Raw genomic sequence first — 61,800 nt, forward strand, 5'->3', positions numbered from 1 at the left:
TTTTTTCTGAAAGAGCTTGCTCTAGAAACTCAAATGGCTGCAAAAAGAAGATAATGATGTATTCATTTTCAATGAAAGAAAAAAAAATAGTACAAAATATAATCAATTTTCAATGTAGAATGAAAAAAAAAATACATTCATTTGGTTAAGAAAACATAGTATGAAGGATGGAGAAGAAACAAACCTACAGCATTGTATTTAGCTACTAAAAGGTAACGGTTTATATGTTGCCAAATTCATAATAGGATTTAATTTGGAAACATTTTAATGACTTTTATATATTTACGGTAACAATTTGAAATCACATTTATTTTATTCCTTAAAAATGTAATTAAATTATTGCTCATTTTTTAATTCAATTTTAACATGATATAATATGAAATTATGCCCTAAACAAAATCTGTACTTAACATTATTTATTATATCATAAATAAATCATTTTAGGTAATTAATTAACATTAATATGCCTTAATTTAAAATAGCCTTCTATACACTATTAATCAGAAATAAAGGTTTTTTAAATTTACGAAATCTATTTTTATGATTTCCACAAATGTTTGAATAACCGAATAAAAATTTTCATAAATCATATAATATAAAAATTGATTTATAATTGATTTACTTATAATTTGTTAAATCTATTATATTAATAAAAAAATTTATTTCAAAAATTTAAAAATCAATTACAAAGTAAGCATGAATTAATTGATATACATAAACTAAAATAATTATGTAAAATTGTTCTTTAGGATAATAAATTAAGCAGAAATTCTTAAGATAATTATAAATTATTTAATTTTAATTGTGTTGCAAATATATTATTTAATGGGATGGATTAATTGCAAATCAATTACAAATAAATACCAAATTTTTATTGAAAATATTATTCAATGGGAAAAATTAATTGAAATCATAAATATAATAATTTGAATTTGAATTTGGTTTGTAACTGAACTCATCTTTAAGAAGCACTAAATGATGTCAGATGTTATTTAAACTTTGAAAAACTATCTTATTGTTATTTGAACCTGTATTTGGATTTTTAAATTTAATATTGTAGATTCATAATTTATTTTCTTATTTCAAAAATTTAAAATAAATTACAAATTGAAGATGAACTAATTGATTTACATAAATTAAGATAATTATGTAAAATTGTTCTTTAAGATAATAAATTAAGCGAAAATTCTTAAGATAATTATAAATGATTTAATTTTAATGCAAACATATTATTTAATGGGACAGATTAATTGCAAATCAATTGCAAACAAATACCAAAAAAATGAATTGATTTACATAAATTAAGATAATTATGTAAAATTGTTCTTTAAGATAATAAATTAAGCAAAAATTCTTAAGATAATTATAAATGATTTAATTTTATTGCAAATATATAATTTAATGGGACGTATTTATTGCAAATCAGTTGCAAACAAATACCAAAATTTTATTGTAAATGTTATTTAATGGGACATATTAATTAAAATCATCAATGTAATAATTTGAATTTGGTTAGTAACCAAACCAATTTTTGTCATGTGTTATGTGAACTATATTTGAATTCTTAAATTTCATACTATAGATAGATTTATAAAAAAAAAAAAAAACTTAAATGTAATTTCAGTCTCTCTATTTTACTTAATCCACATTTTTTATTTATCTATTTTTAAATTGAGACATTTGGTCCTCATATTTTAAAAAAATATGTAATTTTGACTTCCTTCTCATAATACAAGCATTTGCTTCCCATATTTTAGAAAATCTGCAATTTTTGTTCTCCTATTTTAAATAATGCACAATTTTGGTTTATTTAATTTTCCCTACATTTTATTTCTTATTTTGTAATTAATTAAATGTTTCTTAATTATATCTTAAATGAATATGTTAGGTATAGGATTCAATTAGACCAAAATAAAATAAATAAAACCTAGGCAAAATTAATAATTTGACCAACATTGAAAAATTTTAAAATAAGATAACTAAATATTTTTATTAACATGGAAGGACTAAAATTGTATATTTTTAAAATAAGAGGACTAAATATCTCAATTTTAAATTGAAGGGACCAAAATTACATCTTGAACAAAATAGGGGACCATAATTGCATTTAAGCCTAAAAATTTGGTTAAATAGTTTTTATTTAAATTAATTACTTTTGTAAAAGTTTAAAAATTGTTTAAAATTTTGAATAAATCTAATACATATTTTTATTATAAAAAATGGTTATTGTGTTTGTTTCATGTTTAAAATACTAAAACAAAAGCAAGATTTTGTGTTCAAACTTTTTGAGAGAAAAAAAAAAACACACACACACACCAAAAAGCTAAATTGTAACTTTGTTCTTGTTTAATTTTTTATCTGTAATTTTAGTTTTTTTTATTTTTCTTTGTGATTTGTAGTTCCTGAAATTTTAGATATTCACAATTTATATATATATATATATATATATATATATATATATATATATATATATATATATATATTATTTCTTTCATTTTGGTCTAATTCAACCAAAAATTTAACTTCTTCATTTTAAGTATTATAAAAAAATTAATTGAATAAAATGTAAAAAAAAATGTGAAATTGAGAATTAAATCAAAATTATAATTTTTCTAAAATTAGGGATTAAAATCACAAAAAAAAATACCAAAATCACATATCAAGAATTAAAAGAAGACTAAAATTATAATTTAGAAAAAAAATACGACAGCAATTATATGGGAGTTAAACACAAGAATAAAAATAGTCAACAATATTTAATTAAAAAATAATTATGTTTGGTATAATATTTCAACTCACTTCTATCATTTTTTTAGTAGTTAAAAAACACTAGTTGTTTGACAGACAAAATTTGTTAGTAACTTCAAGCGTTAGTCGAAAAGCAACTTCAAATAGCATTTTTTAGCATGCTAACTTTCAATTTTTTATATTTATCTCTTTTTTCTCCTTAAATATTTATTAGATTTTATTTTAATCTTTTCTATATAAATTAATAATTTATTATTACTTTTTTGTTAAGATATTGATGATAAGTAATAAATTTATTTTATTTTATTATTTTTTTGGTTTTTTTCATATTATATTATTTATTTTAACCGTTGCACTATTTACAACATAGATTTTTGACCCGTGTATCAGGATAAACAAAAGTTTGAGTATCTTTATTCATATTTTTTATTTAAATTTGAAAATGGGCATAAATGTTTGCTAAAGAATATAATGAATTTTACTTTTTTTTATCTAACTTCATAATTTTATCTTAAAAGTGATATACTTTTTATTAAATGGAACTTAATAACTGAATAATATTTACTAAGAAAATGATTGAAATACAAAAAACTACCACAAAATCAATATATTAAGCAAAGTATTTAACATGTGCATAAACATACATATTAAAATGGGATCGTATATTTAACATGTGTTATTTACTCAATATGGTTACCCCAAATATGAAAATAGACATAAACAATTATCAAAGTGTGAAAAATTTCACTTGAATTTTATTTTTTGTATTCAATAAATGTCATAATTTTATCTTAAACACTTTTTTTAAAAAATAATTTTATCGTAAATGTGATCATTTTATTTAATAGAAATAAACTATTGAGCAATGTTTACTACTCATATGTTTGAAATATGCAAAAACAACAACATGATTTATATCCCATATAGTATTTAAGTTGTATTATTCATTGAATGTGATTTGTCCAAGTATGAAAATAAGCATTGACAATTCTCAAAGAGTGACAAATTTTACTTGAATTTTTTTCTCTCCAACTAACACAACAATTTTTATCTTTAATGTTAATGTCTTTATTTAACGAAAATAAACAATTCATTAATATTTACTAAAAATATGTTTGAAATATGCAAAATCATAACAAAATTAATCCATCAAGCATAGTATATGTCTCGAACTATTCACCTAATATAATTTGTCTGCGTGTAAAAAAAGGCATAAACGAATGCAAAAGAGTGTGATAATTTTTACTTGAATTTCTGTTTTGTATCCAACTAAGGCCACTATTTTATCTTGAATATGATTACTTTTATTGAAATTAAGAATTGAACAATATTTATTAAGAATATATTTAAAATATGAAAGATTACAATAGTATTAAATATCAAGAATAGTATTTAACATGTGCATAAACATACATAATAAAATTAAAACACAATTTTTTTTAACCAAGTGTGTTGACTCATACATCCTACGAATGATCTTTATATATCATTGTTTTGTCATGAACACATCAAACTAATGTGCTTAAAAATATAGTTATAAAACTTCCGGGGATTAAAATTGTTAAAATTATAGAATGATTACTAATTTTGAGAAAAAAATAAATTTAAAAATTTAGGTTAAAAAATATAAAATTATAATAATGGCACAAATACTTAATTTAAAAACTTCTTGTTCAAATTTGTAACATGCTACCAAATTCTACGACAAATCATGCATCAAGTCTCTATTTTGTAATATTTATTTCTTGATTTCATCAAATAATATATGCATTCCCATTAGTTTTATATTATAAATAATAATTTTCTATTTTAAAATATCTACATCTAGATATCAATGTTAAGTGAAACATTAAATTTACCCATATTCTAAACAAATAAAGGCATTTTGAATTATTTATCGACACAGACAAAGTGAAGGAAAATCTCTAAAAAAAATTTCATATTGGACTTTGGACATATTGTAGTTCCAAATTGAATTTCTTTAGAAAGAAAATCTTTTGTCTCATGACAACTTGTTCTAGTTTTCTTAAGAAACCAAAATCTTCAATAACTTACATAAGTGAGAAGATAATAAATAATTATTGGTATTACTCATTTGGTCCTTATAGTTTCATCATTTGTATATTTTAGTCCTTATAGTTCTAAAGTAATTTTTTTAGTTTCTATAGTTTACATTTTAATCCTCTTTTATCCTTGTAGTTTGAAAGCGATTTTTTTAGTCCTTATAATTTGCATTTTAATTTTCTTTTAGTTCATATAGTTTGAAAGTGATATTTTTAGTCCCTATATTTTATATTTTAATTCCCTTTTAGTCCTTACCATCAAAATATGAGTAATATTATAAATTATAATTAACTATCAAAATATTAGTAACTAATTTGTAAATAATTTATCACAAGATAATTTATAATAAAAAAAATAGTTGATAATTTATAATTAATTTGTAGCTAATTATTTTTATATTTTTTGTAGTAAGGACTAAAAGGTAATTAAAATAAAAATTATAGGACTAAAAAAATCACTTCTAAATGAAAATTAAAATGTAAATGATAGGGACTAAAAAAATCATTTTCAAACTATAAGGACTAAAATGTACAAATCGTGAAACTATAAGGACCAAATGATTAATTTAACCATAATTATTTTTCTAAAAAATTGATTTAAGATTTTATTCAAATAGAAATATTAATAAAAATTAAATTAAGATTATTACCATTGAATTAACTTTTTTTTTCATAATAATGCAGACATTAATGTAATTTAGGGAAAATTGTTCATTCCCATGAGTTAAGTGTAAATTTTGTTACATGATTTCATAAAAAACTGTTCATTCTCATAAATTTTATTTTATGCATAATTTCTATGATAATAAACTTACTCATAAATATGAATTTATAAAATTAAATTTAAATTTACAAATATTCCATAATTTACAATAAGTATAAATAAATAAAAATGAATAATGATTTATCCAAACACTAACTTTAGACATTAATTTTAATGATATTTGATTTGATAGATAAAATAAAAAATTTAGTAAATTAGTTTAGTCAAAAAATAAAAAGCAAGAAAAAATACATTTATAATAGTTATTATATTAATAGATAATTTAAATTAAAACCTAATAATTTATATATATATATATATATATATATATATATATATATATATATATTCATTAATGTATAAAAGAAAACATTAATTTAAATAGGTAAAGAAAATTCATTAAGAGAAGATAATAAATAAAATATAAATTTCTATGTAATAAAGAATTTAATAAATTAGTTGTTTTACAGGAAATTTAATAAATTAGTTAAGTCATGTGATAATTAGAAAGAAAAATATATATATTTACGTTAAAATTATTTTAATAATAAATTTCACTCTAATAACCTTGATGTTAATGTTGTTTTAGATCAATGGTTCATTTATGAAAGTTAAGTATAACTTTTCGTTAGAAGATAATAAAATAATTATTCTCAAAAAGGGGATTGAAAAAGTTTATTCTCATGTAACAAAAGGTTATTTTTGTGAATAAAAGTTGATTCTCAATCATTTTTAATAATTAACTAAACACAATTTAAAAAAAATTTAAAAAAAAACTTAGAAATAATATTTACATGCTATATTACCATAAATAAACATATAGCCAATGAAGTATACACCCGTAAATAAAGTGTGGAAATTATTTCAAATCATCATTGGTTCTTTTAGATCATGTAAAGACAAAGGTTAATATAAAAAATATTAACATTTTTTAAAATGTAAAGAATAAAATTATATATTTTTGTTGTGAATCTATAAGAATTTTTACAAAATAGTTATAATTTTTTTTTGAGAGATTAAATTTTTTAAAATATAAGACCACTAATTCTTAATAGTCTAATTGTCTAAATAAGAATATTATTTGTATTTAAAATAAAATATTTTTGAACCTGTTTTAATAAAATAACTATCTCCTCCTCTAAAAAAAATGTCTTCTTGTAATTTATTTAATGTGTTTTGATGAATTATTATATATCAATCATGTTAGAAATTCCTTTCTATAAATAAATTACTATACATAATAAAATTTAGAAAAACTATAATAATAATGCACACTTTCATATTATAATAATAATTTTATATTTTATTGAAAAAGTTAAGAATCATTTAAACAACACATACTTTCATATTAAATAACAACATCATATGAAAAGTTAAGCAACATGTCGGTATTTTCAAACATGATATGTCCTTGCTTGCTTAATAGTTTTATTATAAACAAAGAGTTTCATTAATTTTAATACTCAATTGCCATAAGTTATGTCAATCCAGCACACCCAAACCAAGGGATGCAAATAGAATGCTAACTTTTAAAGATGATTTTTCAAAATCATATTTGAAAGTCAGCTTTCCATAATGATTTTTCCCAAAACCATATTTGAACATACATTTTCAAAATATGATTTTGAGGAAAACCGTCACAAAAAGAGACTTTCTACATTAGTTTTTTGGAAACCAATGTAGAAAGTTAGGTTTTGGTAAGATATTATTTTTGTTTTGATAGCAAATCCAACTTGCAATTTCAAGAAAACTAAACATTGGCCGATTATAACAAGCATATTTAATTGTATTTAAATTATCATCAATCAAAAGCATTAATTCAACATACTAATAAATAACAATAAAATGATTTCACATTATCAAATTAACTACATTAAAAAAGAAGATTCAACATTTGTCGTGTTTACAATGTAAATCCAACCTAAAACTATTCTAAAATACAAGTTTAAGTATCCTAGACATTCTCATTGTTCAATGCTTCATTTCTAATTTCTAAAAAATATCTTGCTCATTCTTTCAAAATTGTTTCCATTCTCTCTGGTTCCAATGGTGTTTGATCACTAAATCATTGCAACATATAATAAACACACATTAAAGTTAATCACATTAAATAATCAAAATTGTAATAAATGAAACATGTTAAAGTAAACTAGCATATATTTGTAAAATCAGCAAAATAATATATTAATTAATTATAAGTGTAATAAATGGTTGTTGATAAAGCATATAAAGTAGTATACCTTTTCCCATTGATTCTTGAAAGTCCTCGTGGCTATGGTTCACATCCAATCCATGCCTCTAATTTGAAAATGACTCTAAATTGAATATGAAATTTAGTTATATTCCATAATTGCAAATATACAAAATGTCATTAATTAATCGGATTAAACTATTTTTGGTTAAATTACTTATTTTTACTTCAATCCAATTAGCATTAGATTTACTCTTGAGGGACTTGTCATGGAATTGCTTCAAAGCGCTAGTTAAAAGAAAGAAACATACATGTATATTGTAAGATCAAATGATTGATGTATAACACTAAAAATATAGTAAACATGTCATAAATTGAGACTTAACTTGTTAATTGCACTTTTGACATCCTTGTCGACCTTCCTATGCAAGGAACAAAATCATACAACAACATTGTTCCTATGACAGATAACAAGGAACTGCCAATGTTGATTGTATTGAAAAACAAGTAGACATAAGTTAAATGCATTCATAAAATTTTACTTACTTATTCAAGTAAGCTTTTAGGTATATAAATCTATCTTTGTGATTGCTTGAACCATCTTGTAATGTAACCTTGACATTCATCACACCTATCCTTTGTATTGTGTATGGACTGAGGCTCAAGGAATCCATACACAAAACCATGATCGGATTCTATACTCAAGTCATTCATTGTCCTATTTTTGTTTAAAGAAACGTAAATTGTTTATCATTTTATAAGTATAAAAGTTAATTTAATTATAATACTAAATTATACTTACATTGTCCAAAACTGTAAAAATAGTTATGCTTAGACATTGATTGCCTAAAATTAGTTTTTGTACATCACTATAATTTATGAACATGGGGAAATCATCATTGTCTACCCTCAAACAAAGTTGCATCCCACGTTGCCTAATAAGGATGCAGGTATAGGTCAAAGGGAACCTTAACCAAATCAACTAAGGGATCATCAATTGGATTCGATGTATCAACAGGTTCAATCGGTTTCTTTTGATGTCTATGTAAATCCTACATAGTTAATAAACATAAATTAATGTTAGTAAACAGTGTAAAGTCTATTTCATTACAAATAAACACAACTCAAGCAAATACCTCCTGTGAAACAAGTCTTAAAAGACGTCTCGGTCATGCAATGAATGTGATTTTGGCTTGCCTCACAAACTAAACCTCTGAAGTGAGAAAAGGAACTGATGCATCCTCATCTAGAACCTTCGAGACACTAACCTTCACTACACAACTTTCCTTTGTGCTCACACGGGCACTGATAAAAGGTTCAATTTCCTTTACTGTAGGTGGTTGTTGGATGCTATCTGGCTCAACTCATTCTATAGAACCTCTTTGAACTCCTCTATAAGTTTTTCCTCTCTACGTCTACAATCACCATATATTCGTTCAATGCACCTAAGATTTAGAGCTAAAAGAATACAACAAAAACATCATTTAAGAAAATGTAAAATATCAAGAAATTACCTTGTACTACACAATGAAAATTGTGCCTTAAGTTCAAAAGACTCCTCTAAGTAGCAGTAGTTGCAGTAACTCCAGATTCATTATGAAGATATTCTGAAGACTTCACCTTATGCTCAAGTGATGCATTGTTTTGTAGTGCTTGTCATAGAAGACACAAGGCTATCGATGATAAATGATCGAGAGGCTGTAATTCAATAGAAAACCCTCAACATGTTTTATTGAGACTGTTTTTATCTTAAATCAATATGGTACAAACTGGTGGGTTAACATTTTCCTAGATATTTCTACAATGTAGATGTCTACAATTAGGTGACAAATAGGCCTTGCATGAAAGCTCCATCGAGTTGGTCTTTACTTTTTGAAGTCACAATGGAAGAGCTGCAAAGGTGAGAACAATGAATGGCTTGAAATTACTTGAAGAGAAATGTTTCACTTGGATAGAGGCAGATAATGAGGTTTACTATCTTATAGCAAGTGACAAAAACCACCCTTAAAAGATAAAATTTATCTTAAAAGATGATATTTATTGGAACTATGAGAACATAAATAATTTTGAACTGATATCATATTCCCCATGACATAATATTATTATAATTGCTATAGTTCATTAGAAAGAAACATAACCGTAAATTGGAGAAACATAAAAACCATAATTTATTAACTTGAATTCTTTGAGGCATTTTGGTGCAACTATATCTTGTAATGATTTTCACATAAAAGGTCATGAGGATCTTGAATCCACCTAATCCTAAGTACACTCGTTGCTCTTAAGTTATTTTCCTTGACAAATTGATACCATCTAGGCCATCATCTATATGTCTTTCTCTAACTCTTTTGATAACACCATAAGCTTGCATTCATAGTTAAGCCTTCGTTCATGCTGAAAATTGATTTGTGTTTGGTCCAACAACATAATTGAATCAACATATCTAGAAGGAATAGCCTATAATGAGAAGGTGCTGGTCAATCAAAAAATAGAATTAATTGAAACAAAAATTTCAAACTCAAAGACAAAAAACACAAACAATTAAAAGAAAATATCTAAAAATAAATTCACACAATATTCCCCCTTGCATTTCACCAGTCAAAAACCTAGATAGTGTTGTTCCTTTGTTCACATGTTGAATATTCTAATGTCAAAATGATTTTCTCTGATATAGTGAATCACAACCCAACATAATGATCTATGTTTAACTTATAAAATCTAGTTATTTTTAATGCTCTAATTTTAAACTTGGAATATTCATGCTTAATTTTGTACAATTTCTAGTTGTAATACATTGTCGAAATGGCCTTGTTCGCATATCATCCTAATCCAAAATAGTAAAATAAAATATTTAAAATTTATATAAATTAACCACAATAGATCACTATAAAATAGGATGATCCCTACCAATTAGTACAAAAAAAAATTAAATATTTTTTATTAAATAGTTTTAAATGCAAAGAATCCTAATCCTAAGTCAATACAAATATATTAAAAGACTAAAACTTTAAATAATTTTTCTTGGATTTATATGTGTTTAAAAAATGTAAAAACATTTTTACCAAAATAGAACACCCAACAAAGATTCATACACTAATTCAAATTCAAATTATATAAATGACAAATTTAAACACATTTACCAAAACAAATCACTAAACAAAAGTAGCAGATTATAAAAAATATTATTTCTAAACAGTATAGAAATGCAACAAAATAATTCTAATTTAAGAATACAAATGAAGACATTTGTGGGTTCCAACTTTCTCTCACAAATCCTGAGCCATTTATGTAATATTAAAACTTTGCAGTTGTCATCCTAAAATAGAGAGTAGATCAACTCTTGCATGTGGGAGTTGTTCGGTGACTCACGTTACCTTTTGTGTCCATGGCATAGGCAAGACCTCAACCAAATTTTCCTCTCGCACATGACTGAAATGTATATCTATCTTTATTTCATCCTATATAAAAAACGTATACCAAATTAAAACAATTTAATGTGCTTATATAAACATTTGAAACTATAATTCATAGAAAAAAATAACGGACCTTAAGCAGAGACAACTTGGAAGCAAAAGTCCTAAATCATCTATTCATTCCATCCATGTTTGATTACACCATTGTTACAAAAAACAAAAAAAAAGTCATATGATGCTGAAGAAGAAAAGATGCATCAACAAGATTATGATTTAAAGGTATGGAATACAAAAGAATTTTTTTAAGTGTCAATGAAAAAGAAGAAAATGAAGGTTATGATTTTACCACCCTATCATGCCAACAAGTCTTACATTTAATAATGTTCCAAATTTATTGTTTTTGTAAAAAAAATAAAGATTTAGGTTGAAAGGAACCAAACTCAAAAGGTTAAAAGTTATAAATAAACAAACCCTACTCCCTTTCATTCATAAATGCTCATGACTCTTCAATTGCCAACATATATATATATATATATATATATCAATTGGCTTTTAAAAAAATTTGATGTTCTCCTTCATTGGTCTCATTATATATCTTGTCCTATAATTTAAATATTTGTAAATAATACATTTTTAAATTTAACAATTACATTTGTAATTTTTTTTCAAATAATATTAAATATAAAAAATGTTTTTATTTGTTATTTTTAATGAACAAAAATTAGTATCATGAAGTTATAATTATTTTATTTTATTTTGAGCTGTTTTGAAATATGAATGACAATACTAAAATTGCATACAAAAAATTGAAATGTGCGAATTAAAAATATAATTAAAACAAATAAATGCCAGTTTTTAAATCATAGTTAACATTCTTAAGTTGAGAATATATTGTATTGGGAAAATAATAATAATATTATTATCAAATCATTTCCATTTGTTATATTATGTTTATGTTTATAAATTTTATTATAGTGATAGTTAAATTATTAACAATTTTCAGAATTCTTATATTCTTGATATTGAAAGTTCAAGACTTTACTATATTAACGCAATATTATTAATGCTAATAATTGAGATGCATGGACAATAAGTACCAACTTAAATAAGACCATAATTTATGCACACATTACCAAAATTCAAACTTAAATGTTAGGTTTAATTTTTTTTTCATTCAATTACTAACTTAACCTCATTTTTTATAGAAATACCCTCACTTACTTCCTTTATATATATATATATATATATATATATATATATATATATATATATATATATTGATATTACTAGATAATAAGTTAATTTTATTTTTACTTTTTAATAATAAAATAATTTAAAATAAAAATATAATTAAAATAATTGATCTATAAATAAAAACTACAAGTGTTAAAAATTAATTGAAATCTAAAAATGTAAATATCCAAAATATATTATTAATAAATAAAATTAAAATTTATGTAAAAATATCACATAAATGTATCCTTTTTTATTTTTTATATTTTCTAGCTACTTCAATAAATAGTCTTATCAAATACTTATGATTCAATAACCTAATTTTTAAGCTTTCAACTACCAATTAGTTTTGTCAAGCATGGCCAAAGTCTTGACAAATTAAATCCAATCATCTAATAAAATAAATGATAGGTTATTAATTACTTAGAGATATAGAAAAATTAACTATTTGTTTGACGGATATAGAAAAATTATTGAAAACATTTAATTTATAAAATCACAACTATCACTTAAGTTTTGATATTTTCTTATATGTAGGGATAAAACAACAAAAAGAAAGGAAAATAGCTACAACAAACTAACTACCCCTTGGGTACAATGTTCCCAAAGCATCCCCCAATGAAAAAGTAGACAAGTCCATTGGGCCAAACAACTAGATTACAAACAAATCCGTTGAATTTGCACCCAACTTAGCAATAGAGTCTGCAAGATTATTTCCTTCTATGTACAAATGATGGAAAGAAAAATTCCACCCTAAGGCAGGGAAGGCTCTGATCTTGCAAACTAAAGGAGCATATGGATGAAAGATAAGGATTCCATTCACTTAATTTTTTATATAAAAGGACAGGGGAAGAGATAATAAATGCAAAGAAGTTATATTCATTCACCATTGATGATTATGATTATGTTCATTTGCTGATAATAATTAAGCAATTTATTATTTCCTACATTCTAAAATGATTGATGTGTTTAAAGTTTTTCTACACAAATTAAGAATAGGTGTTGGCTATGGAAGGGAAAGTTGAACATATCATCCACCATATGCATGTTTTTTACAACGGTTAAGATTTGGACATTTTGAAATCAATAGTCTGATTTTTTCTTTTTTGCTCTTTTTTTTTCCTTCCTTCCCTGATTTACACTTCCCACTTCTCTTTTCACCCACAACCATTGTCACTGCTTCACCATTATGCTATAACCAACAATAACCTATTATTCCTTAGTTGCACTTCACCTGTTTTCATTTCCAATTTGCAGTTGAACCCCAGTAACATTGGGATGCCTCTAAATGTAGGATCTAGATTTGAAACTTCAAGAAATAAAGAGAAACAAAGGAATATAGTCAAAGGTTGACAACATTGTTTTAGACATTGTTTGATAATGCCACATTGATAATAATAAAAAAAAGAATGAAAGTGTGGTTGGGGTAAAGGTTGAGGTTGGTTGCATTGTGTCTACCAGAAAATACGAGATGTTGTTGGCACCTAATTAGAGGTGCAACAAGTGGACTAATGCTTCTGAAGTGTATTAAACACACCTAATTAAATTTTCTCTCATAATTGTTTGGATCTACAGAAGGTTGAAGCTTTGCTGAAAACTCTTACAATTGACTCAATGGTGCTTATAACACACTCTAGAATCACCAATCCACTATCTATACCTCTAATTAAGTGTTTGTGGTTAATTTTTCATAACAACAATCAAACGAGAGTTCCCAATTGAAAAAAATAAAAGTTTAGGGACTCAATTAAAAATGTTTAGGGATCAAATTAAAAATTAGGTAAAAATATAAGGACTCATAGAATAGTTAAAACAAACAAAAAATTTACAACATTCTTTACATAGAAGCTAAATGTATAGTGCATAAAAAAATAGTCAAGACTTGATAAAAAAAAGGTCTTGAAAAATTAAACCTAATAATGTAATAAAATATAGCATAGGTTATTAATTACTTGGAGAAGTAGTTTTCTACAAACGCAATAACTATTTTTTAACAAATATAAAAATAATTACTAAACGCACTTAACTTATAAAATTACAACTCTCAATCAATTCTTGATATTCTTAAGTCTGGCAGCATCCAGGTCACATTGGACTGTACCAAACAAATTAAATCCCTAAGGTTTTAATGTTAACAAAGTATAAATTTTATCTCTATGAGATACAAGCATAAATGCATAACAAAAAGGTTCTGGACGATAGGCAAAGTATCAGTAATTGGATGATATTGCTTTGCAAAGACAAGTGCTTTCGCACTTGGCTCACAATACAAAAGAAATGGACACAATTACTCAATCCTCAAGAACTAAAAAAATCATAAGAAAGTAACATCCATAGGCTCAGTAAGAAACTCGTGCCATAACACACAAAAGGGAATATTTAAATTGTCTTCTCTTGACATTCTTAATTCCTTTTGTCTTATGTTGTTAATGTTTCTTTTGATTTGTACACTAAAATTTAGTTCTGAGCAGTAGGCGGCACTAGAAAATTGTACTTCTATGAAGATATGCTACAAAAAGAGCTTGTGGTCCCCACTCTTTCTCTCTGCACAGTAGCAACCTCGTGTCAAGCGCCAAAGCTATTAGAATATGGCTAGCTGGGATCTCTCAACGAATCGAAGCTCTAAAGTCTATATAAAGTATGAAGATGTTTGTGTTAAGGTTGTTGAAAAACAAGAGAATATTCTGAGACAAAACAAACAAGTGTTGTAACGCTATCAGTCCATTGGACGAAGGAAACTTGAGAGCAATTTGAGTGAATCTTAGCTTTGTTAAGTTAGCAAGTTTCATTGTATTCAAGCTTCCTGTGTAAACACTATTTGAGTTATTAGAATACATTTTCTATCAAACATATATTGTTTGTGAAAGTCAAAAGTAGCTTAGTGACAAAGAATATTTGGGTATTAATCTGAAGGGGAGATTAAGTGTAGTGCCAGGAGTGGCTTAGAGAGTACTCATTGTAGCCAGAAGTGGCATAAAGAATACTTGGTTGTAATCAAAGATTTGATTAGTGGAACCCTTCAAGGTTTGAAGGAGAACTAGATGTAGCCCAAGAGTTGGGGTGAACTAGTATAAAACCTTTGTGTTTTCATTACTACTTCTATATAACTAGTTCTTTTTCTTTAAGTCACTTCTAAAATATCATATTCAAGTTTTGTGCACTGGTTTTCTAAGCACAAAGTAATTCTAAACCCCTTGGACGAAACCCTTCATCCATTGATATCTATTTCAAAAAAACTTTTCACAGTTTTCGAAAGAATAAGTTTCTATCCTTCACACTATTCAACCCCCCTTCTAGTGTGTTTCAGGTACTTCAATTGGTATTAGAGCTTGGCCTCTAGGTTGAGCTCTTAACAGAGTAAAGGAAAGAAAACTCATAAAACGATGGAAGAAGGATACACAGTGAACAAGCCCCTCATGTTCAAGGGAGCAAACTATGACTATTGGAAGGAAATAATGATTTCCTTCTTTGAATTCACCCACATTGATATGTGGGACATTGTAGAAAAAGGCAATCACATTCCTTTAGATGCTCAGAGAAATGAGATCCCCAAGGACAGATGGAAAAATGAACATAAGTCTAGATTTCTTCTCAACTCTCGAGCAAGAAACGCTCTAATGCATGCTCTATCTCAAGAAGAGTATCATAAAGTTCTTATATGAGACACCTGAAGAAGTACAAGACAAAATGTATTTTGACGGGGTGTTTTTGCCCAAACAAAAAGCCTTTAACTAAGAAAATATTTCGAGGATGAGGTTGGTTGATGATGGCTTATTTCAACAAACTTCCTAGTGGATGATTCCATTCTTTATGAACTTCACTAGAAGTTTGGACTCAACACTGGGCGTGATGACTAGTTGGATGCAACTTGGGAGAAAACTGGTAAGAGGAAGACATGGTGGATGCAGACACCTCTCAAGTTGAAAAGAGAATGAAAAAGAAGATGATCACACTTTTGTCCAAGACTACTTTGCACCACAACGTCCACCACCGACTTTAGTTGTTCCCAAGGCAACAAGTGCAATGGACCATGTATCAAGAAGCGTAACACCTAAGAAGCAACAACCATCATCCACTATAGGTTGCTTAAGGGAGCTCACTGAGGCTGATGATGATGAAGATGGTTTGGTGTTTAGGAAACTAAAAGTTGCATCCCCTTCGGATGAGACCCATGTGCCTCAAGTGAAGAAGGTGAAACCTACACCACTAGTTCTTCCTTCTCCTACTTAACCTCGCACCAGTAACCGAGAGAAGAGAGGTGCTCAAAGGACCAAGTGTCCAATGGGCGAGCAACCCTTTGCTGCAACTACTGCTGATTATTCTTAACCAACAAACATTCCATTTGTTCGCAGAAAAACATCCATGATTAGTCAATTTGAAATAAGCTTAAGAAGAAAAGAGGTTATTCACCTTAAGAAGAAGAAAAGAACTAACTCCAATTAAGATATGGATGATGAAGTTCTACATCGAGCACCTCCATCACCCATCCACCTTGACCACTTCCAACATCAAGGACCACCCGCCATCGACCCCAACCTCACTGTCGATGACATTGCAAGGATGCATTTTCTTGTGGCCTTTCTTTTTGAGAATGCTTACAACATTCAAAGGAGATTGGACATGGAATTCTGACCTTCCACTAACTGGATGCAACTCCCACTGGACGTTGAGGAGAAGATTGTCACATGCCCTCCGTCCATACATAAGGTAGCTGAAGCTACACCCTCCTCTTCTGAAATTGATCAACCTACAAGGATTGAAGTCCTTCCTCTACCAACTTGAGAGCAAATTCACCCTAAGGTATCCAAGCCTTCTTCCCCAATGGCCCTGTGCAATAGTCTTTACAAGATTGCATCTGGGACTTGTAGAGGAGTAGTAATCTATGATAAGGGCATTGTTGGATGGTGTTGGAAGATTGATGCTCAACACATTGACCCATCTTCTGATGATTTCTTGCCATCGTCCCTACATTTAAAGCATATTCAACTATTCATTCCCACGTCTTAGTTTGTTCCATTGGTTTATGGTCATCAAGCCATTGCCTCAACTAAGGATGACATCTTCAATGTTGGGATGATCTTGATGCAGTGCGGTCTCAGTAATCAATGGCCGAGTCATCCCTCCAATATTCACATTCGCCCAACTCCAACAATCAAGTTCATGTCGATAGAATAGCTCTGAGGTTTCCTCTTTTAGACCTCAGGAAAAAGAAAGGGGAGGTACTTCCCCATATGAAGCCAATGCCTTTACTTGGTCCTAAAGACAGTACTGCCTTGCATCCAATTCATTACTATTGGAACATGTATTTTACTAGGGATGCAGCAACAAAGACCATCGCTTTGAAGCCAGACGTTGAGTTTGATCAGACCAATGCCATGTTCTTTTACTTCAAAGACGTGTATGAAAATTCACATCTTGCATTGACATCAGAGTACGACAATGAAGACACCTCCAATCACATGCATATGGTGCCAATCTTGCGTCTTGTAAAGATCTACAAATTCAATGATTGGCAGATGTGCTTCTTAAGGCAAGAAGGAGACAACGGATTTTATCAGCGTCTCATTCATGATATCCCTCTTATTCGCACTTGCTTCATTTTCAACTTACATCAGTACCCTAAAGCCGCCATGCAAAGAGTTATTGTCAAGGCCTGGACAAGGCATCCTATTCTCAAAAAACATTTGTTCTTTCCTGATCAGAATCCTTGGGTTCCATGCCAAGGAATGGTTGCTGAACTACAAAGCAACAATAGGAGAAGCTCGAATTTCAGGAGTTGTTTGACAACTTACAAGCTCATCTTGGACCTCAGGTTGATGTAGTTAAACCTACACTTGCTAAAGTGACTTCCCAGCCCATAGTTGAAGATGCCTTTGTAATGGTTAGTACTTCCAGTACTCCACGAGAAATAACTACTTTGATAGCCTTTGCTCCAACGGGTGTGTCTGAAGAGAAGATTCAAGAAATGTTGCACCTTCAACAGGCTAGCCGGGAAGAAACAATGGAAAAAAGGTTCCTTTTTGAACGCATGGAGACCAATCCAGTGATAGAAAACACATTGGAAGCTTTGCTCAAATCCATAAATGATTATGTGTTGTTCAATATGAACATGCTTATGCAATAGAGGCTGTCTCCCACTGTTCAACCACCTTCACCACCTTCAGCTATAATTCCTGCATCTACATCCACTGCAAATCCTATGCCTAGGCCTCCGCCTTCACCACCAAAGTTACCATCATCCAATCCTCCACCTCCATCCTCTGAGAGTTGATTATCACTTCCTTTCTCTCTTCAAGCCCATAATAGGAATCTTGATGTGTTAACACCCTTGTACCCATACGTTATTTAATAAAAACAACTGTTTTGGTGGTCACATATGTGTGTTTGTCATTTTTTTTACATTTCCCTACACATATATACTCTGATACTATGTATGCTCTAATTTCATATATGCACTGATTAATATGTATATTCTCTAGCATTTGCATGAGGTAATAAACTCAAGGAGAGTTTCATTTATCCTCGCATAATTTCTTTAATTATGCAATACCTACTCTGATTATGCTTTCTGAAAGATCTCTTTATACTCTAGAAATTGACAAGTTTGTTGATTGCCAAAGGTATATTCCTCATATACACAAACCAATACTAAGTGGTGTTCGACAGTACATCTTAAACTGCTTAAATACTCTGATCTTAATCTCCTTACCTTATCATTTTAGTATAAAAATTTATATTGTTTGTCATCATAAAAAAGGGGGAGATTGTTCAGTCTAGTTGTGTCCAAGTCACATTAGACTGTACCTGGACACAACTAGACTGTATCAAACAAATTAAATCCCTGAGGTTTTGATGTTAACAAATTATAAATTTTATGCACTAACATTTCATTCTTAAGTTATAGGTTCTTTTATGTTTATGAGATACAAGCAAAAAAAACCTGAACATAAAGGTTTTGGACGATAAGCAAAGTATCAGTCACTGGACGATACTGCTTTTGCATCCAGCCCTGAGAAGACAAGTGCTTTCACACTTGGCTCACAATACAAAACCAATGGAACAATTACTCAATCCTCAAGAAATGAAAACGATCACAAGAAAGTAATGTCCATAGGCTTAGTAAGAAACTCGTGCCATAGTGCACAAAAGGAAAAATTTAAATTATCCTGTCTTGACATTCTTAATTCCTTTTGTCTTATTTTGTTAACTTTTCTTTCAATCTGTACACTAAAAGTCAGCTCTGAGCACTAGGGGACACTAGCAAATTGTACTTCTCTGAAGATGTGCTCCAGAAAGCGTTTGTGGTCCCCACTCTCTCTCTCTCTCTACATAGTAGCAACCTCGTGCCAAGCGGTAAAGCTGTTAGACAATGGCTAGTTGTGATCTCTCAACGAATCGAAGCTTTTAAGTCTATATAAAGCCTGAATATGTTCATGTTAAGGTTTTCGAAAAACAAGAGAATATGTTGAGACAAAATGAACAAGTGTTGTAACACTGTTAGTCCACTGTGTAGAAGCAAGCTTCATGATGAATCAAGATTGATTCAAGCAGTTTTGATGATAACAAAGATGATGACAAAAAGCTCAAAAGTCAAGAACACTTCATGTTAACAAAGATGATGACTTCAAGAATCAAAGAATGAGTTCATGATTGAATTAAGAACACTTCAAGGTTCAAGAGGAAATTTGATTTCAAGAATCAAGAATCAAGTTTCAAGAATCAAGATCAAGATTTAAGACTCAAGATTCGAGAATCAAGAGAAGACTCAATCAGGATAAGTATTAAAAAGTTTTTTTTTCAAAAAATTGAGTAGCACATGAATTTTTCTCAAAACCTTTTACCAAAGAGTTTTTACTCTCTGGTAATTGATTACCATATTATTGTAATTGATTACCAATAGCAAAATGGTTTTCAAAAAGCTTTCAACTGAATTTACAACGTTCCAATTGATTTCAAAATGTTGTAATCGATTACAATGATTTGGTAATTGATTACCAATGTGTTTGAACGTTGGAATTCAAATTAAATTGTGAAGAGTCACATCCTTTTCACAAAAAAGCTTTGTGTAATCGATTACATCGATTACCAGTGATAGTTTCTGAACAAAATCAAAAGATGTAACTCTTCCAATAGTTTTCAAGTTTTTCTAAAAGTTGTAACCTTTCCGAATGGTTTTTAAGTTTTTCTAAAGGTTATAACTCTTCTAATGGTTCTCTTGACCAGAGATGAAGAGTCTATAAAAGCAACACTTTGATTTTCATTTCATGAATTATTCATTCAACAATTCTTTTGACAACAACTTTTCCACTTTGATTTCTGAATCTCTTTGAACTTCTTCTTCTTCCTTTTGCCAAAATCTTTCCAAAGTTTTCTGGTTTTCCAAAACCTTGAAAACTGTGCTATTCATCTTTTTTCATTCCCTTCTCCCTTTGCCAAAAAGAATTCACCAAGGACTAACCACCTGAATTCTTTTTGTGTCTCTCTTCTCCCTTTTCCAAAAGAACAAAGGACTAACCGCCTGAATTCTTTTGTGTCTCCCTTCTCCCTTGTCAAAGAATTCAAAACGACACACTCTGAGAATTCTTTTGATTCTTCCCTTTCCCATATACAAAAGATTTCAAAGGACTAACCGCCTGAGAATTCTTTTGTATCCCCATTCACAAAGTTTCAAAGGTTTAACCACCTAAAAACTTTGTCTTAACACATTAGAGGGTACATCCTTTGTGGTACAAGTAGAGGGTACATCTACTTGGGTTGTTGACTGAGAACAAGAGAGTGTACATCTCTTGTGGATCAGTTCTAGTGGAGGGTACATCCACTAGGTTGTTCAAAGATAACAAGGGAGGGTACATCCCTTGTGGATCTTTGCTTGTAAAGGAATTTTACAAGGTTGAAAAGAAATCTCAAGGACTGCAGGTCGCTTGGGGACTGGATGTAGACACGGATTATTGCCGAACCAGTATAAAACTCTTGTGTGTTTGTCTCCTTCTTCCCTACTCTTTTAATTTCCGCTCTGCACTTTAATTCCTGCTTTTACTTTTGGTTAAGTTTATTTTCTATTCTTTATTTTCTTAACAACATAATAAAAGCCTAAGAAGGATAATTTTTAATTAGTAAAGGTCTAGTAATAATTAATTCAACCTCCCCTTCTTAATTATTCTGAGCCCACTTGATCCAACACATTGGATGAAGGAAACTTGAGCAATTTGTGTGAATCTTAGCTTTGCTAAGTTAGTGAGTTTCATTGTGTTCGAGCTTCCTGTGTAAACACTTTTTGAGTGATTAGAATAAATTTTCTATCAAACATATATTTTTGTGAAAGGCAGGAGTGGCTTAGTGACAAAGAATACTTGAGTATTAATTTCTGGGGGAGATTAAGTGTAGTGTTAGGAGTGGCCTAAAGAGTACTTATTGTAGCCAGAAGTGACATAGAGAATACTTTGTTGTAATGAAAAATTTGATTAGTGGAACCCTTTAAGGTTTGAAGGAGAACTAGACGTAGCCCAAGAGTTGGGATGAACCGGTATAAAATCTTTGTGTTTTCATTACTGCTTCTATATAACTAGTTCTTTTCTTCAAGTCACTTTTACACTATCATATCCAAGTTTTTTGAATTGGTTTTCTAAGCATGGAGTAATTTTGAACCCATTGGATGAAACCCTTTGTCCATGGATATCTTTTTGAGTAAAGCTTTTAATAGTTTTCAAAAGAATAAGTTTCTATCATTCACACTATTCAACCCCTCTTCTAGTGTGTGTCAGGTACTTCAAATATAAATGGATAGGGAAGAGACACTAAATGCAAAAAATTTATGTTCATTCACCATTAATAATTATGATTATGTTTATTTATTGATAATAATTAAGAAATTTATTACTCATTCCATTTTATAATTTAGGCTTTATTTTTCTCAGTTAGGATTGAGTGGTGCCAACATAATTAGAATGACTTTCTCTAACTAGTTTATTGCAAGCCTTTTCTAAAAAAACAACTTTACTAAAATATTCTTGCTTTCCATAAATGCATTATTTGTAACTATTTGGTGATTAATGGTTGTGACCAATGTGGGAATCACAACAAACTTCAATCAATGCTTACACCATTTTCTCATGAGTGCAAGTCTTTACATGCCAATGCTTCATGTATACCTCACTACTCATTGTCACTCATTCATACCCTAGCAATGTTGCTTCAATGGTCTTGAACAAAGAATGAGCTAACTATGGAAGCACCAATGTAATCAAACCCACAAGTTTATTCCTCAAAAACACAACTTTTAAGAATTCCTCAACTTTTAGCTTTGGTGAAAGTTTCAAAACCTAATGAAGGTGAGCATAATGGTGCAAATAACAAGTAGAGGTTTTGTGACTTGCTATGTGTTTGAGAGATTTGGTAAACTAGACAATGCTCAACAACACAAAGTTACATTTTGAATATTTACATCATTTACACACTTGTTTTTTTTTTTTAAATTTAATTTTTGCAATGTATTCTGGCTTCTTAAACCCAATAGGGGTAAAGGTTGGAGAAACCTTTGCTAAAAGGTCAATATTTTTACCACTTTCTTATAATCCTATAAGAAGGGTCCAATTCCTTTTAAAAGGGAATTCTCCAAGATTGTTTTATCTAACACATGTCAGTCCTTTTAGGTTGATCCCACAAATCCTTCAGGTCCATTCATTTCCTAAATTTACTAGACTTCAAAATGCCATGATCTTTGCCTTGAAGACCTTATGGCTTCAAACAACCAATTTATCTACAAATGGTGCCAAATGTTCAATATCAACACTAAGGATTGAAAATTCTGGTAATTAATATAGGAAGTAATATGGTCTTCTTTTGTCCCTTCAAACTCCAGTGAGGTGGGTTGTCATGAAAAAAGATTCTAATACTCAAGTTAGTAAAAGTGTGGATCAAGAGAATAAGGAATTAGAAAATAAAGTATATTTAGTAACACTACTTGTGCTCCTTGCTTGGAACAAAATGATACATGATTTTCTACTTTTCGTAATTTTTTATATAGTGGAAAAAAGGGTTTTCGATTCGATGTCAAGCCAAGGTGTAAAAGTAGATTGGGTTAGGCAAGTCTAAATTTCTTATGGATTGCAAGGCCAAGTTGGTACTTTTTTAAAACCTAAATGGATGAAATTTTTAAAAATAATATATAATATTCAGGGCAAATAGGTCAAGTTGCTTTTTAGCCAATATTTTATGGGCTCGACTTGGCCCATCAAACTGGTCAAATTGCATTGATTTTTTGGCACCTGAATTTTAAGAATCCTACCTAGTTTTATTTACATGTTGTGTTCGATATTCACAATTTCTCTATTGTATTGTGCTAATGTTTATTCTAAAGTGTCATTGAGCCTGAATATTTTAATGGGATTGTGAGGAGGGGAGGGAGAAAATATCATAGATTAAGTGAGAGCAAATTTGAAAGCCAAAGGAGCATGGTGGGTTGGGAGCTAAAGATAGCTATTTTTAATAAGGCACTCCTTGCATAATGGAAATGGAATTTGTTCCATAATAAAGGTTCTTTGTCGGTAAATGTGTTAAAATCAATGTATGGAAGGTTAATAAGAGGAGGGGATGAGTCCAAATTGAAAATTCACTTCATTCATTGTGGTGGAAGGACTTGAAGTCTACATGTGGAGGGGACCAAGATCCTTGGTTTGATAATCTTGTTGAGTTGATGGCTGGGAATGGAGCAAAAACAAAGTTTTGGAAACATAGTTGGGTGGGTGATGTTTGTTAGGAAACTAGGTTTACAAGACTTCCTAAATTTCGAACAGAGATGAGGTGGTGGAAAGGATGGGTCATTTGGAATATGGAACTTGAGTGTGGAATTTTAGATGGAGAAGAGTGGTTTAAGTGGGAAAGGTTTAGTAGAGGAGTTCTATGCCATTTTGGATCAAGCTAGAGTAAGCGGGGAGGGGGTTGATGAGTGGTTGTGGAAGAGGGATGGTGAGGGTATATCTCACTCTGAGGGGGGTATATTCACAGTGGGATGTTTGTTCATGAAAGGGCACTATGAACAAACATCTTGAGGGCATTTTATGATGTTTTGGATACTTCTTAGTTTTAACTTCACTCAAAATTTGCTTCTGAAATCCTAAATTTTACAGTAGGTATTTAAAATTAACTAACAAGAATAGAAGCTGTGGAATATACTCTTACAATCCCCATTTTGGATCATAAAATCCCCTTTTATTATCTATTAAAATTTAAAAAGGGATAATATGATATCCAAAATTATTTATTAGTCACCTAGACCTTAGAAAATAAAGTGAAAAGAAAAATGCCTGTTCATAGTTGCTCACCTATTCCTTTACATTAAAATAAAAACTATAACATAAACTGATTTCGTGAGATGAGAATACAATTTTTGAAATAAGCAAATAGTAAAAAGACACATACTTGTGAGAATTGGATTCTCTAGAGTTGAAAAAAAATTGAACTGCAACCTAATTGTGGTAAGATTTGGTTCTCTGAAGAAAAAAGATAAATTGCAGTTATAATGTAATGCTGGATAAGTTTTCAAAGTAATTTTCATGCCTAACTTCAATAGATAATTAAAGCAACTTTTTCAAGGATTCAGAATTCCACAGTTAGAATATTAACAGCTGCAGGGAATTAGTCAAATGAGACAAAATGGAAAGTTCTCTGCAACATTTTTTTTTTTATACTGAAGTTCTCTGCAACATTAAACAGACTGACTGCATGATACAATAGTCATATGAGGGTCCTATTTTTGCACCAAAGTAAAAACTATACAAACAATGAAACAAGCATCAACCGTTGAATTAAATCAACAACTGCACCATCCTGCAATGCTTTAAAATCTCTAGGATCTCAAATATAAGAACCAAAACATAACAGAGAAAAAAAAACAACAAATTGCAATTTCATCGGTTTATTACCTTCATAATCTGATTCGTAAAATGCTACTCATGTAATCATGTAACTGTTAAAAAATTTCAAAATTCTAAATTTGAACTAACTATTCCGTTTATTTACACTTCAAACCCCTGAGAGCCATCGGAACATTTCCCCGATTTCGTCCCCGAAACGGTTCGCTTCTACATCGTAATCTCCTCCCAAAACGACGTCGCTTCGGCGACTGCTCCCAGTGAAGAAGCTTCCAGAACTCCGAAACGACACCGTATTCGAAAGACGATCAACGTAATCCTTCAACCAGCCATTACCATTTCTACTTCCACCACCACGCCCTACCTCACCAGCTAGAGAATCCGCCGGAGCCACTATCGGAGCACCGTCGTTTTTCTCGCCGGAAACGATTCTCCGGTCAGCTAAACCGAACGCAACCTCGACCTCAACCTCAGCTTCCTCGTCAATGAGATACTCGAACGCGCCAACGGAATATGACCTTCCGCGCGTTTCTCCGGCAACGGCGGTGATATCTCCTTCGCGGCGGCTACTAATGTTCCCTATCTCCAGCCGGAAGCTGTCGCTGCCAGCGACGGACGACGACCGGAAAACCATCGCGAGGTCGGATTCAGACGCGGCGACAGCGGATCGGCAGAGCGGACACGTGAGCTTCGACCGAAGCCACGTGTCGATGCATTCCGCGTGAAATGCGTGGCAGCAGAGAGGTAGCAAGCGGAGAAGGTCGTTCTGCTCGAACTTCGACAAACAAACGGCGCAGTCGCCGCCGCCAGCGGCGTCGGCGCGGCGCGTGATGGAGGAGAAGGTGAACGTCGGGAGCAAGTCGAAAACGGAAGACGAAGAAGTGGTTTCCGGCAATATCCGATTGCCGGAGGAGGAGAACGCTGCGGCGGATGTCGACGGAGAGACTCGACGGAGGAAACGAAAACGGTTACTGTTACGGTAGCGGAGAAGGAAGTACAAGGCTAAGGAAACCGTAACGGCGACGGCGAGGACCGTTACGGTAATGAGAGTGACGTGTGATAGCGAGGATAGGTGGTGGTTGTTTGGTGGAGAAGTAGCGTCAGTGCGTGTGTATCCGACAGCGGTGAAAGAAGGAACGGAATCAGAAGTAGAAGCCATTACTGAGTTAACAGAGAATAATGGTAGCATGTAATGTAAATATGTAATGTGTTGCGGTTAGTTATGTGTATGTTTTGTTTGTGTTGGAGAGAGAGAGAGAGGAGATGTTGTATTGGGTTGGTTTTGGTTGTAGTGGTAAAGTTGGTAAATGGTGATGGCATTAGTATGGTGGTATGTTTATGGTTTGAGAGCAGGTTGTTTAGGAGTGTCCTTCTCCTTTTTTTTTCCCAAAGTGTGGTCACGTTCTATATTAGTTGAGTTGCTTCTTCCATATGCTGGCTCCTATTTTCTAACATAATCTTCGTTTTTTTTTTACTTGTTTTTCGGTAGGTTTGTTGGGACATTGAAGAGCTCCTTTTATGGTTAGATAAGATATGATACATATAATATGAGACTAGGATAAAAAAAGAATAAGATAAAAAAATATAATAAATTTTAATCCTATCAAGTATTTGATATATCCGTTAATGATAAGATATAATATTAATTGTGTTTAAATGAAAAAAATTACCGTTTTATTAATTATTATTATATGTAATTTTAAAAATTAATCTTTAATTTGTTTTTTTAAATTATGAAAGTTTATAACTTTAACTAAATTATATTAATTTATTTTTTTATGCAATTACTTTTCTTAAAATCATTAACTAATTATATAAGTTTTTTTAAAATTATAATTATTACTCAAATATATTTCTTTAAAACATACTAGATTTTTTATTCTTACGATACATGGGATAAACATGAAATTTGAGTATTTTATTTATATTTTGTTTTTTTATATTTAAATTAGTGTAATATAAATAGAATATATAATGATTTAAATAATATAACTTTTTTTATACTTTAAAGTTTAAAAGATAAGAATATTTTGACATAAAAAAAATTTAAACATCATTCAATAAAAGTTGTATATATTAACAATAAATATAAATATATATAAGAGTGTTTTTACATAAAAAAATCAATAATAATAAAAAATACACAAATGAATTTGTGCTACTATACATACTCGTGCGATGAATGGGTATAAATACATGTTAGCTTATAAAAAATAAGAATATATATTAGTTTAAAAATATAATTTTTACACTTTTCAATTGAAGGATATTATATAGAAAGAAATTTAAACACCATTTACATAAGTTTTGCATACATTAAATTTAAATATTAATTTCAAAGAGTCTCTTAGCGCAACATATTTTCTATCCATTGAATTTGTCCTAATATGATTATTGTGTGACAAATGGATATAAATATAGATTAACACAATATAAATAAAATATATAATTATTTATACATTTAGATTGAGAAAATGAATGGTGTTTTGACCTAAAAATAAATATAAATATTATTCATATAAAATTTTTATATATTCAATTTAAATATTTTTTTTACTGAAAATTAAATTTAAATATAAATATCTAAGAATCTCTTCACCTAAAAAAAATCATTGATTATTAAAAAAATATCCTCTTGAATTTGTTCTAATATGGATATTTGTACCACAAAATAAATATAAGTATGGATTAGTGCACCATAAATATAATATATAATAGTTTAAAAAAAGATTTGCATACTTTCAATTAAAAAAGAATAGTATTTTTGACATAAAAAAAATTTAAGCATTATTCATGTAAAACTTGTATATATTAAACATAAAGATAAATATCTAAAAGTCTCTTAACATAAAATATCATTGATTATAATAAAATATATTAATAACCTCAATCAATTCATCCTAGTATGGCTACCAATGTCACAAATGGATATAACTATGGATTGTGCAACATAAATACGATATATAATTGTTAAAAAATATAATTTTTAAACTTTCATATTAAAAAAATGAATGATGCTTTGATATAAAAAGAAACATAAACATCATTCATATAAAATTTATATACATTAAATTTAAATATAAATATCTAAGAGTTTTTTGATATAAGAAAACTAATGATTATTAAAAAATCACTCAAATAAATTTATCTTAATATGAATACTCCGGATGGATATAAATATTGATTAGTATAACATAAATTGAATATAATAATTTTTTTAAAAAATTATTATTGTAAAAAATATAATGTTTATACTTTCAAATTAAAAAATGAATAATATTTTGATATAAAAAGAAATTTAAACATCATTAATATAAAATTTGTATACATTAAACTTAAATATAAATATCTAAAAGTCGGTTGACATAAAAAATAAATAATTATAAAAAAAAAACTTATTACCCCAATAGTTTTGTTCTAGTATAATTACTTGTGTGAGATATGGATATTAATATGGATCAACCCAACATAAATACAATATAATATGTTTTAAAAATATAATTTTTATACTTTTAGATTAAAAAATGAATAATATTTTGATATAAAAAAAATATAAACATCATTATATAAAAATTGTATATATTTAATTTAAATATATATCTAAAAGTCTCTTAATATTAAAAAATTAATAATTATAAAAAATGACTTAATAAATTTGTTCTAGTATGTATATCGGTGCAACTGAGGGATATAAATATAAATTAACAAAACATAATTAGAATATATAATAATTTAAAAATATATTTTTTATACTTTCAAATTAAAAAAATGAATTGATATAAAAATAAATTTAAACATGATTCATATAAATATTATACACATTAAAATTAACTATAAATCTAAGATTTTTTTAACATAAAATATATTAATTAATCATCATAATGAATTTGCTTTAATAAAATTATCATGTGATAAATGGATATAAATATAAATTAAGGTAAATACAGTATATTTAAAAATCTCAATTGAAATTAGTTAATATCTGTTATACAATTAGTTTATAAGTTTGATAAAGTAAAATACAGTTGCTTTTAATTTCACTGTTTAATTATTTTATACTTATTTTTTTATTTTAAAAAATCTTAACTGATCAAAAAGCTTACATTTATAAGTTTAGTGTAACTTCATTTGAAATAAATCCCCTTTTAATAAAAATAAAAATCGTAACGAAAATAAAGAGAATTTAAAGACACTGATCAAGTATAAGTTTCATATAATATATTTTTAATCACTTAAAAAAAGAAAGCGTAAATTTGTTATGATTTCTTTGCTAAGTTTTTTTTTAATAAAAGAAACACTCCAATATTACCAAAATGAAAAGTCAATAATTTTTTAAGTCCTGTACACATCTATTTAGTCCCCATGATTGTTACATATAAATCATAAGGATCTTCATTCTACAAAAACACCTCTAACGTAAGATTTCTTATCCTTGATGAATTCATACCATCCTACACGTATTTATCATTCTGCATCTCTTCTCGTACTATTCATATATAATTCTGCAACCAATAAACGATGAAAAGGCAAAGGTAAAGATTAGAGGGTTAAATCTTATGATTTTCCTTTTCTCTTGTTTTGATTTTTAAAATAAACAATGAAAATTCGCAAACATGAGGATTTTCTTTTTATGAAAGTTTGTAGCTATCGATTATCGATGTATGTAATTTCCTATTTTATTGATTACTTCCACAAACAAATTATTCCAACCTTTGTCTTCCAATCTATCGTTCCCGACACCATTTTTTCGATCAGAATAATTCTTGGAGTCATTGCACTGGATTAAAATAGAATAGAAACAAAGTATATGAATCACAGAATGAGAGATAAAAATTAAATCGGAAATGGTTACATAAGAAAAAAAATTAAAATATGATCAAGTTATATGATTCTTCATAGACAATTTGAGTAAAAAAAAAAAAAAACCTGACAATCTCATAATATTATGAATGCTTTGTGTCAAAAATGATTCTTCAAATCTTCAAATAAGGGGGAGACAGATAAAAAAAGGGGGGAGGGGAGAGGAAGTAATCGTACAATAACATGTGGAGTTTAGATAGACCATCAATATCAGGTAGTATTCACAGACTTCTGCTTCAGTGTCCCTTCAATTTTACAAATTAATGTCTTTTCATTTCTCCAAATTATAGTAAAAATCACAAATAAATATTAAAATTACAAATAACTACAATCCACTAACCAAATTAACATGATAAATAATATAAAAAGATTTTATTTAAATCGGTCTAAATATTTAAATTATTTATATCAGAACATTTATATATATTTAACTTAATTATCATTCAAATGTTAATCTCCTAATATATTGTCCCCAACCAATGTCCAGTGAGTTATATATATATATATATATATATATATATATATATATATATATATATATATATATATATATATATATATATATATATATATATAGGGAGCTTTATGTAGCAAATGTTCATACATTAACATATTAATCGGCACAAATATAAGATTTTTTTTTTACAGCGTCACAAATATAGGATAAAACCTCATTTTATTTAATTATGGAACTATTTGGTCAAAATCATGGTAAAAAATAGTTTCATTGAATCAAACGGTTAATTAATATTAATTGGCTCAAATATTCTCTAACTGATTCAATTTAAGTGCTAAAAAATATTTTGGCAATATTTTCTAATTAACGTGTTACGTGCTAATTGAGCATTTAGTCTAATTAATATTTTGGAACAAGTATTTTTTAAAAAAGCACATTTTTCTCTAATTAATGAATTACGTAATAACTAACGTCAATTAATAGTAAGTTAAACTATATTTGGTGGCCTGGATTCAAACAGGGATAACAAATGCATTAAATAAACATCATAGTAGATGTAATTTAGCTAAAATAGGCATCGATGGGAGAAATCACAAAATTTGTTTGACAATGTAATACACATTGATTGAATTAAAATTCAGCATACCTTCCGTTTATATAAAATAATACTGAAATGGGAAAATTAAAACTCTATTTTTAACTTTAAAATAAGCGGGAAATCATAAATTATACTTTTACCCTACAAATTATGAGTGAGAAAATGACACATAAAATTACTATTATAACCTTATGAGCAAGAAAATATTAATTACATAGTTGTCCTCATTTCTACTTTATATAAAGATACAAAGATATAAAGATTTGAATAATAATAATAATAAGAATAATAATTTATTTTTTAATATTTTAATTAAAATTTAATTTAAATTTATGTGTCAAAATTATTATTATATTATATTTATGTATTGTATAAATTATATTACTGTATATTATATTTATTATGTTATATTTTTATATAAATCTTATATATATACATATTTTTTCATAATAAATTTATACATATATTTTGTCTAATAGGTAAAATATTATAATAATTATATATACATAAAGTAATATATATTGGGGATATTTTCCTGCTCATTCTAGGCGTAAGATTGTCATACAATTTTTTCAAAAAAAATTGTGCATTTAATGGCACCAATTATAATTAATATACATCCGTGTTAATTATTTTAAATAAAAAAAAAGTTCCAACATCCCAGGTTCGTCTAATTAAGCATATGTTGGATAACTTCTCTCAAGCTTCCGGACTTAAAGTGAATATTAAAAAAGCCCGCTTTTATGTCTTTTAAGAACCATTGGAGCTTGTAGGCCTAGGATCTTCTTCATCAATGGATTTATTTGCTTCTTGGAAGATGAACGTCAGCGGAATGGAGAAGGAAGAGAGAGAGGCGACGCCACTTTAAGAAGAAGATGAGTCTAGAAGAAGCTCACCACCATAGGAGACCATAGATAAGAGTTTGGAGGAAGAAGGAGATGAATGAAGGGAGAGGAAGAGAAGAACACGAAATTTTGTGCTCTAAAAGAGCTCTGAAATCTGAAGTTTAATTTTCAAATGATCAAAGTTGAAAAAAAATGCACACACATGACCTCTATTTATAGCCTAAGTGTCACACAAAATTGGAGGAAAATTTGAATTTCAATTCCAAGATTCTCCACTATTTATAGCCTAAGTGTCACACATGACCTCTATTTATAGCCTAAGTTTCACTTGAATTTGAAATTGAATTTGTGGAGCCATAATTTCACTAATTATGATTAGTGAATTTCAGTTATGGTTCAACCCACTAATCCAAGATTCTCCACTAAGTGTGCTTAGGTGTCATGAGGCATGTAAAGCATGAAGGACATGCACAAAGTGTGACTATATGATGTGGTAATGGGGTGTAGTAAGCAAATGCTCACCTCCCCCTCTAAAATTTAATTGGATTGGGCTTCTACCAATTCAATTAAATTTATTTCCCAACACACACATCAAATATTCACTTAGTGCATGTGAAATTACCAAACTACCCCTAATACAAAAACTAGTCTAGGTGCCCTAAACTACAAGGTCTGAAAAATCCTATATTTCTAGGGTACCCTACCTACATTATGGAGCCCTAAATACAAGGACCAAATATAATGACATCCTAATGTAATATGTACAAAGATAATTGGACCCAACCTTGGCCCATGGACTCAGAAATCTACCCTAAGGCTCATGAGAATCCTAGAGCCTTCTCTTGCATCTTTGACTCAATCTTCTTGGAGTCTTCTATCCAATGCCCTTGGGGGGGTAGGGTTGCATCATTCTCTCCCCCTTGAAAAGGATTTGACCTCAAATCCAGAGGTTCTTGAAACTCATAGATTCTTTCCTCAACACCTGTACAAAGAATAAAAACATATGTATTAGTGATGTTGGGTATGTTAGAGTACGGTAAGGACTGAAAAACCCTTTCTTGACCATCTTCCCATGAGAGAATATAGTTTCTCACCAACTCAATGAGTAGTGCTATAAGTATAGAAAAATATGGGACAAACCTTTTGTAAAAGTTTGTTAAGATATTGAAGCCCTAAATTTCCCTTATACTTGGTGGAGTAGGCCACTCAGGAATGACCTTTATTCTCTTATGGTCCATGGGAAACCCTTGATCACTATTTAAAAAGTTAAGGAAAGTAATGGAATAAAACATACATTTTTCTTTATTTTCATGTTGATTATTCCTACAAAAAACTACGACAAACCTAAGGTGTCCCACATAAGCACCTAGGTTTGCATTGAAACAAAAAATAAGAACAAACCTACCTAATGAGTCCCTATGTACACAAATCATGAAGATGTTGGGTGCATGAGTGATGTTACAAAAGAGTGTTGCACCACTCAACACATTCATCATACCACCTATCATAAGGATTTGGTGCCTAATAATACCTATTTTAGGCACCCACAAAGTACAAGGATTTAAGCTCTTGCGAACCAAACCCTCATCCAACAACTCCTTTACTTAAGGAATAACCTCAAGCTCAAGAGGTAAGGGATGTATTCCTTGATAGGAGAAGGTAGAAAGATTGTTTAAGAAGGAGTGCTCTTTTAATATCACCTTTTATTGCAAAATGATTTTCCTTCTTAACAATCTTCTTGGAGGAATCCTTTTCCTTCCCCTTGGCCTTTGAACACAAGAACTTACTATCCTTCTTTTTCTTTTGTTTTTCTAGTTTTTCTTCCTCATCCCTCTTATCTTTCATAGTTAGTTGATCTTTGGCCACCTGTGAAGGTGTTTGAGGATGCAACACAAATTTCGTGCCAAGATGGGTGAGGGTAATTTCATTAGTTAGACCATTGTAAATGATCTTCCTATCAAATTGCCATGGCCTTCCTAAAAGAATATGTCCTGCCTCCATGAGAACTATATCACAATTAACTTCATCCCTATATGTCCCAATGGAGAAAGGTACCTTCACTTGTTGGTTAACTATCATTTCCCCTTGCTCATTGAGCCATTGAAGTTTATGAGGTTTTGGGTGGGGAATGATAGTGAGCTTTAACTTGGAAACTAATCTTGTACTACAACAATTGCAACAAGATCCATTATCCACAATGAGAGAACAAGTTTTATCTAAAATTTTGCATCTTGTATGAAAGATGTTCTCTCTTTGGGATTGAGATAGATCACCTTCTTCATAGGGGTAGACTTCCTCACTAGACTCTTCACCCCTTACATCATCTTCAATTCCACTAGAGGAAGGGCAAGAAGTAGTCTCCTCTTGACTACTACAAATGTCTTGACCCCTCATGATCATGGTTTTCTTTGTGGGGCATTGAGAGGTAATGTGACCTCTCCCAAGACATTTGAAGCATTTAATGTTGCTAGTCCTTTCTTGGGAACTAGTCTTAGGGATGTATTTCTCTATGGTCTTACCCTTATCTTTCTTGGGTTTTGATGGTGCAACCCCTAAAATTCCATGGGCTTGGTCCTTCCTTGGATAAGAGTGAGAGCCATAAGATTTTGACGAAGACTTTCTTTTAAGTTGTTGCTTCAATCTTATACAAAGTTGAACTAGCTCATCTAGGTCCCTATATGGAAGGAGTTCAACCTTGTCCCTCACTTCTATATTAAGCCCACTAAGGAACCTAGCTATGCTTGTTCTTTCCTCCTCCCTAAGTCCAGCTCTTAAAAAGAGTAGTTCTATTTGTTGTCTATATTCTTCAACACTCATACTCCCTTGTCTAAGCCTTTGGAGCTTGTCCATAAGCTCCCTTTCATAGTAGGAGGGAATGTGCCTCTTCCTAAGGGTACTCTTAAGATCATTCCAATACTCTACTAGAGGATCCCTATGAATCCTTCGTTCCCTAACAAGGGAAGTCCACCAATAGAGGGCATACCCTTGAAAGCTAAGGGTAACCAATGGAACTTTTCTCTCTTCGCTAATATGATGACAAACAAAGAGTTATTCAACCTTCATTTCCCAATCTAAGTAGGCCTCAACATTATCTTTTCCATGGAAATATGAGAGGCTAATGTTAACCTCTTGAGGCCTTCTATCCTTTTCTCTTCTTTGGGAGTGATGTTTCGTATGTGAACTATGGCGCCCTCTATAATAGTCGCTAAGTTCTTCACTTAAACTATTGCAAGAGTCATGACTACTATAGAAGACATGTTTTTCTCTTTTCATTTCTTTCATTATTTTTCTTCTTTTTTCCTCTCTTATTTTCTCTCTTTCATCTTGACTTATTTCTTCCACTCTTTTTTTACTTTTTCTTTTATCTCTTGTTTTTCTTTCCACAACTTAAGGGATCTCAAATCATCTAATATCTTATACAAGGGGTCCTTAGGAGTAGAACCCTCATCATTAACACTAGATGAAGAATGAAGACTCATGTTGGTTCCTAAGTTATGGTTCTTTCTTGTTGGGGGTTTGAAAACAAAAGATAAAAGAAACTATGGTTGAAACTAGCCAGAATAAACACTAAAAGAGGTGTGAAAGATAAGATAAAAACTAATTGATAAAAGGCAAGCTATCTAGGCGGTTTGACAATGAAGGATAAAGGAAATAAGCTATGAAAGTAAGCAAGAAATTAAAGTGCAAGAAATGCAAACTAGACGGATCTTAAGAGTGTTTGGATGACCTCATTTAAGGTTCCCAATAAAACACTCACTATCCTAAGGAAAAATTGTCTAAAATTATTACACACAAATGGAAGTAGGGTGACCTATTGAAGGCTCCCAACTTACTTCCAATGAAAGGCCTTTTTGTAAAAAAATTGAAAGCAAAGCAAATTGCCAATTACAAAATTACAAAAAAAAAAGTCCTCAATTGTGGTGGCTATTCTCTCTTTGATGTTTCACTCAATTTGGAGTGCTTCTTAGTCCAATAGCTCTTAAGGTGGTTGGCCCCTTGTTTCTTGACTCAAATTCTTCAAGGCATGGCACCAATCCTCCTTTCCAATTCCCTATATGGCAACTCACAAGCAAGGAAACAAAGACACAAGCAATAACCAAAGACAAAAATAAAATAAAATGAAAGCTAAACCAATATAATTTTAACAAGACAAATTTTCAAGAATTATTCAACAATTAAAACAATGAAAAGCACACAAAAGCAAGCTAGGACTCAAAGAGAAACCTAGAATGGCTCTAGAGTAGAGTAGAAAAACTAAAAAAAAAAGACTCAAGAAACCTCTAGTTTTGGCACTTGTTTTCACAATAATTTTCAATTGAAATTTCAGAACTAGGATTGGTATAAAATAGGCACCAATTATAGAACAAATTTTGAGCCAAAACAACAAGCACACTTCCCTTTCACTTTTTTTTCCTAGACACTGATTTTTCAGCCAACTTGTGTGATTTTTATTATTTTTTCCTTTAATCCAAATCGCTTGGTTCTTTTTTCATAATTTTGGGCCAGATGTCTACAAAATTCAGTAAAAATTTAAGCTCGAAAAACATAGTGACCAATTTCCAGTAATTTATACAAGTTTGTATGTTCAAGCTGCCAGCACCAACAATTTCAACCTAGAAATCAGAGTAGTGTTTATGTTGCTTAAGGCTTGAATAGTTACAATTTTTGTTTGCTTATGCTCAATTATCTTGAATAACATAATTCAAGAGAGCTTAAGACTTATTTTGATTCACAAATCCAACCACAACTCAGCACCACAACTCAACTTCATCATAGGCATTATGTAGGAAACTTAGAAAACAAAAAAAAAAAGTTCAACAACAAGACTACTTCTAGGAATTGATTTAGAACATGGTATAAACTAAATAACATGCATGAATTAGACTCAAAATTCAAAAGATAGGCTAAGAATGACAAGAATACATGAACAAATGTATCTAGAATTCAATAAACAAAATAAAAATTCAACACAAACTTAGAACATAATGTGACAATTACTATGACTAAACATGACTCTAAGACAACATGGATTAAGTGATTTACACTTAGATTTTTGTGTTTTTTTTTCTAATCCATATTTTGGAAGAAAATTTAGATCTAAAGGTTCAGCAAAAGAATATTATGAATGAAAAATGATAGAACCTAAAATCAACACAAAAATATGATTCAAGAGTAGATCTACAAAATTTGAACCATAGAAATGCAAGAACAAGTGTAGATCTAACATTTAATTGGTTTATTTTTTTTTGAATCTACTCTAAACAGCACCAAACCACAAGACAATGAAGGATATACATGGAGAATAAGATGAAGAACAAGGAATTAAAGAGAATTCACCGGACAAAAAGATAGAGGAAGTAAAAGAACATCATCTAGATGAAGATGCTCTTGATACCACATGATTTAAGCTCCATTAGAGCTTGTAGGCCTAGGATCTTCTTCATCAATGGATTCCTTTGCTTCTTGGAAGATGAACGACAACGGAATGGAGAAGGAAGAGAGAGAGGAGACGCCACTTCAAGGAGAAGATGAGTCTAGAAGAAGCTCACCACCATAGGAGGCCATGGATAAGAGCTTGGAGGAAGAAGGAGATGCATGAAGGGAGAGGAAGAGAAGAGCACGAAATTTTGTGCTCTAAAAGAGCCCTAAAATCTGAAGTTTAATTTTCAAATGATCAAAGTTGAAAAAAATGCACACACATGACCTCTATTTATAGCCTAAGTGTCACACAAAATTGGAGGAAAATTTGAATTTCAATTCCAAGATTCTCCACTATTTATAGCCTAAGTGTCACACATGACCTCTATTTATAGCCTAAGTTTCACTTGAATTTGAAATTGAATTTGTGGAGCCAAAATTTCACTAATTATGATTAGTGAATTTCAGTTATGGTTCAGCCCACTAATCCAAGATCAATTCCAAGATTCTCCACTAAGTGTGCTTAGGTGTCATGAGGCATGTAAATCATGAAGGACATGCACAAAGTGTGACTATATGATGTGGTAATGGGGTGTAGTAAGCAAATGCTCACCTTCCCCTCTAAAATTTAATTGGATTGAGCTTCTACCAATTCAATTAAATTTATTTTCCAACACACGCATCAAATATTCACTTAGTGCATGTGAAATTACACAACTACCCCTAATACAATAACTAGTCTAAGTGCCCTAAAATACAAGGTCTGAAAAGTCCTATATTTCTAGGGTACCCTACCTACATTATGGAGCCCTAAATACAAGGACCAAATATAATGACATCCTAATCTAATATGTACAAAGATAATTAGACCCAACCTTGGCCCATGGACTCAGAAATCTACCCTAAGGCTCATGAGAACCATAGAGCCTTCTCTTGCATCTTTGACTCAATCTTCTTGGAGTCTTCTATCCAATGCCCTTGGGGGGTAGGATTGCATCAACTTTTAGCCACAAGATAGCAAAATTTGCTAATATTTTGGAATTCAATCATACTCTCAATATTGGCAAATACTTGGGCTTTCCTATCTTAACTGGTTGTGTTAGAAAGGCAGATTTTTTCGACATACTAGATTAAGTCAACTCGAGGCTTGCTGGTTGGAAATCAAAACTTCTTAATAGAACGGGTAAAATCACTTTGGTTTAATTTGTTCTTAATTCCATTCCAATTTATACCATGCAAAATCTTTTTCTCCCTCAAGGTGTTTGTGATGCGATTGACAGGATTTCAAGACAATTCATTTGGGGTTCTCCACCTAGTCACTGGGTTGATTGGAATACCATCTCTCTCCCTAGATCTAATGGAGGCTTGGGTATCAGACCTACCCGAGAAGCTAGCGTAGCCCTTCATGGCAAACATGTATGGTCGGTGATTCATGATCCAACTAAACTTTGGGTCCAAATTCAAAAGGATAAGTATTTGAAGGGGGATTGGATTTTCCATCACAGAGACTATGCAGGATGTTTCTACACATGGACTTCTATTAAAAAGTTGGCAATGATTCTTCAACCTGGGTTTTCTTATCGGATTGGTCAAGGTTTTGTTTCAATGTGGTATGATGTTGGTCAACCAAGGGGATTGTTGCTCCTTTACTTGATTATGTCCACATTTCAAATATTAATATGATGTGTGTGGCATCTTATTTGTTGTGGGTTGCTAGAATTTATGGAAATCAAGGAAATGAAGAAGCTTTCAATCAGTTGGTAGCTAATTCACCAAACCCTTCATCTCAACACCCTTAGTATCAATCTGCTGGGGATTCATACGCATCCTCATCAAATCCATCTCATTCGTTGGTTCCTTCCTAGTCATGGAATGTTAAAGCTAAATACTAACGGGAGTTCAAGAGATAATCTTGGTATACCTGGTATTGGCGGAATCATCAGAGATAGTAATGGATCGTGGGTCAAAACCAACCTCTGCGCTGAACTATTGGCCATACTCAAAGGTCTTCAGATGGCATAGGATTACAATGCTCAAGCTCTTATTTGTGAATCAGACTCTCTCACTGCTTTGTCCCTGATATTGCATGGTGCAAATCATACACATCACTATTTTCCTATGATATGAAGAATTAAGAGCTTCCTTCATTGCCCTTAGGAGCTCTCCTTTCATCATGTGTTTCGTGAAGCCAACTACTATGCATACTGGCTTACTAAATTAGGATTATTTTTGCTAATTGTCTTCTGGTTTTTTTATAGTTGTCCTATAGCTATGGCTCACTTGTTGTTTGTTGATAGCAGAGGGGTCCTGTACCCACGTGGCCTGTAGTTTTGTTGTTCTATTTTTTCCTAAGTATCAAAAAATAAAAAATCATATTAAATAAATTAATTATCATTGTAAATTTCATTTCAAAATAATGTAATCAAGAGAACTATTCAAGTTTAAATTAGATAGCATTAAATATAGTCCAATCATTATTTGATACCTTGATCATTTGATTTAAAGTGGAACAAAGATTATGTAATTGATTATATAAGAAAAATCAATTTAAGTATAGCGTAGGTTTTAAAAATTGATTATTTTATATCTTTATTGTTTTGATTTAGAGAAGATAATTAAGGAAATAAGTTTAAGATAATATGAAGTTCATCAAGCATGTCATCTAGCTTAGGAATGAGATGTTTATACTTTACAATAATTTTATTGATGGTTCAACAATCAACACACATCCTTTAAGTTCCATCTTTCACTACTACATAAAAGGTTCTCGAAGAGTTTCAATGTTGGTTCTAGAAGCAATGTTGAAATGGTCGTAGTTGAAAGTAGGAATTTTTCAACATCGGTTTTAAAATCAATGTTGAAAATCATTATCTACATCATTTTTGGTTGAAATAGATGTGTAAATGTGACCAAAATTATGCATTTTAAAGCATTTTTTACATCGATTATGATAAAATCGATGTTGAAAGTCGTATACAACATCTATTTTTGGCAAAACCGATGTAGAATGTGATATACCACACCAATTTTGGTCAAAACTGACGTTGAATGAGCCTTTATAACATCAATTTTGGCCAAAATCAATGTGTTATAACACATTCAACATCGACTTTAGTGATGAAACACTTGAACCATAATTAATTTGATTCAATTTATAAAAAATTATTATTCCATTATCATTGAAATAATAATTTATTTCCAATTAAAAATGTTATCAAACCACAATTCAATGTCATTTTAATATCATAGAAGTGAAAAATTTGACTAATTAAATATAATATAATAAAAATATTACTAATAGTAGCAAAAGAGCCATGTCTGACTAGTCATTAACCTTACTATCTACTATGCTTGTTGATTGAGCAAAAATGACTTGCCCAAGCTCCACACTCATTTGTAGAGCAATCTCAAGTCCAAGCTCAAAGGAACATGGTTTAGTTTCTTCTAAACCTATGACACCTTCTACCCCCACACATATATGTATTAGTAATAAAAGGAATAAGAATGTGAAATTAATTAAAAGTTTTTAAAACACATTTAAATAAAAGCATTTCAAAAGGGTAAAAGACTCACATTCACTTTTCTAACATCATAATAGAATGTGTCCAAATAAATAATAAAATCATCTCGGTGCAAAACAAGGTAGTCCAAGACTTCATGCAATTAATATAGAAACTTATGCTCCAATGTCACATCATATCAGAGCATTGTGTTCCAGCGTCTTCTAGCATGAGGTTCTTTAAAGTCATTCACCTAGTCATCTGCTCCCACTAACACAAAGTTTGAGATCATCACATGATTCAAACACAAATAGCACACATGGAGTGAGTTATCACATTTCTAAAAAAAATACAAATAAACAAAGACGTAATAAAAATAAAATATGAAAGTATTCATAACATAGCTCAACTTAATACAATCCACGTCACTTCACCACTTTATCATTTAAAATTCATTTTTCAATCACCAATCCCATTCACATGAATCACACACTCGGGTCAAGACGTAATAACACTCATCAATTTCATAATAAACAATTAATAAGTGTTATGCAACAATTATACTAACACTCAAGCCTATATGCAATGTGGTACTATGTCAGTGAAAAACCACACTGGGCTGCTTATGAGTACATAACAAGACACACCACACAATGAGTATGTCGGGTCACTCTTACTAAGTAAAATCATAAGGTGACCAGTCACGATCACTCTGTTTTCTGAGAATGCTTCAACGATATGAGATCAACATAGACTTAAAGAAGCACTCAAACTGAGTGTCTTTACCCCCAAGACCTAGACTCCGAAGAATCCGTTAGGGTTTCACCTTCTTGATTCAGGTGCAACCCCTAAAATAATTTTTGCATGCAGACATTGCTTATGAATTATACAATACTCATGACCTCAAACTCGTGTTTCAAACACGTTTAACACATTGTGCTACAATTTAACACTTTAGGTTCCTAACTAGGAATCCTACACTTTCCCTTTAACACTGCGCATAAACACTTTTCTCAAGGTAAACACTAGTCAGGTTATTGTATAATTCACAACTCACAACATAAGTATTGTCATATCAAGTGTTAACCACACACTTATTCAAACCAAATCTCATGTCCACAATTTAACATCCCATAATGTCACAATCCACCATCATATGTTTACATGTATCTCACAAATTAATTCATGTTTAACTTCACACTTATACTCAATCTCAATAACAATATTATAATCTCAAAGCAACATGTTATCCCAAAATTCCTCACATATTCAATTTATCACTTATACACAATTTCAATCACAATTTCATGATCCCAACATAACTATTTATCACGCTAATCTTATCCAAAACACAAACAAATTATACAAAAATGTTAATCACAACACCGGGAGTAAAACCCTTCAAACAATTTCACATAATCATACAGGAAGAATTACAATACAATAAACATCCCAAAATAAACCTCAATTTGATCCTCAAAGGACCCCTACACATGTTCATTCTAATCCCAAAATAACCCCAATTTCACATAAACCGATGTTAACTGGACGACGTAATTTTTATATTTTCTAGTAGTGCTTCTTGGGAACTAAAAGAATCACAACAAAAGGACTCATGCTTTCCCTCACATATCCTTTGGACAAAGACCATTCACTTGTTTTTGGATCTCTTTAGTCTCATTTGGATTACTCCCATATGTTGGCTTATTAAAGGGTAGCCCCCAAGATAAGATTAATGTTGTGCTCAATTACTCTAATGGCAGGAAAGCCACTAGGGACCTCATTAGGAAAGATGTCTTCAAAATCATGCAAAAAAGAAATAACGTAGGTAGGCAGAGAAGAAAAATCAATATTAGAGTTTAAACAAGCCTCCTTAGACAAGAGTATAAGAATAGGCTGATGGGAGAAGAATGCTTTCTTGATCTCACTTTCTCTTGCAAAGAAACTCCTTTTTTCTTTTTATTTACTAAATTACTCCCATTTCTTTTACTTTTCTCACCCTTTTCTCCTTTCTTTTCTTTTGTTTTTTACTATCTTTTTCTTTTGTTTTCTCATTGTTTTCTTCTTCACTCCTCTCTCTTTTTCTTTTGACTTCTCACATTCTACTCATTGTGAACAAAATAGCAACAATTGGTGTAATCATTGTGGATCACCTTGCGGCCAAACTGTTATAGGAGACCCAAACAAATATTCCCGACCTTCATAATGTAATGTCTTTCGTTACAATAACAACCCTATAAAAAATATACTTTAAAATGTCCATAAAAATAAGAATTTAGAAATTTCAATGGATCAAAATACTTTAAATATTATAAATAAATGAGTTCTTAAATAAACAAACAATTTTATTCTCAAATATGAACATCTATAAAGTTTAACAAATAATGAACTAAGTCTTTAATTCTCCTTCGCCTCAAAGGCTTCTTCCTCGAACTTTGAAAATAACACTTTTAATGAGATAATAATTGCAATGAATAAAATAAGTTCTAAAAGAGTTCACAAATAGTGTTATTTTCAGCTGACATGGTAACCGAAAAAACCCAATCATGGTATCCACAGAATTAAATTAAAAATAATACAAGCATACTTATAAAACAACCACAAATTTTTCACTCAAGGAAATAACACTCTAGTAAATGAACACAAACACTTCACTGCATTCAATTCTTAAACAAACAAACAAATAAATATCACAACACAACTCAGTGTTTCTCAGAATCACTAGACTCACCTCTTTGGTTCTCAACCGGTGTCAATCTCATATTCTTCAAAAGGTCTATGAGCTCATATTCATGCAATGACTTTCTACTTCTTTCCACATCATAGATTGAGGTATCCAGAATCTATTTCTCATCCCAGATGGAGGTATCTTATATTAATTTCTCAAGATAGAATGTACATGGTCATCCCTTCCTAGAAGGTTATATCTATTCTTTTGCTTACTTCTTGAAGCATAGTAATTCATGTGTTATTTCCTTATTATTCATCTTCTTCATTTAGTAGGTCAACAAGATTCTCTTTGTTTCTTATTTCTTTTCAATCCTATATGATCTACTTATTTTTTATTTTCTAAGAGAGACCGTCTATAAAATTTTCTAGGAGAAGAGAATTATTTATTCTTATATAAGTACAAGAGTATATGATTTAAGATTGAGTCACATGAGATATATTCTCAATAAATTTGGCTAATCAAATCTTTCTTTATCCTTTTCTACTCTATTATATAGATTTATCTAATTATTAACATTATATAATATTTTATTTTCTTTTAATATATATTAAGATAAAATATGATAAAATTTAAATCATTCTCAAGGATCACCAATTCAAATATGAAAAATATTTTATCTAAACTAGATATACAATATTATATTATTACTATAATAATCTTATAATTTTTTAATTATTATACAGAAAAATCACACTTTCTTTTATAATTATTGAATCATCTCAACAATTCTTATATTAATGATAAAATAGTTATTTAACACAATCAATTTTAAATAAAATATTTAAAACAATCATATATTTTTTTAATTCAATTATTGCAATGAAATTTAATATATCATAATACAAGCATTCCAAATATATATATATATATATATATATATATATATATATATATATATATATATATATATATATCATCATCATCATCATCATTCATCATAATCATGATCATTTTAATTTAAATAAATTCTTATACCAAAATTAATAACAATAATTATATTAAAATTTTAGGATATTACACATAAGAACACATCACATAGTACTTCATCCTTGTACTTCCCATTAGAAAAAGGATCTAGATCTTTCTTGTCAAGCTTCACTTCTCCAATATTGTAATTGTCTCCTCATAATTGTTTTCATCTCTTCCCAAGTTATTACAAAACATTCTCAATGTCTCTTTCTTCATTTGATCCCACCAAACAAGAGCATAATTAGTAATTTCAAGAGCTGCTAGTTTCACCTTTTTACCTTTTGAGTAGCTTTGACATGAGAAAATTTGATCTACACACACTTCCCACTCTAAGTATGCCTTAGGATCACTTATGTCTTGAAATAAAGGAACTTGAATTTGAATTCCTCAAAAGTCATCATCTCCTCTATTTTCATACCTCCTTTGATTACTCTGATTAGGTATTGTCCTCATTTGTTGTTCTTCTTCATAATCATCTTCTTGATATTGGCTCCAACCTCTTTCATGATCATCTCTCCTTGGAGTAACTTGTCTATTAACTTTGACTCTCCATTTGATCCATATGTACATGGATTTCTTCAAGCTTTTATCAAATAATTTTTCAACATGGCTAGTTAAGGCTTGCATTTGGATGAGTGATAATCATTCTTGTGGTTTTCCTTCACTTTCTACCATGTTAGTAAGAAAAATGATAGAATAGAGGACCTCACAATACACTCATGTTTGTCACCTAATTTGGCTTTTACCTGATGATGGTCTCACCACTCTTGTCTTTTACCACTCAACTTTCTCTTGTAAGTTCTTAAGAGAGAGCCTCATCAATGATATTTTTTCAAGATAGCAAGGAAAGAACCAAGTTAGAATTTAGAGATCAAAGGGCTAACAAGGAATATGATAAGAACAATATGGATGATAGAAACAACAAAGATAAGAACAAATACAAGATAATGAACAAATATACAAGACAAAATTTCACAAAGAGATCATAAAGTCCTTCCAATTCACAAAACTATTTTTTCTTTCCACAAATTGGGTTGTAGTATATGTTGTTGATGCACTTATGAATCCTCGTAGTTTTATTTTACAAATTTTGTTTACCCTTTTTTCAAACAGAGTACTTAATATGATACCAAGAACTTTATTTTCTTCTTTTTTGCACAAATTTATTTATTTTTCTTTTTGAATAGAACTCAAACTTCAACTTAAAATCTAATGTTGAACACAAAGAAGATGAAGGGAAATGAAAAGACACAAAAGAAGAATAAGGAATCACAAAATGGAAATGAAACAAGACTCAAAAATAGAATAGAAAAACACAAGGCAAAAAAAAAGACAAACTAAAGAACAAGTACTAGACAATTTAGAAAAGAAAGATTGAAGCAAAGAAAACTCAAAGTTGAACCTCAAGGAGCTGAAGATCTGATGCCAAATGACATGAATGCGAAAATAGGATGGATCGCCTTGAAGAATTCAAAATTTAGAAATTAATTTTAGTTTTCTTTTAAGGGAAGGATATTGATGTCACTCTCAAGAAATAGTTGAGAATGTGAGTGATAAATCATTAGTTGATCTCCACAAGTTTCCTTGATTAGATCAATTTAGTTTTTTGTCCAAGAACCAAGGAAAGCTCTCACAAAAAGAAGAAAACTCATATTTTCATTCGAATTCAACTTGTCTCAAAGGTGCAAAGTTCTCTCTATTCATAGACTTGGAATTTTTCTAAACATCTCACTAAGAATTAAATTCCCACTTATACTAAATTTCCACTAGAAATAAAACCTCACTAACCACTATAATGGATTAGAAAGCCTAAAAAACATTATAACTGACCCAAAACATATCAACAGTCATGTGAAATTATTACCTAAAAATAACAACGGAATTCATAGGAAAAATAGAAAAATGGGTTTTAATTGTTCCTTTAACCTAAAACTACGTAACCAGCCCAAAGAAGCTATAGCCCACATATATGTCAATCTTAATTTGGACTAAAATTAGAGTGTTGCTAGGTGCACCCAACATTTTTGCTGGTGCACCCAACAAAGTTTTTAAATGGCAAAAATGCCCCTGGCTTCTTTCTTTCTTAAAAAATGATTTTTTTTAAAGAAAGGCGCAGAACCTCCATTTTTGTTCGTTGTGCTTTCTCTCGTTTTCTCTTTTTCATGCGGCATTGCATCTTGTTCGTGAGGGTAGCAACGTTGAGGTCAACAGTGAAGGTGAAGGTACCGGCATCGAGCGTTGCGGTGGTTGGTGGTGGCAAACGAGGTACGCAGAACCTCCATTTTTGTTCGCAGACGTATGGACATCCTTCCAGATCATTTTGATCCGGAAGCCTCTTACGGATCAAGTTGATCCGGAAGAGTATTAAGTAGCTTCCGGATCAAGTTGATCCGTAAAACACTTACGGATCAACTTGATCCGGAAGGATGTTACGGATCAACGTGATCCATAAGATACAGATCAAGTTGATCCGTAACATTCTTCCGGATCAAGTTGATCCGTTAGTTCCGGATCAACTTGATCCGTAAGTGTATTATTTTTGGTATTTGCTGTTTTTGCATCTGTTCTTGCATTTTTGCATCTGTTTTTCCATTTATTTTCCTTTTTTATTTTAAATTACTAATTTTTTTGTATGGTCATTTTTTGTTTGATTTGGTTAGATGGATGAAGATGAGTGGATGTATGAAATAATGTCTGAACGAGCGGATATGGATTATGAAAATGCATAATCATGTGGTGCGAATGAACCACATGTTGATTGTTCGGATGCGTTCAAGACTTCTCAGGTTATAATGTTAATGCTTGTCACATATTTAATAAAATGAATACTGGTAGAAAACTTAAATTATGTGGACTTTTTAGGTGTTTGAGTGCCGAGAGAATGTTTTGCGGTGGGCTCGATCCGGGGTTCATGAAAATGGATTTGTGGCGGTGATTTTAAGGTCGGACACAAACACAGGTAGTAGAGGAAGGAGTACGTTTGTGTTAATTGGCTGTGAAAGGAGTGGCGAGTATAAGTGTAGGAAAAAAGAATTTATCAGAAGAGACACTAGGACTAGGAAATGTGGGTGTCCCTTCAAGCTTCGTTGCAAGCCAGTGGCTGGAGGAGAAGGCAAGATGGTGAAGTTGATTTGTGGAGTGCATAATCATGAATTGGCCAAGTCATTAGTTGGACATCCATATACGGGGCGATTGACTAAAGTTGAAAAAACACTTATTGCTGATATGACGAAGTCCATGGTGAAGCCAAGAAACATTCTGCTAACTCTGAAGGAACACAATGCCAATAGTTGTACGACTATTAAACAGATATACAATGCAAGAAGTGCATTCCGTTCTTCCATAAGAGGAAGCGATCTTGAAATGCAACATCTGATGAAGCTTATTGAACGTGATCAATATATTTATTGGCACAGAATAAAGGATGAAGACGTGGTTCGTGATATCTTTTGGTGTCACCCTGATTCAGTGAAGTTAGTCAACGCATGCAATTTGGTGATTTTGATAGACATCACCTACAAAACAAACCGGTATAGACTCCCATTGCTCGATTTTGTTGGGATGACACCGACTGGGATGACATTCTTTGCCGGTTTTGCATATGTGGAGGGTGAACGCGTTAATAATTTGGTATGGGCTTTACAACGCTTCCGAGGCCTTTTTTTAAAGCGTGATGCCCTCTCTGGAGTTATTGTCACTGACAGAGACCAAGCATTGATGAATGCAGTGAAAGATGTATTCCCTGAATGCACAAATTTGTTGTGCATCTTTCACATAAACAAGAATGTGAAGGCTAAATGTAAATCACTAATTGCGCAAAAAAATGCTTGGGATTATGTCATGTATTGCTAGGGATCTCTGACTGATTGTCCTTCAGAACAACAGTTTGATGAATGCCTGAAGAAGTTCGCAGTAGCTTGCGCACCTTGGCCAATATTTGTTGACTATGTCAAGGAAACATGGATAATACCACACAAGGAAAAATTTGTTTCCGATGAAACTGTTCAACTATTTTTATTAACATTGAAAAATTTATGGAATTGTATTATTGTATATGTTTATTTTTATTTGTGTATTTGAAATGTAGGGTTGAATCTGCTCACTCGTCTTTAAAAAGACTGTTACAAAACAGCATTGGAGACTTATGCAGTGTGTGGGATGTCGTGAACAACATGATTACGTTGCAGCACACACAGATTAAAGCATCATTTGAAACAAGTACACATGTCATTGGACATGTGTTCACAAAACCTTATATAGGAGGCTACTTGGAATGGTTTCAAGGTATGCTTTAAATCAGATTGTTGCTGAATTAGAGCATGTTCACTATGCTGGCAAGAATCCCTCAAGTTGTGGTTGCGTGGTGAAAACCACACTTGGTCTTCATTGTGCTTGTGAGCTATCCAAATATGTTGGTGGTTGCATCCCACTTGATTCAATCCATATGTTCTGGAGGAGACTCAGTTTTTCAGACCAAGGGTTATCTGAGCCCGAGGTGGGCATCAAGGACGTAATGAAAACAATATACCAAAAATTCGAAGAACTTGATGTTTGTGGCAAGTTTACTCTAAGAAGTAAACTTTGGGAAATTGCACACCCTGATCAGAATTCGATGTGTCCTCCTCCAGCAAAGGTTAACACAAAGGGGGCACCGAAGAAAACTACGAGTAGGAACCCAAGGTCAACAAAGCGCGATCCATCTTATTGGGAGTATGTAGATGCCTTTGAATCACAACAAAATAGCAATTCGTCCATGAGACGTACTGCATCATCCTCTGAGCAACCGAATCAAAGAACGATGGGAGTATGTAGATGCCTTTGAATCACAACAAAATATCAATTCGTCCGTGAGACGTACTGCATCATCCTCTGAGAAATCGAATCAAAGAATGATGATGCCCATGTTGGACCAGTTTCAGCCATTTATGCACGACTTCATTGATAAGATTGTTGATGTCAAAGGTGATGGTAACTATGGATATCGGTCGGTTGCCGGTTTATTAGGTATGGGTCAAGACTCTTGGTCGGTGGTCCGCAACCATCTGCTTAAAGAACTTGCCAATTTCTCAGAAGACTATATCAAGCTCTTTGGTGGCACGGAGAGATTTGAGGAATTAAGGATGTCACTACTTGTTGATGGGTTAACCAAGGTATGTAATTTATGAATTTGATTTTTAAGACTTTAGTTTGAAATTAAGTTTGACGTGTATATTTGTTTTATTCAGGTGACAACGGATAAGTGGATGGATATAATAGACATGGGACATGTCAATTCATCAAGGTATAACGTAATCGTTGTATCCTTGTCTAAACAACAAAGCATGACATTCTTTCCCCTTAGAAGTCAACCGCTGACAAATTCTTCATTGCATCGTATAATTTGTATCGGTCATGTGTATGACAATCATTTTGTTGAGGTACATTGTATATATGAAGTGTTTTTTTTATGATTATGCAATGACTTTTGTAGGATTGAGTTAACATTTATTTCGCATACACAACTGGTTTATTTAAAAGAACGTTGTCCCTTACCGCCTGTATCATTGTTATGGTCTAGCAATTGTCATCCGCAGGCGAAGTCATGGCCAAATCCATATATTAGCAGAATGCAGCATTACAAGAGCTTCGTGATGTTCAAGAGAGACTATGTTGACTTAAATGATGATTGAACATGTAATTTATAAATGCCTGATCGTTTTGAACATGTAATTTATTTGTTACGTCCACAACAAAATTATTACTTAATTCTAAAAAAGAATGTATGATATGTCGTTGTCTGACTTGACTACACATTGTGGAAAATCGTGTATGATAAATTGTTGTCTACATTAACATAAAGCGCGTGAAAGGACCCTGCACAGCATGACTACACATGCAGATCTGATGCAAGCTAAAGCATGTCATGTCATTCGTGTAGTTGACAACACATACAGAAAGCATGTGCATGCGTATTTTCAATCTTTAAAAAATGCAGCACTAATATTAAAACTCATCTATATATATGGCACAACCTAACCTTGTAAGAAAGCACAAGTTTCAGTATCAACCCAAGTCTTACAAAAAACTATGGCATTCTTGGGAGAGACAAGCAGTCAGACAGTTGTGAACTCCACATTAGGTTTTATTTTTCCAAATGGATCCATTGTTCACAACGACAGTGGTGTTTCCTTCCAAGCTTCCACTCCAGTTCCCATTCGAGTACCTAACGGGTGTGATTTTCAAATGTTAAAAACCAGAATACACAATACCCTTAAGCTAACCGACAAGCAATTTTTGGATGAAATTTACTACCGCCAGCCTTTCACGTATGCAGGTAATCAATTTCGGTTTCAATGTATGCAACTGAAAGATGATGCTGATGTTTACACAATGTTAATGTGTAATGGTGAATTTTCGTTTGTTGGTCCGATTGAGTTATTATGTAGCATTGCTAGAACCCCAGATGGTATTTTAAACTTACTTGAAACTACTATGACCCCTACTCATGATGCCCTGCTATATTACAATGGGAGGTGGAACATGTCACGCCAAAATGAGTTTGTAGGTTACTCGTTCACAGGAAAAAATCCCAAAAACTTTGACATTCCCACCGGATGTACCATGGATGAACTGAAGGATTTGATCAAACAAGTTGCGCCTCGTGGGATTCCTCCTTATGGTGTTGATGAAACACAAATGGCAACGCGATTATTTTTTCGGAAACCAAGTCACCATGAGTATTCAGAAAAAGTTATAAAATTTGAAATAATTGAACTCAAAACCAACGAGGACGTGATGAAGGTGCTCATTGAGTCTAACTACTGGAAAAAGATTGAGCCAATAGAAATTTTAGCTGTTTTCAGTAAACCTTTACCGCAAATGGAAGACGAGTTATCCTTGTCGCAAAATTAGCATGAGTTAGTTAGTTGTAGTATTTGATGAAAATTTAATTCTGTTCGACTATGTTGAAGTTAATGTACTGTTTGAATTCATGTATTGCATAATCGTTTTCAATTACAAGAATCTCAACTAAAAAAATAGATTTCTATATATAACAAACTAATTAATAAATTGTTTTTCTTCTTACGGATCAAGGTGATCCGTACGTTGATCTGTAAGTGTTTTACGGATTAACGTACAGATCACCTTGATCAGTAAGAAGAAAAACAAGTAGGGGCAATTTTGCCATTTAATAGCTTTGCTGGGTGCACCAACAATAATGCTGGGTGCACCTAGCAACACTCCTAAAATTATCTTCAAGTTGCAAGCATTTTAGATTGGGCTCAAATTCAGATGGATCTTTAACTTGCACCTCCATGACCAAGCCTTGCAAAGTCTTTTTAACTTTTTTAGTTCTTGCTCTAGTCATTGGGTGTTATATTCCTTGCCAAGGTTCTTTGAGATTATTAGACCTATCATGCTTTCCATCTTTCTCTTCCTTTTCGAAATGATTCTTCCTCGAATCAAACTCATGATTTACACCAAACAAAGATATACCAGTCACATTAAAAGTAGCGCTTACTTGATACTCACTTGGAAGATCAAGTTTATAAGCATTATCATTGATCTTCTCAATCACTTGAAAATAGCCATTTTCTCATATGAACCCAAACCAAATAATTAGGCTGAAAAGATACTTTCTTGCCCCCTTTATTGACTTGTTTGGCATATTGCTGAGTTCTCTTCTCAATTTCTTGCTTCACCTTCTCATGTAGCTGCCAAACATATTTTGCCTTTTTCTTGTCATCTTGGTGAACTTGATTATTCATTGGCAAAGGAATCAAGTCCAATGGAGTTAATGGATTTAAACCATAGACCACTTCAAAAGGAGAATGGTTGGTAGTAGAATGTACAACCTTATTGTATGCAAATTCAACATAAGGCAAACATTCTTTCCAAGATTTTAATTTTTTTCAATTACGACATGTAGTAAAATGGCAAGTGTGGTTTACTACCTCAATTTAGCTATGTATTTATGGATGAAAAGTTATAAAGAAGAGAAATTTTGTGTTAGATTTGGACGATCTACTAAATTGGACAACCTACCATACCATAGATTTTGATATTAACAATAGTATAAATTATTGATAATCTAATGAGTTGATGTTAAGTGCACAAGACCAACTTCGTAAGAGGGTCATATCGCTATTATATCAGCATCTATGGCTCTAGTAAGCTGCATCCATGCTTAAAGTGGAAAATGTTGTGTTAAGATATATCCAACATCCAACGCGCCATAAAATCAATCGCGTCCACTTATTTTGAAAACCAATGTTTATACATTGAGTGTTTTTATTACTTGTGTCCACATGTTATAAGTCACTTACATACTCATTTTATACTTTTATAAGTGATGTCCATCTGAGTACAGAAAGAAAATGTTAGTCACAAAAGGAAGTGCATGATCTCTCCTTTACGAAATTCAGTTTTGCCTCTCTTTATTTGAATTGCTAACATTTGAATTTAAGGAAAGAAAAAAATAGAAGAGCGTAGAAGACATTTATAGAATATTCCTCAAGAGGTCACTTTCGATGCGGAAGAGGAGCACATGATGTTATCTGTACTATTTTCCTCTCCAATCAGAGTGAGCCACGTTGCCTCACCTCCACATGTAAGACAATGGTCATATCAAGACTTAGCGCTAATCCCATAATGGATCCTTCACTAAAGTCTATAAAAGGAAGCCTTTACTCGTAAGCAGAGCAAGGGGAAAAAACATAAAAGAAACAAGCAAAATCTCTGAAGTGAAACTCTATGATGTTGGATCGAGTGGCCTCATAATAATTAAGAAGGGGGGGGGGTTGAATTAATTATTCCTAAAACTTTACCAATTAAAAATTATTCTTTTAAGGCTTTTACTAAATTGTTAAGAGAAAGAGGAGTAGAAGAGAAACTTAACAGAAAGTAAAAGCGGAAATTAAATGCACAGCGGAAAGTAAAAGAGTAGGGAAGAAGGAAACAAACACACAAGGATTTTTATACTGGTTCAGCACAAACCCATGCCTACCTCCAGTCCCCAAGCAACCTGCGGTCCTTGGGATTTCTTTCAACCTTGTAAAAAACCTTTTACAAGAAAAGATCCATAAAGGATGTACCCTCCCTTGTTCTCTTTGAACCTAGTGGATGTACCCTCCACTATAACTGATCCACAAGAGATGTACCGTCTCTTGTTCTCAGTCAAACCCAAGTAGATGTACCCTCTACTTGTGCCATAAAGGATGTACCCTCCAATGTGTTAAGACAAAGATCTCAGGCTGTTACACCTTTGATACTTTGTGAATGGGGATACAAAAGAATTCTCAGGCGGTTAAACCTTTGAACGCTTTTGTATTAGGGAATGGGAAGAATCAAAAGAATTCTCAGACTGTGTCGTTTTGAATTCTTTGACAAGGGAGAAGGGAGACACAAAAGAATTCATGCGGTTAGTCCTTCCTTCTTTTGGAAAAGGGAGAAGAGAGGCACAAAAAGAATTCAGGCGATTAGTCCTTGGTGAATTCTTTTTGGCAAAGGGAGAAGAGAATGAAAAGGATGAATGGCACAAGTTTTCAAGGTTTAGAAAACCAGAAAACTTCAGAAAACTTTTGGTACAAAGAAGAAGAAGAAGTTCAAAGAGACTGAAGGCTTGTAAAGGATTGTAGGAGATTGTTAGAAAGACTTGGAATAATTTTTCAAATGCAAAACAAAGCCTTGCTTTTATAGACTCTTCATGTCTGGTCAAGAAAGCCATTTAGAAGAGTTATATCTTTTAGAAAAGCTTAAAACCCATTTGAAAGAGTCAAAACCTTTTTGAAGAGTTACATCTTTAGATTTTTCAGAAACAAACACTGGTAATCGATTACCAAATATGTGTAATCGATTACACAAAGCTTTTGAATGAAACAATGTGACTCTTCACATTTAAATTTGAATTTCAACATTCAAGGGCACTGGTAATCGATTACCAAAACATTGTAATCGATTACAGCCTTTTGAAAATATTTGGAACGTTGTAAATTCAGTTTGAAAACATTTTCAAACTCATTTTGCTACTGGTAATCGATTACAACAATATGGTAATCGATTACCAGAGAGTAAAAACTCTTTGGTAAAGGTTTTGTCAAAAACTCATGTGCTATTCAAAGTTTTGAAAAACTTTTTAATACTTATCTTGATTGAGTCTTTTCTTCATTCTTGAATCTTGAGTCTTGAATCTTGATCTTGAGATCTTGAATCTCTTAAGTCTTGAATCTTGATCTTGATTCTTGAGATCTTGAATCTTGATTCTTGTTTGTAGGCTTTCTTCTTGATTCTTGAACTCTTTGACTTGTTCTAGATTTTCTTGAGATGGATGTTCTTTGATTCTCTTGAGCTTTTTTGTTCATCACTTTTGTCATCATCTTTTGTTGTCATCATTGTTATCATCAAAACACCTTTGAATCATTGTTGATTCATCATGAAGCTTTGCTTCCACATATGAAATCATTGGACAATACACTTGAGATTATATTGTCTATTCTTTGATAAGGAAAGCTATTTGTATACGAGCTTATACGATTTATTCAATCTTTGAGTGTTTTTGAATCATTGTATTCATTCAAACTTTTGTTTGTGAAAACCAGGAGTGGCTTAGTGTTAAACAATATTTGGGTGTTCTTAGATTCAGGGAGAATGTAAGGGTGTGCCAGAAGTGGCTAGAAGAATACTTGTATAACCAAGAATGATAGAACAAAATTACTTGTTTTGTAATTAAAGTTTTGATTAGTGAAACCCTTTACAATTGCGTAAAGGAGAACTAGACATACTTTTAACCAAGTGTTTCAATGTCTCTTTTAAGTAGTTTTATTAAGTATTCTAGTAGCTTACTTTGTCACTTCTTCTTCCCAAGTGTTTATTTGAAAATCTTTTTTAAATATTGCTTTACATTGTCTGGATGACCAACCTCTGTTTTTATCAAACTTGTTTTTCCTTATCAGTGGACAACTCAAGTACATATATTTTTCTGAACTTGTGATAAAACTATTTATTTATTAAAAATTTCTTATCTTTGATTAACACGATATTCAACCCCCCTTCTAAAGTGATTTGTATTATTTTATTTTGTAACTAACTTGTTTCGCACGTAACTATAATGGCTTAGGAAGCCTAAAAAACATCAAAGCTGACCCAAAAACATATCAAGAGTCATTTGGAATTATACCCAAAAAATAACTATGAAGTTCATAGGAAAATAGAAAAATGGGTTTTAATTGTTTCTTGAACCTAAAACTAAGTAACTAGCCCAAAGAAGCTCTAGCTCACATATGTGTCCATCTTAATGTTGAGTCATAGGATTAATCAGAATCCTTAATAATTTTGATTAGATGCAAATATTTACAATAGTTAAAAGCTGCATATTAAATGCCATCGACAAACTCATTGTATCTGCATCTAAAAGATCAGACGAAAGCAAACAAATCATAAGCTCTAAGAAAGCCTTTAATAGTTCGTTTAATACTCTATGTTGTTTTGTAGGGAATGTCTTGAACATTCTTCTTAGGATTTATCAAAGATCAAGGAAGTGAAAGAATAATCAAGTATTAAAAGAAAATTCTTCTTCATCTCAAAAGACGTGATCTGTTATACCTGATGTGATCAGAGTTGCTTTGAGCAAAATCATATTGACTTCTATTGAAGTGTAGCTCAAGAAAGATAAAGAGAGTGGTGTTCCAACATTAAGATGACATGCATTTGATTCACCAACGAGCATGTTTTCAGACGCAAGCTCTCAATAAAGAAAAATAAGTCGTTTAGGCATAGCAAACACTTTCTAAAGACTACCTACAAATACAAAAAGATTTGGAGAAAGGAACATTTAACCCAACACGTTTTTTTTAAAACTTTTTTGTTCTCTCTTAAGTTCTTTCTTTGTAATCTCTTAAGTTGTAAAAGCTCTCAAAACACTTTGCATATCCTGAGAGAAAAGACTAAGTGCTTCATCTTTGTAATCATCTTTGAGACGTTAAGAACTAGTCAGTGAGCAAACCAAAACCGATGAATCTTATCATTTATTTAGAGCCACTAATGGCTTGGTAGAACAAATAATAGTAGGTGTTTGTAAAGCTTAGGTGTAAGTTGTGTTGTAAAAGCCATAATTGGCAAGGAAAAATACATGTAACTTTTGTGAAAGTTAGTGGAACTTGATGGGTTACCAAGAGCCAAACGTGGTCTCAGTGGTAGAGACAAACTAGTATAAAACTCACTACGTCTTATATCTTTATTGCCTTCTATTTTTAACTAACAAGGGTTTGAATTTGTTTTTTAGATTGACAAAACTTTTTTTTTGGTCAGCAATCAATGATGAATATATATGTATGTATATGTATGTATGTATGTATGTATGTATTATACTGTGAACGGTACCAAAAATTACAAAAGATCAAGTTTTGTAGAATTGAATAGCTAAGGTTAGAATTTATTCATATCAAAGACTAGATATAAATAAGAGATAACCCAAGCCACCAAAAAAGCTACCACAAATCAGTAACTCCACCAAATAAGATTTTCACAAAGGTTTCTAAGCCACCAAAAAGGAGAAATACTAAAGAGCAAAGAAAAGATGCAACAAAAGATTGTAGCAACACAACTTGAAAAAAAGTTGCATTTCTTCCTAGAGTTTTTAAATTAAGATCCAAAGCACCATTAATACTCCACAATATTGTACCAAACTATGAAAGAGTTCAATAAATAATATGTTTCTTGTTTCAATATTCAAACCCCAACATTGGACCAAATACGTACCCTATATGTCTCGGCACAACAAATCCCAAAATGTTATTGCAAAAGAAAACGTAACCACAAGGCTCACCCTAACACCCAAAACCCATTAGAGCTACCTTTTAAAAGGGAAAATGGTCAATCAACTAACTAGCTACTTCCTAAGAGAAAAAGGAGTGCGAGAAAAAACCAAGAGAAAACACAAGTTTGGAAACCTCAACTCCTTCAACCAAAACCAAGAGAAAAAATAGAAATCATCCATTACATACCATGGCCAAAGGAACCTCCCCTGAAAACACATGAATTTTGCACCTTCCATAAATTCCAAATCATTGCACCCCATACCACCATCCTTACCTTATTGCCATTACTTGATTTTGTAGAACAAAAATGTTGGAGGAAATGCATTTTTGGTGAGCATGGTAAAACAGTTAACTCATTGAGCCAAAAATACATTAAGGTCCATACTGGGTAACTTTTTGTGCATGAGAATAACACATGATGACATGATTCAGCTTCAATCAAACAAAAGGGGCATCTAGGATCTTCCACATTTATTTTTGTTCTCATAAGATTGTGTACCGTTGGTACTGATTATAGAGAATCTTCCATATAAAGCATTGCACTTTATATGGGACTTTAATTTTTCATAATTTGTTAAAGACATCTTCTACCACACCATCAAATACAATACCACTTAGATTTAAGTACTTGCCACAATTATCCATATTCTAATACCAAGTGTCCATAACATTGTTAACTGTTAGCATAGTAACATCGCTTAATAGAGATAACAATTTTGTTTTCATATTATCTTCTCAACCAAACAGTTCTCTTCTCCAAAGAAAGTTCCATTGCCACACACCATCTACCTAAGATCTCATATCTGAAACAAGATGTTATTGTTAGGTGAAAACAACAAAAAGTCTCAAAAATAAGAAACCAAAAGAAGATTTTCCACACCAAGTGTCACCCCAAAATTTCACTCTCTCACTATTTCCCACCTTCTAAGAAACCAAGAGATCAAACCACTTGCTAGAACTCTTACCCCCCCCCCCCCCCCCCAACCAAACAATGATCCCTCCACCAAATATAAGGTTTATAATTTGTGTTTCCCTCCACTAACCTTCTCCACCCACCATACTTTGATTTTATCACTTTAACCCACAAAGAATCCTCTTGTTCAAAGAGGTTCCATCTCCAATTACCTAGAAGTGCTTCATTAAAACATCTCAAATCTTTTACTCTAAGCCCCCCTTGATTTTTCTCCTCACAAATCTTTTCCCACCTCACCCAAGGTAACTTCCTATTGGACTTATTACTACCCCAAAGAAAATCCCTTTGCAATCTCACAATTTTGTTAAGAACCCCACTAAGGGTGTTTGCATATTGGAATCAATCAGTTTTGAAGGAAAAATATCCAATCCAATCACTTCGATTTTTTCAATTCATCATCTAATTAATTTTGTTCAAAACATTAATCCAATCAAATCCAATTTAAATCGGTTTGGATTGGATCAGTTTTTAGTTTTAATCTTATTTTTCTTTTTGTGAGAAAATATTAAATAAATAATAAGATATATAATAAATAAAATAAAAAATAATGTAAAGTATCAAAACTTTCATTTGCATGTTATTATGTAACTAATAATAGTATACTTTTCAAATATGTACTATATAAAAAATAGATTTTACAACTTGATAATTTTATTATGCCTCTTAACTCAAATAGTTAATAATAATTTGTACTTAATTAAATATATTTGGTACAAGTTATGTGATAATTTTACAAATATATAAGAAATAAAAATATAAACATGGGTGATATTATCAAATTATGAATACAAATATATACATATGTACAATTTCAATTTGTATTAGATTGGATCAGTCTTGAAAATCAAATCCGATAATTTTGATTTTTCTAAATTTTGATATGTTCAATTTTTAGTTTATTCGGTTTTCAGTTTTTTGGACCATATTTTTTGTTTTCATTGGATTGGATCAATTTATGAACGCCCCTAAACGCCACTAGTAATTTCAAAGAAAGATAGAAATAAGATAGGTAGAGAAGAAATTACGAGTTGATCAAACAAAGTCTCCCCACAATGGACAAAGTTTTGTATTTTCTAGAGGCCAATATTTCCCCCTCTTTGCAAATAATAGGTTTCCATGTTTCTTCCTCCCTAGGATCCCAAGGTACACAAAAGGTAAATAAAGAATTTTGTAATTCATCAAATTTGCATACCTTTCAAGAACATCTAACTCCACCTCAAAGCACCAAAGAAGCTTTTATGGACATTCACTTTAAGCCCTAATACAAGTTCATAGCACCTCAACATAGTTTTAATGGTGAGAACATTGTTCAAAGATGCCTCTCCAAAAAACAAAGTATCATTCACATATTAAAGGGGATTTACCTTGACCTTCTCCTTACCCACCAAGAAACTAGAATATAAGTTCTTGTTCAATGCTTGTCTCATCATGCCACAAAGCCCCTCTCCAACAATGGTAATCAAGAATGGCGCCAAAGTATCTCCTTGGCTAATACCCTTCTTGGCCATAAATTCTTTTTTCGGACTACTATTCACCAACACCAAGGTTGAACAAAAAACTAGACAAGATTGAATCCATCCCACCCACTTGTTACAAAATCCCAACCTCCTTAGCATATATAAAATGAAATTCCAATCGATAGAATCATATGTTTTCTCATAATCTACCTTAAACACCAAAAATTTCTTCTTCTCTCTCTTGGCTTTGTCAATAACCTTATTTTCCACCAATACACTATGGAAGAGATATCTATTTCCCAAGAATTCACTTTGACGTTGATCTATGACCCCCGACAGCACAATCTTCAATCCTTTTGCAAGCAATTTAACCATTATTTTGTACATGCATCCCACCAATGATATAGGCCTAAAATCCCCCAAATTTTGAGGATTTTCCACTGATGATATCACCCATGTTTATATTTTGTACATTTATTCTTCTTTCTCTTGGCTTTGTCAATAACCTTATTTGCCACCAATGCACTATGAAAAAATCATTACTATCCTATGGAAAGACACCATGTGGACGGAATTCTCTAATGAATCTCAATATCATTCTTCGTTACTCCCCAAAATTCCTTCATGAATTTGAAGTTAAGACCATCCAAACCTGGACTCTTTTGACTTCCACATTCCCAAATGGCCTCCTTAATCTTCGTTTCTCAAACTTTACTACCAACATGTTGTTCTCCTTTAATGATATGGTGTTGAAAGTCGCACCATCCAAAAGTGGTCTTCTCTCATCAACCTCATCAAATTTCTTTTCTAAGAAAAAGTTTTACGTATTTTTGTACAACTATAGGATCTGTTGGACAAGTGGCCTCATAAATTTTAAGAAGGGGGGGTTGAATTAAGATTTCGTTGACTATTCCTAATTGAAAATTTCCCTTACTTAGATATTCCCTAGATTCAATTATTTCTTTAATTATAAGTTACTCGAATAATAAATAAGGAGAAGTAAACTTAAAGAAATATAAACACAACAGAAAGTAAAAAAGATTAAGGGAAGAGAGAATGCAAAACCAGATTCATACTGTTTCGGTCACAACCTGTGCCTACATCCAGTCCCCAAGCAACCCGCTTGAGATTTCCACTATCCTTGTAAAATCCTTTATAAGCAATGAACCACAAAGGACTTCCCTCCTTTGTGTTAAGTGATTACAACCAAGAAGTTATTCCCACTTCTTGCAATGAACCCCAACGAACGTTGGTCCCTTGTGTCCAGTGATAACAACCAAGAAGTTATACCCACTTCTTGCAGTGAACCCAAAAGACGTTGGTCTTTTGTGTCCAGTGATCAACCAAGAAGCAAATCCTGCTTCTTGTAATGAACCTAAGGAATGTTGGTCCCTTGTGTTCAGTGTTTGCAACCAAGAAGACCTTCTCTTGAAAACAATCATCAAGAGTCGGTCTCTTGAAAAGCTTTTTGTAAGAATGGAGGAGAGAAAGAAAATAGAACAACACAATTTTTTGCCCAATGAACTTTTCTTGACAAAACAAGTGTTGAACAAAAACTCTTAGAAAGATATTGAGAATAAGCATTATGAAATTCGTGCCATGGTCACATATTTATAGCCATTTGATGGCTCTTGAAGAAAGCATGTTAAATGTTGTGACTCTTGACAATTTCTTCAAAACCAGTCACTGGTAATCGATTACTATTATGGTGTAATCGATTACACAGTTTATTTTATCAAAGGTTGTTACTCTTCATGTTGAAGTTTGAAATCCAACGTTCAGAACCACTGGTAATTGATTACAAATATTGTGTAATCGATTACACTATTTTGAAAATATTTTGTCGCAAGTTGTGACTCTTGAGATTTGAAATTCAATGTTCAAAAATATTAGTAATCAATTACATGTCCATGGTAAT

At 31.2% G+C, this 61,800-nt stretch overlaps 2 protein-coding genes across 2 annotated transcripts; one reads left to right on the forward strand and one right to left on the reverse strand.

The window, feature by feature from the left end:
* Positions 1-25,102: 25,102 nt before the first annotated feature.
* Positions 25,103-26,673, reverse strand: LOC114387627 (E3 ubiquitin-protein ligase ATL4-like). Its single transcript, XM_028347834.1, has one exon. It carries the CDS (start codon positions 26,467-26,469, stop codon positions 25,432-25,434), a length of 1,038 nt encoding a protein of 345 aa, XP_028203635.1. The 5' UTR covers positions 26,470-26,673; the 3' UTR covers positions 25,103-25,431.
* A 6,157-nt stretch (positions 26,674-32,830) lies between these two features.
* Positions 32,831-49,887, forward strand: LOC114385923 (protein FAR1-RELATED SEQUENCE 6-like; the record flags this gene model as incomplete). The annotated part of the gene is made up of 7 exons (XM_028345955.1): positions 32,831-32,940; positions 35,615-35,618; positions 47,521-48,351; positions 48,511-48,563; positions 48,746-48,942; positions 49,621-49,780; positions 49,884-49,887. Coding segments are annotated over 7 exons (1,359 nt in total), but the record flags the coding sequence as incomplete, so codon positions are not given.
* Positions 49,888-61,800: the final 11,913 nt, after the last annotated feature.

The sequence above is a fragment of the Glycine soja genome, chromosome 15 (assembly GCF_004193775.1).
Source record: "Glycine soja cultivar W05 chromosome 15, ASM419377v2, whole genome shotgun sequence".
Lineage (NCBI taxonomy): Eukaryota > Viridiplantae > Streptophyta > Magnoliopsida > Fabales > Fabaceae > Glycine > Glycine soja.

What these genes read in the sequence shown, in the direction of transcription:
- LOC114387627 (XM_028347834.1), bottom strand. Translation starts at nt 26,469, where the DNA reads ATGCTACCATTATTCTCTGTTAACTCAGTAATGGCTTCTACTTCTGAT.